The sequence below is a fragment of the Protomyctophum parallelum genome (genome assembly GCF_964188405.1).
Source record: "Protomyctophum parallelum genome assembly, chromosome: 19".
In the NCBI taxonomy this organism is placed as follows: Eukaryota; Metazoa; Chordata; class Actinopteri; order Myctophiformes; family Myctophidae; genus Protomyctophum; species Protomyctophum parallelum.
This window is the reverse complement of record NC_139717.1, coordinates 7,318,892-7,389,642: the sequence shown is the minus strand read 5'-3', so window position 1 is coordinate 7,389,642 and position 70,751 is coordinate 7,318,892. Positions and strand designations below refer to the sequence as shown.

Sequence of the window (70,751 nt, the reverse complement as noted above, 5' to 3'; positions counted from 1 at the left end):
GTTCCCATGCAAGACATGCTCGACTAAGTATGAATCAGGCATTACTTCCTCACTGAACATCTATGGCAGTGGTTCCTAAAGTGGGGTTCCAAATGGACCCTTGTACAAATGCTCCATTTGTACACTCTCAGAGTTAAGGGGGTCCTTGAAATTAAAAACATTTGAGAACCACTGATCTATGGTGAGGTTAACAGACTTCAGAAATGGTCAGGAGAGATTAGGCCTGGCCCGTTGTTGTAAAGCAGTGTGAAAATAAGAGCATCGGAGCTTCTCTGTGAATTGGGTACTCTTGGGAAGCGATCATGTTTTACTTGTTGTCGTTTCATACTTATTTTATTTGGCGTAAATTATGTTCTCTGTTTTACTGCTTTTTTGCCTGTTTTCCTATTTAAAGAAAATGTTGATGTACAAAATAATGCATTATTTGAATAAATAATAGATCAGCAGTTGTCTAAACATCATTACATTTTCCACTGGTCTAACAGGGTGTGTTTGAAATGCTAAAACGTGAATCAGACAGAAACAATTCAAACTTGACCTCTGTTGGATCTTTTCTCTGGGATGTCAATAATTGAATGAGGGCGTGAGTGTGTATCGGTGTCCCCACACTTTTCTGCACATTTGTGTCTTTATGTGCGTTTGTGTCTGACGTCTGAATTAGTGATCGCAACATTTTAACGCATCACTGGCCAGATCTTGAGCCAAGGTCAGCTGTGACGGTGGTCGGTGGACCTTTGCTCCATGCTGGCCTGTTATAAACCCTGTGAACAGCACATAACACATCCGCCCTGCAGTCCGTTGCCTCTGCACACACATTACGAAGACTTTGCAACACACCGTAGCTTCACTTAATGAATAGACTGAGAAGAATCAATTCACATACACCCAAATTAAAGAACTATATTGCTTGCTCTGGGTGGATCTTTGTTGGTCGTAAAGTGTCTTGAGACAACTTGTTGTGATTAGACCCTTTAATAAAATTGAATTGAATTGAAAGAACTCCACAGCACAACCATGACCACGTTCGATGACATCTTGGAGGAAGCCGGGAAGTTCGGCCGCTGCCAGAAGCGCATCTTTCTGCTGCTGTGCATGGTCTCCATGCCCTGGGCAGGCGTGTACGTTGGCATCGTGTTCCAGGGCTTCACTCCGGAGCACTGGTGCCGTGACCCGGCCGTGACAGAGATGAGGCAGAGCTGTGGTTGGAGCCTGGCGGACACACGCAGGCTCACTGTTCCCCTGGTCAACGACACTGGAGAGCCGCTGCACAGCACCTGTGAGCAGTACGACCTGGACTGGAACGCCACCGGACTCACCTGCGACGCGGAGAAGATGGACCTGAGCAAAGCCCCCGTGGCTTCGTGCAAAAATGGCTGGGAGTATGACTATGCAGGAAGGGAGTCATTTGTCACTGAGGTGAGGACATATGAGGTTTAATTATTCTTCATTAAAATCTGGTGGACTTTTTTGCTAAAGGTTTTAAATCCTGACCACAAATTAGTGCATGACTAGGTGGAGTGGTGTTACTTCTTTCAATGCCCTGGAGCATCTCCGTATATCTCAGGATACTTCCATCACAATGTGGGACAAGACAGGGCTGTCTGGCCCAGGCCGTAGCGTAACGGTCTGGGCACCGGACTGGTGATCCAGTCGCGGTGTGCCGCGGGTTCGACTCCCGGACCCGACACGGCCTTTACCGCATGTCATCCCCCCATCTCTCTCCCGTTTCCTGTCAGCCTGCTTTCTATCCCTTAAAAAATCAATAAACAAAAAAATATCTTAAAAAAAAAAAAAGACAGGGCTGTCTGATTTCTTCCCTTTTACTTGCCCGAGCTATACTGTAGATTATTATCTCCGCCAGGCCAGAACAGCCAGGGGCAGGGATTATGTTTTTTTCCCCTAGGCTGTCCCCATGTCTGCGTGACGGTGTACCTGTGAGCACCACTAGACCGATCGGCGATCAGAATGAAACTTTGGACACACTCTCCCAGTCGGCCAAGGAAGAACCTCCCCTCAATTTTTTTCCAAATTTGCCTCAAGTTGGCGCTATGACAGATCGCTTTGTGCTTTGGCCTATATAAGGTCATACAATTTGTGCCTTGCTAGATTTAGTGTTTTTTTCAAAACACACTTTTTGCTATATTGTTGTCCAAAATGCACAAAAATGTGTACACAATAACTCTGGCGATTTGGCAAAAAAAAATCAGGAACGATCTAGTTCCGGTCCAATTTCATTTGGGTCAATTTAATTTGTATTTATTTTTCCTTTTGACAAAAAACACAACTCTACCTTGGCAGGAATACATACTACATAATTTTAATGAATACTTAAAGATGGAGTGCCACAATGTTTGTATTTTTCCAGTTTGTCATGTGTCTATGAGGTGACAGTACTTCATTAGACACCCTGGAGTTGTTTTTATGTGCAATGGTGTATTAATTTTGTATTTAGGGTTTCTTCCTGGAAGCTGAACCCTTGACAGTCAAACGGGCCAATGAAGTAAACAGTAATATAGTGACACCACACTATCAGCCCCTCCCCTAACCCCTCCCCCTTTATCATACAACTACAGCTGTGGGTGCGGCTTCAGTTCACTTAATGAACTGGTGGGCGTGTCCTGTCCACATAAAAGCATGATTTTAACAAATACTGTACACTTTTTGGAAAAAGTTCCTTATATTGTAATAATACCTGATGATCATGTTTTATGGTGGAAAAAAATGGTGGCACTCCATCTTTAACCCATTCTGACCGGGCACCCATTTTGGTATTGGCATCATGTTATGCTTTAGCTATTGAAAAATAGCAGATCTACAAGCTCATATCGCGCCACCGAGTGGCGCGATATGAGCTTGTAGGTCTGCTATTTTTGAAAAATCTAAAAAAACGACTGACATTTTTAGAATCTGATCTCAGGTCAGAATGGGTTAATCAGACCAGTGTGTGTCCAGTGGAAACCTCGTGTGAATCTGACCTCAGGTCAGAATGGGTTAAAATGATGCCTGGTGGTTCAGTGCAGTGCAGACAATAACGTATGCTCCTAATGATTGCGAGGACTTCCAGTCTTGGGGTTGCATGTCTCGCTTCTCTCTGCCCTTGGTTTCCTGTCTCTACATTCTCCTTGGTTAAGATGTTTTACATAAATATACAGAATATCTCCTACATGTTTTTTTGTTCCTCGCACACGTCACAGTATGTGAAAATAGGACTTTTAATTTAGCATAATGGATACAATTTGAAGTTAAGGAAAGGGGTCTGACAGGGCTTACTTAAAATGTGTCAGAGTGGTAGTGCAGGTTGCGTACAAATTGAAACGAATTTCAAGACGAGGACGTGGTCACATTTGCATGTGTGTTTACTGTTTATGCTTGTGCGCTGTTCCTAGTTTAACCTGGTGTGTGCAGAGGGCTGGTGGGTGGATATGTTCCAGGCCACACTCAATGTTGGCTTCCTAATTGGCAGCATCGCTATTGGTTACCTGGCTGACAGGTAGGACCAGGATTGTTTTCTATATCTTATTTGTCTGTTCCTCCACGTATCATGTCTTACATAATACAACTATATGCACATAATGAGATAGTCAATGGGACAGACCTATGAGCATCCCAAACTGTTGCTGAATTTGTATCCTTATTTCATATCCCTATTATTGATCACCCGGACATGAAATTTGTCAATGTCTGTCTGAAGAAATGCCAAAAATATGACTTTTGCATATATGTCTCAAGGTTCGGCAGAAAGTTGAGTTTCCTGATGTCCAACCTGTTGAACGGCATAACGGGGATCATGGTGGCTTTGGCTCCTAACTATGTGACCCTCCTGGTGTTCAGAACTCTTTACGGCTTTGGTGTCAAAGGAGGCTGGGTGGCCGGATATGTGCTGAGTAAGGACCGTAGACCTAGACCTAGACCTAGACCTAAACCTAGAGCTGTGCATAGTTCAGCCGAGTAGTTGGCCTTTGCACTCACACAGAGTGTGTGTGTGTGTGTGTGTGTGTGTGTGTGTGTGTGTGTGTGTGTGTGTGTGTGTGTGTGTAGTCACAGAGTTAGTTGGGGTGGAGTACAGGCGGACGGTGGGGGTCCTGTACCAGATGTTCTTCAGCGTTGGCATTCTCCTCCTCCCTCTACTGGCCTACTTCATCACTGACTGGCGTTGGCTGAATGTGGCCATCACTGCACCCTACTTTGTCTTCCTGTCCTACTACTGGTGAGAAAACACCAGTATGTAATAGTTTGTGTGTGATGCAACAAATTGGACTTGAGAAACATTTAGAAATTATAGTAAACAGTGAAAACAGTCACAGAACTAATACTACGTTGTCTTTGTTAAAATCACAGAGTGCTGTGAGGGACACATTTCTGGTTACAGTATATATCCCTATCCATTTTCGTTTTTTGTTCTTTTTTTTTCTTATCAACTAGTCAACTAGTGGATGTACTAGTTGAATAGTCGACTAGTTGCTTAAAGCCCTAGTGTGTGTGTTCCTTATATCTCTAACCTTCAATCTTCAGTCTGCGAGGTTCATGCAATATTTTAGCACGGCTAAATGTTGTCCCACAGGTTCATTCCAGAATCTCCCAGGTGGCTTCTCTCTCAGAACAAGTCTGCTGAAGCTGTGGAGATCACTGAGGCCATGGCCAAGGAGAACAAGAAGACCCTCTCCAAGAACATTCAGGTTGAGTACATTACAGGAACACACTAAATTAAACATTAATCAACCTGTTATTAAACTTCATGCCAGTTTTATTGTCCACACCACACAATGAGTTTGCTAACACAATATTGTGGCATCTCTCTCAAAAGCAAGTCACTGGTGAATGAAAAGGCCAAGAATTGCCATATTTAATTATATACAATATTCACTACAGCCACTACACCTTCACACCTATTAGCTATTAAATAGGCTAAGGATTTTCAAGAGGAAAGAGCAGCCAGCTATCAATTACAGAATATAGAGCAAAATAGACAAAAAAAAGACATACCTAAACAAACAAACTTTGCTTTTGTGCTTCCAGACTCTGACAGATGATAACGCAGAGTCCTTCACAGTCTCCTTCATGGACCTGATCAGAACTCCCAACATGAGAAAACACACCTTCATTCTCAGTTGCAACTGGTGAGTCCTTCTGTCTGAAGTCCCCCACTGGGAGGAGTGCTTAACCCTTTAATTTCATCAGTGAGGTGAGCGTTACCGCTATTTCGACTGCCCCCGGACAACTATTTCAGCAGTAGTCTGGTCTGTTTTTCTTTTTGGTCAAGCATTTGGTGCCCCCATTATTGGATTTAATTTATCTTATAATGTGTAGAAAAAAGCCTGTCTACAAGCTCAAGGCGCATTCCATCGCGACGCATTGAGCTTGTAGATCTATTTTCCCCCCACTATTTTGTGAGCTTGTAGATATTTTATTTCATCCTATGCCTAACTGCACCTACTCTCTGTATCTCCTCCAGGTTCACCAGTGCTGTGGTGTACCAGGGCTTGATCATGAGACTAGGCATCATGGGAGGTAACGTCTATGTAGACTTCCTGATCGCAGGCCTAGTGGAGTTCCCAGCGGCTTTCCTCATCCTTTTCACCATCGAGCGCATCGGACGCCGTCTTCCCTTTGCCACCGCCAACTTCGTCGCTGGAGCCGCCTGCTTTATCATCATATTAATTCCCGAAGGTGAGTCTAAGATCAAATAAGATGGATCATGATGAACGCTTTCCACTCATCTCACAAACCTGTGACATGCCAAAAGCCTTTTGCTCTTTCGGATATTTATTTTTTAGACAGGAACCCAACGGTAGAAAGGGAGAAAGACATACAACACAGATCAAACGAAAGTAGAACCTAATCATTGCAGATTGAATGCATCTATAGTGGCAACATCCTAATTGTTCACAAACACACCTCTCCCTTGGTTTGCTCAACAGATATGTTCTGGTTGAAGACAGCAGTAGCGTGCATTGTTCACAAACACACCTCTCCCTTGGTTTGCTCCACAGATATGTTCTGGTTGAAGACAGCAGTAGCGTGCATTGGCCGGTTGTTCACAAACACACCTCTCCCTTGGTTTGCTCAACAGATATGTTCTGGTTGAAGACAGCAGTAGCGTGCATTGGCCGGTTGTTCACAAACACACCTCTCCCTTGGTTTGCTCCACAGATATGTTCTGGTTGAAGACAGCAGTAAACACACCTCTCCCTTGGTTTGCTCAACAGATATGTTCTGGTTGAAGACAGCAGTAGCACAAACACACCTCTCCCTTGGTTTGCTCCACAGATATGTTCTGGTTGAAGACAGCAGTAGTAAACACACCTCTCCCTTGGTTTGCTCCACAGATATGTTCTGGTTGAAGACAGCAGTAGTAAACACACCTCTCCCTTGGTTTGCTCCACAGATATGTTCTGGTTGAAGACAGCAGTAGCGTGCATTGGCCGCTTGGGGATCACAATGACATTTGAGATGGTGGTGTTTGTCAACACTGAACTCTACCCCACTTTTATCAGGTGAGAGACGATTCACAAACGTGGGCATCGTGGGCATCCCTTTTATCAGGTGAGAGACGATTCACAAACGTGGGCATCGTGGGCATCCCTTTTATCAGGTGAGAGACGATTCACAAACGTGGGCATCGTGGGCATCCCTTGCCAGAGTTTGGATATGAGCATAACAATCAATGCTGGGTGATGAATCTGGTTGATCACATACCGATAGCGTGATGCATTCAGCAACAATGGGAAAAGGGTAGTAGATTTAATTGATTAACCATTTAGGCCTACGGCCGATTCTAAAAACGCCTTCTAAAGCCTGACCTAAGTTTTCTGAAAAACTTCAAATATGTATATAGCAGCATCAATTTTTTTGTAATTTTTGAATACTGTACATACTGTACAGAACCCAAATATGGGTGCCCGGCCTGAGGGGGTAAGACACCAAAAGGGGTTCCCGCCCAGAATGGGTTAACATGGACATGTCATAGGCGAACATTTGCTGACAATAGCAGATCTACAAGCTTACCATGTGTTGAAGAAATGTAGTATAGAGGGGAAAGAGTAGGGAATCAAATATAGTGCTCTGGGGCACAGCGGTCAATTAAGAATATGCTGTAGTGTAGGGTTTAACTTTGTTGAAAAAACATAACACCGTAATGAATACCGGTATTGAAACCAGGACATTGTGTAGCATGTAATAAAAATGTACCAATGAAACATCTCAACTCTTTTGTTTGATCCAGGAACTTTGGAGTGTCTGTGTGCTCTACTCTGTGTGATGTGGGAGGGATCGTAGCTCCCTTCATGCTCTACAGGCTGGCTGTCATTTGGATGGATCTCCCACTCATCATCTTTGGTGGGTTCCATGAGACCTTGTGGTCCACGTGATCTACAAACTTGGAGAATGGGTATATTCCACAAAGAGATTTGCTGTAGGAGAAAAAAGGACGGGCCAAGTATAAACCCCTGTGGGACCTCAGACAGCAAAGTGTACATACTGTAGGCCGTAGGGTTTAGGTGGTTTGACCCTACCTGGAATCAAAGTATGTCTTGTATGCACTTTGCACCATATGCTATTTACAGAGACTGAATTACACATTTACACATTAACATACATTCCCGACATGAAATCGCATCATTTTCTCATTCAAAATACAGAGTGCCACTTTCTTGTAATATTTACATACTTAATAAAGAAGGCAAGCAATCACACCATTACTTCCTTACCCACTGGTTTACAGCAGCCACGAGCAATCTAGGCTAGCAATGTGTTTCGGTACCTTGCTCAGGGGCACTTTGGCAGAGCTGATGGGTTACTGTAGATGTAATACCAGCCACCCTCCAGTCATCATTACGCAACAGGAATGTACACCTGCCTTGATGTGGCATTTTGATTGGGCAGCCTCGGATCCCTGCCTGGTGCCACCCCTAAGTGCTTGTTTACACTACAACACAAGGCACATTTTTACTTTAACTGGACTTACATGTTGTGGCCGTGCAGAAATGTACATTTTATTTCACACAGTAGATAAAACTAGATGCTAATGAAAAGATTGTGCTGTTTGTGCAGGGTGCCTGGCATTCCTGGCAGGGGGGTTGGTGCTATTGCTTCCTGAGACCAAAGGAGTCCCACTGCCTGAGACAATCGATGACATTGAGTACCCTGAGAGGTAAATAGTCCCCCAAATACTTATTGGTTTTGCTTAAGACTAATGGTTATTACCAACACCTGCTATACATGCTGAATAACATGCATGCTAATTAATGACATGCTTAATATCAGACCCTGCATTGTCTCATCATAATGTGTTTCTCTCATTTCTCTTCAGAGCAAAAGCGAATGCTGCTCTGAAGAGTCAGCAGCGTACTGTCCTTCTGCCCGACAGCAACGGAACAAGCAACAAAGATCAGTGCTCTGTCTGATTTCTGGCTGTATCACCATAGTATTTATTTATATTTTTCATGAGTTATGTATGATTGTTGTGTCAAAACGCTGAAAATGATACTTGTTGCATTGAAATATAATGTATTGTACAGATACCTGCCTTGATTTTTGTTCTTGATAATGTAGCGTTGGTCATTGGGTCTATTGGTTTTAGAATCATACAGCCCCTAAAAAAATAACGGTATTAGGCCTATTTTAAATCAACGGTAATTTGGACTGGTAATTTGGTAAATGACTATGAAGTCAGAGAACACTGTATGGGGAAACAAAAGCTGACCGATTTGTATAAATGTATTTATTTGTCACTGGAGAATAAGTGATATTGTGTTATGAGCAGTTTAAAATAAATCAATAAAAGATTACATTTTTTTTAAGACTTTACTCGTTTCCTTATGCAAAAATGTACACTTGACTAGAATTTTACATTGACCTCATGTTCCCTTGCTGCCACATGTGGTCACTTTAAGAATACACTGTTATTTAAAAGCTGCACCAGTCACGTTCAGATGTCTCTGCCAGAGAAGCTCTCGCCTCTCGCTCTTCCCCGTCTTCTATTGATTGATTGATTTAAATATTTATTAACAGTTTGCAGAATTACAGTACGTTTCAAGCACAAACTCAATACAAAGACTGTTAACTGTGAGTGGACGACCCAATTTAGCATTACACTTGTTTACAACAGGGTCCACATTGTTCAATTCATCAAAACATTTAGAGACATACAAATAGACATTTCTATGTAGCTAAAGAACAGAACAGGAATTCATCATATAGGAAGCAAAAAGGGAAAAGATACATATACAGTGAGGGGAAATGGGGGGGGGGGGGGGTAGGGGGATTCAGATTTTACAGAGGCCAGTTTCGAATTGCAGCCGTCCGTAGGTGCCCTTTGAGAGAGGTTTTGAAGGAGGAGCGGCATAGGAGCGAAAATAATGAAGTCCCTTGTTAGTGCCGAATCTGGGTTGTACATGGTTTGTTGCACTCCCTCTGGTGTTGTGGGTGTGGACTTCGTTTACATTAATATTTAGACAGGTACATGGGTATCTTGGTGGTGTATCGAATCTTGTGGACCAGACCCATTGCAAGATGCTGTACTCTGTCGTCGACCCTAAGCCATCCCAGCCTGTCAAAGTGGGCAGGGGTGAGGTGGGTACGGGGGGTGAGGCCAAGTAGGAGCCTGACCAGTTTGTTTTGGGAGGTCTGGAGCCTTGTTTTAAGGGCCTTTGAGGTGCTGTGGTACCAAGAGGTGGATGGTCAAAGAAACCTTGTACGAGGGCTCCTGTTAAGGTCTTCAAGGTGTTTTTGCTGACCAGTGAGGAGATCCTGTAAAGGAATCTTGTTCTTTGATTGACTTTTTTGATTATGTTGGTATTATGACAAGCCCGTCGCCGATGTGTGGAAGGAAGATGTGGATCTGCTGGTCAGGTTCTCCATGGAAATGGGAAAAGACCACGGTCTGTGGCCCAGGCCGTAGCGTAACGGTCTGGGCACCGGACTGGTAATCCAGTCGCAGTGTGCCGCGGGTTCGACTCCCGGACCCGACACGGCCTTTACTGCATGTCATCCCCCCATCTCTCTCCCGTTTCCTGTCAGCCTACTGTCTGTCCCTTCAAAAATCAATAAAAGGCGTAAGCCGCAAAAAAATATCTTAAAAAAAAAAAAAAAAAAAAAGACCACGGTCTGGTCAAGGAGGGAAATGTGGTCATCGTCCTAACCGGCTGGCGCTCTGGCTCCGGCAACACCAACACCATGCGGGTGGTCCCTGTGCACTGAGCCCCCCTGCTGCGCCGCTCCGAACACGCGGCTTTGTGTGTGCACCCCTGTGACACCATGTGGCAGCCAAATTTCGTTGACTAAAACTATGATGAAAAATGTTCATCGACTACCTTTTTTCACTGAGGAAAACTAAATAAAAACTAGGCTATGATGACTAAAACTAAGACTAATATTATTGACAATTTCTAGTGGAGAAGGGATCCAGTAGAACTAAAATACAAGGCATTGGTTGCGCTCAGAAAATAGTAGATCTATAAGCTCACAGTGCGCGTTGTGAGCTCGTAGCACCGATGACCTTACAGGCATATGCAAAGGCTCATGCAGCAGCTCGCTTGGTCTTCAACCAGCCAAAATTCTCACATGTCTCCCCCCTGCTCCGCTCCCTCCACTGGCTCCCGGTCGCTGCCCGCACAGAATACAAAACTCTGATGCTGGCATTCAAAGCAACCAAAGGTATGGCTCCCCCATATCTAGGAAGTATGATTGAACCCTACAAACCCTCCCGCGCACTCAGATCAGCCAACGCAGGGAAACTGGAAGTACCCTCACTAAAAACGCCGGGCCAACGCTCCACACGTCCCAAACTCTTCTCCCTTCTGGCTCCAAAACTGTGGAATGCACTTCCCATTGCAGTCAGAACTGCAGCATCACTCCCAATCTTCCGCCGTAGCCTGAAAACCCACCTTTTCAGACTCCATCATGGCCCATAGCACTTACCCTAACCCCTTAGATAGCATTTCTGTTGGCTTAGATAGCATTTGACACAGACTTATAGCATGTTATGTAGACAGCACTATAATTGTATTGTATATAGTTATAGCACGCCATAGTACATATGTATAGCATAGTAGTAAATATGTATAGTTTATATGTATAGTGTATGTATAGTTTCATTATATAGATATTCCACTGTTACTTTCTTAGCTTACGCATGTTTCATGATATTGATAAATGCTTTTATGTGATGTATTCCCATGCTTTTGTTCTTGCTTAAATGTAAGTCGCTCTGGATTAAGAGCGTCTGCTAAATGCCTAAATTGTAAATTGTAAATTGGCTCAACTTATGTAATTTAGATAGCATTTTATGTAGACATAGCACCCTATTTATGCATAGTTTCATTATATAGATATTCCACTGTTAGACGTTATAGGTTCTTAGCTTGCTTAATGATTCTTGATGACTTTCTATGCATTTGATGTATTACCATGTGTTGTTCTTGCTTACTTACTGTAAATCGCTCTGCTATAAATGCCTAAATTGTAAAGTGTAATTGTAAATGTGTATAAAAAGGACAATTAATGAACAAAAAATACATATATTCAGTTACCTGAGATTTAGCTAAACCATAGGTCAATAGGGTCATACACATAATGTAAAGCATTGATTGATTGATTGATTGATTGATTGATTGATGATTGAAGAATTTATTAACAGTTTGGAGAATTACAGTACATTTCAAGCACTACTCAATACAAGACTGTTAACTGTGGACGACACCATAAAGCATTACACTTGTTCACAATAGGATCCACCATGTTCAATTCATCATAACATTTAGAGACGTACAAATATACACTTCTATATAGCCAAAAACATGAAATCATAAGAGAGTAGGTAAAAAGGGAAAAAACATATACAGTGAGGGGAAAAAGGGGTGGGTGATTTTACGGGGCCAGTTTCGAATTGCAGCAGTCCGTAGGTGTCCTTTGAGAGCGGTTTTGAAGGAGTCAAGGGATTCATATGTCTTAATGACTGTTGGTAGGGCGTTCCACATGGAATGAATTTAGTCCCTTGTTTGTGCCGAATCTGGGTTGCACATGATTTGTTGAACTCACTCTGGTGTTGTGGGTGTGGACTTCGTTGACATAAAGGAAGTATGAGTATCTTGGTGGTGTATCGAATCTTGTGGACCAGACCCATTGCAAGATGCTGTACTCTGTCGGCAACCCTAAGCCATTCCAGCCTGTCAAAGTGGGCAGGGGTGAGGTGGGTTCGGGGAGTGAGGCTAGTAACCTGACCAGTTTGTTTGGGGAAGTCTGGAGCCTTGTTTTAAGGGCCTTATAGAGGTGCGTTGGTACCAAGAGGTTAGGTGTTTTTGTTGACTAGTGAGGAGATCCTGTATAGGAATCTTGTTCTTTGGTTGACTTTTTTGATTATGTCGGTGGCCATTTTATCACCGGAAAGATTTGCTCCAGGCTCCAGGATGGAACCTAGGTAGGTAATTTCATCTTTTCGTGTGATAATATTGTCACCCATGCACTCTAACCAAGAAGCCATCTGCCTTGCTGAGATTACTATTAGGCCTACTAGATAGTTTGTTACGAGCCAGGTGCAGATTATACCGAGTTCAGAGTTGAGGGCCTTTTCAACCTGTAGTTTGTTCCTGTCCGAGACCAGCAGTGCTGAGTCATCTGCGAACAGGAACAAGTTGCAGTCACAAGCTGTGTCATGTCTTGTCGTTTACATATATTAGGAACAGTAAAGTCCCTAGTATGCATCCTTGTGGAAACCTTGTGTTATTCTGTGGCTTGTTTCTTTACTTTTGATGGTAATAACTACCCTATGTCACTTATTTATTTTTACATATTAAATCCCAGTTTATAGGCATTAAGCTCCCGGCAGGTGGACACCATCTTGAAAATTATGCCTTTCGAGAATTTAAGATTTTTCTAAACATTTAATTTAATTAAATGTTTAATAAATGTTTAATAAATAAACATTTAATAAACACATATGTTATTTCGCAATTTTGCCTGGCTCCAGCCTCTGGCTCCAGCCATAGACAGCAGCCCTGAATCGCTAGCCACGCCCATTCAAAAATATGTTCTGATTCTGAATAATGAAGTGAAATGAAAATTCAGGCTGATCGAGGCACCTGAATGCCTCGATGTCGGCTATATAAATATAACACTATAAAATCTAAAACTTTTCACCAAGTGCACGATTTTCGCGAATTTCCTCCCAGCTATAGTCCTATGTAGCCTATACTCTCCTCCCACCTTTAAAAAAAATATATATTATTTTACTTCTCTCCTCCCAGAGCCATCAGTCTCCTCCTACCCGTATATGGACATGGGTCACGTTGACGTCACGACTCACGAGTACACAATCTCCACCGCACCGCTGTGTCGCTGACTCGTTTCCCCAGTTCAGTTCCACTGCATCTTTTGCGACAACAACCCGACAACCGAGACCATTGCAGTCAGGTAAATGCGTATTTTAAACTATCCGTGCTTTAGTGCTCTAGTGTAAATTATTTAACCACCATAATGTTTTAAATTGCTGACTTTCAGCAACATTGTTTCAGTATTCGTCCACTCTATGGAATCCGCCCCGTTGGTTCAATGGTTGCACAGGCTAATCAGCAATTCAGCATGCTATTGTAATCTAACATCACCACTTTTTGTCACCCGTTCATTCATATTTATCCCGCCCAGGTGCCGACAGTTTACTATAACATTGTTCCATTAAAGAAGTTCCATTATATCAGTCACAAATCGATCAGGAACAATCTGTCTTCATTGTATGCGGTGCATGCACTTCCGCATTGATGTCTCCTCATGTTGTAACACGTTAAATGAATTACCTCAGAATGAGACTGTATGTAGCCTGTTAAACTGCTGTTGCTCAACTTGCTCAGATATTTCAGCAATTCCAATTACATTCACACATACCATCCTTAACACTTAACACACTCCCGTGCTTAGTGATATAAATTAGTGTTACATATGTTGACAAAGCAAGCTTTCTTAAACGTCTTGAATTCTTTGCTTACAGTAATCTTGATTTTTATCACCTGTATAGTAACCATGAATGTCCAACATGAAATATCTTTGCTTGTGGAAGAGATTCAGCGTCTTGGCAGCAAAAGTAAGTTTGTGATACAATTTCCATCTATCATCATAAAAGTAACTATAACATTACATGCCCAATTCTCAAATCTCATCTACCTGTATATTTGTCATTCTTGGATATATTCTGCAAAATCTTCACAGATGCGGGTCCAGTTGATCTTTCGAGTCATACTCATAACTAATGACCACAATTTCACGATAAAGTTGATTACGTAGGTTACAAACCAAGACCACTGTGGTGTGGCCCAAAGCTATTTAAGTGGGCCAACCATTAGTATAATCTGGTATTACTGGCTTGGTGACAAAACAGGAAGGCATCATGGCCTGGACTGTGTACAGTCATTGCCTTTTGTGGCAAGTCCATTGTCCATTGTTGCTTCTCTCTCTTCACTGATGCTCATAGTCATTGTTCAGCTTTTATTACATCTTCTCTTTCTGTTTATGCTCTCTCTCTCACACACATTTGCAAACCCTCAACCAGTCTGATCAGCTCTCATGTTTGTTTATAAAACTCCATCCTCTTGCTGTTTGACACATATCAATTGATTGATTGAATAATTTATTAACAGTTTGGAGAATTACAGTATATTTAAGCACAACCCAATACAAAGACTGTGGACGACACCGGCATAAACCATTACACTTGTTTAAAATAGGGTCCACCATGTTCAATTCTTCATAACATTTAGAGATGTACAAATATTCACTTCTACATAATAAAAAAGGGGAAATCATCAAAAGGAGGTAAACTGGGAAGAAACAAACAGTGAGTGGAAAAGGGGTGGGGGTGGGATTCAGATTTTACGGGGGCCAGTTTCGAATTGCAGCCGTCTGTAGTGCCCTTTGAGAGCGGTTTTGAAGGAATATGTCAGGATACAGCCTAGGTGCCCGGACTTCTAAGCCAGCGGGCCCAGCCCATCCTGTCTGTCTTGCTTATTTATTTCCACTGCACTAGCCTAGAGGTGAGCATATTGCTGATTTCCCAGTACCCTCTGCTGGACAGACGGCTTTGTGTCACAGTAATAAAAATAATATACAGTAGCTAAGCTACTAGCTTTGTCAGTTTGCATGTGGCTCAACTAATAAAGAAGGGGGTGAAAAAACTATTTAAAATGTCATTTCAGATGCGGATGGAAAAACAAGTGTAAAGTTTGGAGTTTTGTTCAGTGACGAGAAATGTGCCAACCTGTTTGAGGCCCTGGTGGGAACCCTGAAGGCCGCCAAGAAGAAGAAAGTGGTGATGTTCCAGGGAGAGCTGCTCCTCCAGGGCGTCCACGATGACGTAGATGTCATTTTGCTCCAGGACTGAGACCAGCACGTGGCCGTCAGACCGCACCAGGCAGATCTGGCTCAAATGAAATCCTCTCAAATACTTTGAGCAATCGTCTGTGAGAGTGCCAAAAAGCAGGCATACTGTACTGTAATGCTTTCTGGTATATCAATATTTTGCTGCAGGTAAACACTGAAAGGTGCTGAAATGCTGTGTCAATGAGGTCTGCAAAGATCAGTGCATGTTAATTTGTACATACAATGTGTCAATTGCCAATGAAAGGATTGCCATTATAGATTTGTCTAACTTGCGTTATGGGAAAAGCTCAGTATTTGCATCCAAGTATAATGGACAAGCAGCTTTGACAACAAAGCACATGCACTATTTTCCATTACTGCATTAATGACATGTTTATTTTTTTTGCTCACCATGCCTGACACACTATCTATTGCAGGAAAATAATTACAGCATTTGAGAGTATTTTACAAACGGATCTGCCTTTTATGCCCCTATTGTTGCCGGAGATCACATGTGCAAATATGATGACTGTGGACAGTTTCAAGTGATTTGGTGGCCTTTACCACATCACCCACACATGCAAAGCTCAACTAGAACCATTTATTTGCCAGCATAAGGTGGCAGGGAGTTAGGGGCTGAATGACAGCCATGTGTTTTCAAGTGATGAAAAAAATAATAATTGGGCTCTCTATCTCTCAGGCATTGCCATTCCATCAACCAAAAAATGTCAGCCAAGCATTTTGATATACTTTTTAGGACTGCAGATGCACCTGTCCAGAATTTAACATTTTGTATAATGCATACATTATAGTATTTTTTTGTTGTGTGTGTGTGTGTGGCCAGGGTTGGAATGGAATTATACTATTTGTACTAAATGCCTGCCTCGTGCCCCAATGTTGATTATGGTGTGGAAGGATGTATACGATGCATACAGCACAATATTTAGACTAGTTTTTAAGAAATAAGTAAATTTGTGTTGTACAAATTTCAACCATACCTTAAGGGCTTAAAATCCAAAATGATTGTACTCTTTGTTTGCTTTTCTGCAAGCCAAACTCTAAAATTCATAGGATAGTGGTGTGAGTCCACTGTTAATTAGTAAGTGGCATCAAAAGAGGCACTTCCATTTATTGTTTACATGGATCATACCTACTACCTCTTGTGGACTTTGTAATATGACATTCCTAGGCCAACTCCTTTGAAATTAAAAAATAATAATAGGATTTGCAAGTGTTTTTCAAACAGACTTTTCCACATTTCAATTTTGTATTCATGCTATTGTCATACAGTGCTTTCTACCCCGTCGTTTTATATATATCTACATGTCTTTCTCTACTAATCATACTCAACGTTGCCTTTGTATGTCCAGTGCAATACTACAGGGAAGTTGGTTTTGTTATGTCTCTCAGGACTTGATTACCACAACCAAAATGTTTAATTGGCCTGTGAGCTGTGACTTCAGTTAGACGTATTACTTAGAACACAAGAAGTATATTTAGAGGTTCATTGGTATTTGTGTTTTGTTTTGTTTCACACTTTGTGTGGTAGGCCTATGTTTTAAAAGGCATACTCGTTCCATTTCTTGCCTATTTTTGAGTTTGGATTGTTGCTTTGGGTTAATTTTTCTCATAGCAGTCGAGATGTTGCTCTCCAAATAGTGATGATGTTGGCACGGATAGGATGCAGTTTAAATCAAAATACCATGGCCAATATATCATTAAATCAATACCAAATATCTTCACCATTAAAACTTAATTCGTATTTATATTTTAATTTACCACAAGAAATGCAATTGATTCTAACAGTGGAATGAGGTCAGACATGCTGAAATCAAGATTTATTTTTGACATGAAACCAGCATTCAACATTACATTTTCATTTGCTGAACCCAAAGGAAATGGCTGTGATTATGTAGGATCCAGGTTCAGGACTTTGGGGTTATCAATGTAACCATCTAACCTGATGAGGGAAGTAGCAGTATGGAAAGCTGTGTGCAGAGACTAAACACCAGAATGAAAGTTAAATGGTTTCAAGCTTGTGATCTATGAATTTAGCTGTTGTACTTCTTTGGATAAGGTCTGTAGCCTGAGGGGGGAGCTTTGTTTGCACATAACATACAGAAAAACATGAGCCCTGCAACTTAACATTCTCAAGACATTTTCTCAGATAGCCTACATTGCCTGCTTGTGTGTTTGAGTGTGATGTGAGTCCATTGTTGTCTTTTGTATTGGCAGTGACACAATTCCTAAGAGAATGGAGATTTCCATTAAGTGTGGTGGTGTGGGATACACTTCAAGGAATAAAAACTTGAAACTTAAAACTACTTTGATGTGTGGTTCATCTCGTCTTTGCACATTATGAGCAAAACCTCACATTTTCAACTAGTATTCAGGGTGAACATGACTAAGAACAAGACAGTGCAAATGAAGAGATAATTGAGTCAAGAACTGATCCTGTAACAAAATATGCAGTAGGCTGGATGTGCTAGCACGGGTGGGCAACTTTGACGATGGCGAGGGCCAATATATTTCTACACTCACTCCAGAGGACCACAATGCATATTACTGTCGTAGCAAAAATAGCCGATCTACAAGCTCAAAACGCGTCGCAATGAGGTGCGTTTTGAGCTTGTAGATCAGCTATTTTTGAATTGAAAACCTGAATAATGTTTTGCTATTTTTGAATTGGAATCCTGAAAAGTAACCTTTTTATTGAACAAATGCATTTAGTTATAGTTATGTTAACTTTATGAACTGTTAACATAGCTACATTGATCAGTATTCTGATATTAACATGGGGGCCACATTAAGTGAAGGTGGGGGCCGCATGTGGCCCCCGGGCCGCCAGTTTCCCACCCCGCAGCTAGCACAATGGACTTCAGAAATATGCCGTAATTACCAAAACTCTAATATACCGGTAACTAGCAGTGGTGGCTCAGGGGTAGAGTGGGTGGATGGAAACCGCAAGGTTGCCAGTTTGAACCCAGGCTCTCCCAGTGACCCCACGACCCCAGAGTTAGTGTCGAAGTGTCCTTGACCTTGAGCAAGACTGACCTAATTGCTCCTGATGTGCTAGTTGGTGCCTTACTGCCATGCATGGTTTCCGCTGCCATGTGTGTGAATGGGTGAATGCACAACCTATGTAAAGCGCTATATAAATGCACCATTTAAGTTAACTATGTTACAAATACCGACGACCATCATGCTTTGAAACATCCTACTATAAATGTGCCACGTCTCTGTGTGTCTAGTCTGTGTGTGTGTGTGTGTATGGTTGTAATGCACGTGACTCGAGAACCGTTTGCCCCACCGACTTCAAATTCGACACATGCCGCAGGGAGTGCAGTGCCCGGCCTTGAGTCGGTCGGACCCACGGTTCTCCAGAACCACCACAAAAGGCTCTGTTCAGGCTCTGCCAGTGGGCCTAATCAGCCGAAATCCCCTCACCTGTGAAATTTCCAGCCTCTGCCTCAGCCAATTGATTGCCATGGCAACCCCACACTTGCCAATTGATTACTTAACCAGTCCACTTTTCAGTCAGTTTGCATTCTTCACAGGCAGGCAGACAGACAGACAGATACACAGAATCACAGATATCCATGTGGGACACAGCAGACAGTTAAAATGGGTGGTATGACAACAGGTATTGCATACTAGATCTCCATATACAGTATGGTCACAAAAAGGACAGACGTATAGTTAAAACGGGTGCTATAACAAGTTAACAACTGGTATTATTAGGTTCCCAAGTTGCATGGCCAACAGGCACAGGTCTAGTATCTATGCTTTGAAAGTTGTGACCAGTGTTGCCAGATTGTGAGAGAAATAAGCAGCCAGGGGCCAATAAAGCAGATTTATTGAGCCAGGATCATAAATCCTGGCTGAATGCAGAGCCTGGCTTTTCGGTGGAACACAGATTTACTGATCCTTCTTTGTGGGGTATTATTGCAGTTGGCATCCTTAATAGTTGCATTACTGCTCCTTCTGTATATCTCAGTATCTTTACTAATCTATTCCAGACTTACTGATACAGGGACTTAAAGCTGCTATAAGCAATAATAGGCTATGTCCCGAAAAAATAAATCAGACAGCCAGCAATGGGTAGAATGCTACCAAAAAACTTTAGTCTCTGTGACACATCTAGGGGCCGCAACCTGCATTCAAAGATTTTCCTAGAAGATTTGTCATTGGTCGATTTTCCTGTCTGCTTCTTGGTTAGTCAGCTTTATGATCCTGGCTCGATAAGGATTTAACAAGCCTGGTTTTGTCTTAAATCCTGGATTCCAAATCCAGGTTACAGGCCCCAGGCTTTCCACCTCGGAGGAGCCTGACTGGGCTATTTGAAAACAGCAGATCTACATCTCACAACGGGGTGAGCTTGTATATTTGCTATTTTCAAAATAATCATGATTTTTTTTTAACAAAATGTGGAATATTCTTTGAAACATTTTAACATATCTTGTATGAGGGTTCCTGGCACAAAATATGTTATGGAGGGTCCTTTGTAACAATTCATCTGGAGGCCCTTGACATGGAACTGGTCACTGGTTTAAACGACGTTAGAAAACAAGCCCAAATAAGCAACTATACACTTTAGGAACAAGCCCAAAAAACCGCAACCCACAACTACAAATATTTACAAGCTACTTTACAGAAAAAGAAGCCCAGATTAGACTTGATGTAATCTCAGCAAGGCTGATGGCTTCTTGGTTAGAGTGGGTGACAATATTATCACACGAAAAGATGAAATTACCTAGGTTCCATCATTGAGGCAAATCTTTCCAGTGATAAAATGGCCATATTCCAACGTAATCAAAAACGTCAACCAAAGCTATACAGCAGGGGTGCCCAGTGTCCACACTTCTTGGACTTGAGAGCTACTTTCAAAATGACTGGCTCAACAAGATCTATCAAGAAGATGATCCCATTGCTGAAAATAGAACAAACTAGAAAAAGTGCCCTTCCGGGCACAGGTCTCCACCAGGTTATCCACAGATCCGTGCAGTTAGAGGTAAAAACACTTTTCGGCCAGTTATAGCGCCACCTTGAGGCTGAGTTGAAATTGTTCATGTGGCATTTCGTCCTCGGCCTAGTGGGAATGTGGGTGCACAATTTCACGGAAATCACGCGATGTGTTCATGATTTGCAGCATTTTGTTTGAAACTGAGCACTCCTGTGAACTTTGGAAGCCAATCTTAACCAATCAGGATGGAGTCTGATAAATCTGAAAGACCCGTTTCGTTGAATGGCTCTAGAGAGACTGTGTACCAATTTGCGTGATGTTTGGACAAAATCTGTAGGTGTACTGTGCAAAAACTTGTTTTGCACAAAGCGGCCTCCTGGTGGCGCTATAACAGGCCGTTCTGGAAAGTTTGGGGCAGAGGTTCATGGTTGGCATCCAGGGAGTGTGTGTGCAAAATATGGCATCGACCGGGTTAACGGTGGCCGAGATTAGCTGTTCACGGACACACGGACACACACACGGACGGACGGACACGCGGACGGACGGAGTGCAAAACATACTCTCCCCACATGCCTTCGGCCTGGTGGAGACAATAAATGTACCTGAGGGGGCTTTGGAATAGCGGTGATGGTGTTATATAAGACAAACACACTTGGAATGGGAAATAGAGGGATGGAAATGGAGTTGGAAGTGTTTTCTTGTGTGTAACCTTTTAATGCTACTACTGCCATATGGGCAAAACACTCTTGAAAACAAAGTATTGCATTGTGGGTTTGAGCTGACAGGCATTTTTTTGATGTCAATCAAGTCAACAAGTCAAGTGGCAGATGCCAATTATTATTTTTTTATATATAAATTATATATTTTTAAGACCATATAATAGGAGCCCTAGTACAAGGTTTATTCTTCGCATGCACCTCCTCACCTCCTGGTACGACAGCACCTCAAAGGCCCTTAAAACAAGGCTCCAGACTTCCCAAAACAAACTGGTCAGGTTACTACTTGGCCTCACTCCCCGAACCCACCTCACCCCTGCCCATTTTGACAGGCTGGAATGGCTTAGAGTTGACGACAGAGTATAGCATCTTGCAATGGGTCTGGTCCACAAGATTCGCTACTCCACCAAGATACCCATGTACCTGTCTAAATAGTTCCTTATAATGTCAATGAAGTCCACACCCACAACACCAGAGGGAGTTCAACAAACCAGGTGCAACCCAGATTCGGCACAAACAAGGGACTAAATTAATTTAGCTCCTATATGCCACCAAAATGTGGAACGCCCTACCAACAGTCATTAAGACATGCGAATCCCTTGACTCCTTCAAAACCTATGGACGGCTGCAATTCAAAACTGGCCCCGTAAATTATACAGTGAGCGGGAAAAGGTGTTCCCCTCACTGTATATGGCCCCCTCCCCCCTGGCTATATAGAAGTGTAGGCTTAGGCTATACTCTAAATATATCTCTAAATGTTATGATCAAGTGTAAATGGTGGGCCCTCTTGTAAACAAGTGTAATACTTTATGGTGTCGTCCACTCACAGTTGACAGTTCTGCAAACTGTTAATAAATACTTCAATTAATCAATAGAGTCGCTTATAATAAGCCGACATGGCAACACATCAGCGACAGCTAGCGTCTTACGTCACCGCGGGCTTGTGGAAAACAGCGTCTGACCGATTCTTGAGCAGGAATCAAAACAAGACATGGACACGCCTTCTCTCGGATAGGTTACCTTACAGACTGCTGTCACAAGTGCAGAAAAGCTAGATTGTGGATTTTATTGAAACCATAAATACCACCACGTTCACAATCGAGAGAAAAGAAAACTGCAGCGTCTCTAAAACGGAAAGGCGAGAAGCCCCGACATGGAATCCACAGAAATGTTAGACGTCGCTGACAGTTGTTGATAGTGGCTTATACTGGCTTTAAATAGTGATATCTGTATAAAATGCCCAACCAGAAGAGCAACAAGGGGAAGAAAAGCAAGCGCACCAACAGTAGTGGAGATGAGCAAGAAAATGGAGCTAGCAGCAGCGCGGCCGCAACAGGAGGCGCAGCCGCCGCGGCGGCAGCACCACTGGGGGCGACGGCTGCACCTCGAAACGAACGCACTTTGAGTGGTACTGGTAAGACCATCACGATGGTGGGCCTGGGCCATATAACTGCATACCTGAATAAAGTTCTTGTTCTTAGGTGGGTGTTTGGCATTGCAACGCTACGCAGACTAGTAAAGGTTGCTAAAGATCAGTTTACTCTTGGAGAGGGAGAGGGTGTCTCGAACAATATGCCATAATTGGGCAGGATTGAATGTCAAATGCGGCTGTCTGTCCGCTGACCGACATCTTTCGAACGTGGCTACAAGGCCCGTGCAGTCAAGTGTGCAATGTCCCGTTCTTCTTCTTCTTCTTCGTGGGGTTTTTTTTGGCGGTTGACATCCAAATAGTTGCATTTAGCAATGTCTCGTTTTCGTGACGTGCACATTATGTGCAGTTCTTTTTTTTGGTAGTGGCCTCGTCGCCCAAAGGGTCATTCTAACATCCTCACTGCTTGTCTGCGCACTCAAGTTCAACTTCAAACACAGTCAAATCCTCAGAGTCAGCGCTGCTAAAAGCTGCAACAACAACCCGGAACTTATTGCAGCAATGCATCGGCTACACGACGCTGTTTGAACCAAATAATAATATGGTATAATAATATGTTACAACTTAAACATCTGCAGCCAGTGGTGAGATGATCTCCCCTTGAGAAATGTAGACTCGGACACCTGTCTATTGGTTGACCAGCAGCACTGCCTGAAAACCCCAAATGTGCATATCACAGTACCCTATCGTTACAGTAACATATGGATGAATTAACACAGACTGTGTCCATTCTACAGGGATTGCCTCGTGAGTCGGATAAGCAGCACAGGCATTATTGTATTAGTGTGTGTGTGTGTGTGTGTGTGTGTGTGTGTTATCTTTAGACACGCCCTCAACTCTCCCCTATCACTCAGGCTAGGCTAGGCTGGCATCACACCTGGGTGACTTTCTTCTGTGTGCCTTGACTGGCTTCATGTCAAGAAAGTGATACATGTAGGCTAAACAATGTTCTTTGAAAAGCAGAAAAGGTTGCATATTGCTTATCCTTTGATGTCCATATTTTACAGTTCATTCAGTGTTTGAAGGTGCAGGTGCACTGAAGTGCAGTGAAGCAAGCAGTTAGTCCCTGCTTGCTTACAGATGTTTAGGCTCTGTTAGTCTACTGTAGGCCTACTATAGTTGTTGTAGGTAATGTATGCAATATTTGTAGGTACTGTATATATTGTACAGTAGCCTACAGCAGGTAGGCAGGTGTATATTGTAGGTACGCACTCAGTACTGTTGTAGGTTCAGTTCTGTCGATTTTAGATGTGATTGTAGCCTAGGTACTGTATATTATAGGTAGGCTACTGCATATTTTACAGTAGGCACTGTTGTAGGTACTGTTCTGTTGGCTACATTTTACTTATGATTGTAGCATAGCTACTGTACGGTAGATAGTAGATACTGTTGGTACTCTTGTTGTAGGTACTTATAGGTACTGTTTACAGTATATTGCTGCATGCTAGTCTGTACTGCTTGTAGGTAGATGTAAGAGTAGAGTGAATTATAAAAATTATGGAAGCAACAATATGGCTTTGTCATGAAATATTTCCAAAATATATATATGTTTTAAGTAAGCCCAAATCCCGAAGGCCCAGTCGGAAGGGCAGAGGTCAGAACAACGCACCACAGAGATAGTAGACCGATATCATTATAAAAATGTATTGTGAGTCGTGACTCGTGACTACATACAGGATAGTTTACTCATTTATTACTATTAATAGTATGGTAATTAATGATTAAACAAAACGTTAGTGCTGTTAACTTTGTGCAGTAATTCATTTGATCACTTCTAGTACTGTAGTAACCCCTTCTGCATGGTTACTTCTTCAGGTTAGTCGCCGGTGATGTGGCTTCAATGAGTGTACAATTGAGATAGTTGGCTGCCGTTGGTGCCTGTTATCTGGGACTCCCCATGGCTGGCGTTCAATGCCACTAATTGGGGCCAGGCTTTTTCGTACTGGAGGCCAGTCGGGAGTGAAAAAGTGGTGGGCTCCGGTGGTCGGCTGGTGGGGAGTCTGGGGACCAGGTCGCAACCAGGTCTTTGAAGATATTTGGCTTTTGTTGGGGGGCATTTGTGACCATTTACTGTAGTACAGTTTTGTAGTTATGTAATTGTACCCCAGGACTCAAAAGTAAGCTTGTAGCGATCTCTCGTGCATTTGATCTTAATTGTGCATGGTTAGTGATCAATAAAAGAAGAAATCAAATGAAATGCATCCTTTTATCAGTGCCATTGTTAGAATCTAAGTGCTGGTTCAGTGGTTTCCAATGTTGAATAGGAATGTTGTAATGAAGGCATACTTGATGTGATATCACACCCAACAATCTGTAAAAAAAATCTAGCATCATTAGTTAAAAGATGTTAATCAACCTCTTCTCTGTGATCCACCCTTAAGTTAAAACAACAGTGAGGCACACAGTAAACATGAATATTTTCTATGGGTTTTATTTGATTATGTGCAGCATGGAGAAATGTACACAGTATATATATACACACACACACACACACACACACACACACACACACACACACACACACACACACACACACACACACACACACACACACACACACACACACACACACACACACACACACACACACACACACAGTACAGCATTGGTAACCAGCCCTCAGTAGTAGTTGTCTGAAATTGTGTGTTGTAAACTGTCTTTAGATGTTGTTTACAAAGTTTCTAAGAGATTGAGACATTCCATTCAAACACAGGACGATATAGTAATGTTAAATTGACAAATTAGGTTAATTACTATATAATTCTTTCTGAAGAACAGTACATTTGATCATCCATCAGCTCCACCAGTATCATGGTTCTAGGAATCTGTCATCTGAATCTAAAAGCATTTGAACTGTTCAGTTTCTCCCTTCTCTCACTTTTACGCTAAATTTAGAATTTGGCTTTCTAATTGACATTCCCCCTCTCCTGTGTTTTACTTATACAGAGGCCCCTTGTGCGACCCCTCTGTTGTGCAGCCTGGGCCGTGCCATCAACCTGGAAAAGGATGACTACCAGCGTGTTCTGTGCAACAGCGAGATCTGTCCCTACGGCAATTGGTTGCATCTGCAGTGCTTCTATGAGTGGGAGAGCTCCATCCTAGTCCAGTTCAACTGCATCGGCCGGGCACGCTCCTGGAACGAGAAGCAGTGTCGGCAGAACATGTGGACTAAGAAGGGCTATGACCTGGCTTTCCGCTTCTGCTCCTGTCGCTGTGGACAGGGACACCTGAAGAAAGACACAGACTGGTACCAGGTCAGACGTGTGCATGACGACCGCAAGAAGAAGCCGGGGGACAAGAGTTTGGCCAAGGCCGGGGGCTTGGGGTCCGGGGACGGCCCCCCTGAGGAACCCAAGAAAAGCAAGCCACCTGGGGGTGTTGGAGGGGGAAAGATGGCCCACAGGGCCTCTAGCCAGGAACTGCCTCGGCGGCAGTCAGTGGACCGTCAGAACTCTACAGAGAGAGGAGGACTGTTCAACCTGGGGCCTCCACAGAGGTCTCCCTGTGACTCCCCGGGACAGTCCCCTCCCACTGGCTTCACATTCTTTTCCCCCGCCCCGGCCGCTGCCTTTGGAGCGGCACTGGGAGGCGGTGGCGGTGGAGGCTCACGGAGCTCCCGCCACCTGGGAGAGTTCCTCAAATCAGCCGTGCATCTGGAGCACCAGCGGAAACACCTGCTGACAGGAGGAGCCCTTTCTCGGAGTGCCGGCTGCTCCACAGGAGCCGGCGGTGGCGGAACCCACCTGGATCCCAGCTCCGTTCTCCCTCTCTCTTTGTCTTTCGCCCTCCAGCTGCCCCACCGGCTCACCCATGGCGGGGTGGGAGACAGTGGACACCCTCACCCAGTGCAGTTCCTCAAGAGGCTGGACCTCTCAGAGCTGCTCACACACATCCCTCGCCACAAGCTCAACACCTACCATGTCCGCATGGAGGATGACGCGCAGGCCGGCCAGGGAGAGGATCTGCGTAGGTGTGTAAGGACAGGTGGTAGGGCAGCCAGCACCATGTGTTTATTAGTTTTCCTCGATGAGTCGTCATTCAGTTCAGCAGTATTTGAATGTTTCCTGTCATTTATAACATTCCAGTGTGGTATTAGATAGGTATTAAATGATCACAATGACAATCTGAGCCCCCAGGGGATCATACTTGGTACCGTCCTTTTTTTCCCCTCTACTCCAAATTTATTTGGCAGAAATAAACAAAATATACAAGCACATAGCAACGCATTGTGAGCTTGCCGATGACATGCCCAGGGAATCTTCTAGGGTTCATGTGATTATAGTACTTTTTCTTTTCATGCAATCATGCAAAAAAATATTTTTTTTGTGTGCATTCACACAGAAAACAAATATTATGCAGCAATAAAGTTGCATAATTTGCCGAATGGGAACTCATCTTCATATCATTTAGTCACCACGCTCATAATAATGAACAATTGCTTTACAGAAATGTGTTATACTGCAGTTAGTTAAAGTATAGTAGTATAGTAATAGTAGTTTAATATATATCTTCTTATTTACCCATGATATGGAAGGCAGCAGAAGGCAGCAAAGGGTTTAACACCCATGGAAACAGTGTCTCACACACAAGTTCTGTGTAAAGAGGAAAAAGGCAGCAATAACCTTCAACAATAACATAAACTTTAGTTGTTGGGGTATTTGTCACATCTTGCACATAATTGAAAAGTTTATTTTGCATTTAACCTATCCCTCACACGTTTTTGACTTTAGAGCTACTTTCAAAATGACCAGCACAACAAGATCTAGTCATCTCCCTCTCTCTCCTGACCTATCCCAACTATTATGGACAGTTGGCAAATTTATACAGTGCCCTGGGAACAGTTCGGGGTTAAGTGTCTTACTCAGAGACACTTCAACACTAGGTGCATAGTCCGCATACACGGTCTGATATCATATGGACATGATATGGAATGAGTTGTATATTGTAGGAATTCTCTGATCTTCAATGACCAAGTAGCAGAATGTGCCACAGAGATACCCTACGTAAACCATGGCTGCATTATGTATTTCAAACGTGAAGACTAGAGCCATCGGATCTTCCACTGGTGTTTCCAGTTTCCACTACCCTGAGGTTGTTACTCTCACCCTCCAGGTTTATCCTGTCGGCCCTCAGTGCCAGTCAACGGAACGTGGTCAACTGTGCCCTGTGTCACAGGGCCCTGCCAGTTTTTGAACAGTTTCCCCTGGTGGACGGGACCCTGTTCCTCAGCCCATCACGCCACGACGAGATTGAGTATGACGTCCCTTGCCACCTTCAAGGTCAGCATGGGATTCAAGGTCACCTGACACTTGTGTATTTATCAATCGGAACACAGCAGGTGGCACCAAAGATTTAAATATAAACCTTTTTTTATATGTCATGCTCCATATGAGCCTAGCCATCTTGAACTGTCTGTCTCCATGCATGTCCCCACAAAAGTAGACAGAACAGTAGACATCACAGAACAGATCATGTTGCCTACTACAGCTTACCACATCGCCAAGCTCCATAGGCATTGTTATCAATGTTGGTACACAAATCTTGTGTTAGCATGTTAGCACATCATTCATGTGTTGGCATTGTTCAAGATATGTTAGTATACTGTATAGCCATTGTAATAGGATGAAGGAAAGCAATAATCCCCCCACAGTAAAACAGGAGAAATGTTTTCTTTTTAATATGTAGGCTTATTGTAGGGATCCAAGCCAGTTAGCCTGATAACTGCTAATTAAATTACCCAATTTAGCTGTATGAAAGCCTTCAAATGCACAGGAAGACACACCATTATTAGACTGTGCCTGTTGTAACCATTATGTTCAGTCTCTATGCAATGAGTCACTGTTTTTTTTTTTCATAAAGAAGACAGACAGACAGATTAATTAATTTGTCACTTCATTTTGCTTTGTGTTTTAAAATAATGTTTAAAATGCAGGCTAATGACTAAATGTTATTTGAATAACAACATGTGTACATGTATTTGGACAAATAAATTAGGACAACAAAATGAGGCTTCTTTGATCTACTCAAACTGTATTTAATTGCATGATCAGTAATGCATAATTATATCATTCGTTATTTGAATGAATAATAATAATAGAATGAATAATTATTCCTTGAGTACTTTTGTCTCAGGGTGAATGGAGCAGATTAATTAACATATTTGAATAACAATCTATTCTTAGAAATGGTACTTTGATTGTAATGTAGTGTTTATTTGGCAATGGATTATATTATTTTAAAGGGGGAATGGGCCATGTTTCTTTTTAAATTTGATTTAAACGGACCAATTAGAAATCGATCGCTGGAAAGCTACGGGTGCATGTGTGTCCGCCTGTCTTGATATTTAACTCACGAGGAAGTTATAGACTGATGATTGTTTGGATAATGATTATTTGTTGGGGAAATGAAAATGCAGTTACCGTATAGTACTGGCCTGGGTAGCACTTCTGCTTCTGTGTCAGTTTTCTAGGTGTATTTTCCAGGACCGAAGATTAAATATATACGAACAGCTGACCAATCAGCGCAAGCTCAAAGTGTCACTGCACAATGATCTGTTTTATGACCTCCTCGCTGCGGCCGATTTGACCATCTTTATGACTAAAAGCTATGGGTATGTGATAAACAAATGATCACCCAGCATTTGTTGCCATCAGTAACCAACCTCTGCTGCATCAGTCCTTGCCTACAGCTCAAGCTTATATGCCAGCCCTCAGTTGGATAACCTCAGCCAATGAAATGCCAGAGTCATAACTGTATTTATCCTATCTTGTCTAACATTTTGACTGTATTTCATTGTTAACAGGTAGACTCATGCACCTTTATGCCATCTGTGTGGACTGTCTGGAAGGAGTCCATAAAATAGTTTGCATCAAGTGCAAGTCGCGGTGGGATGGCAGCTGGCACCAACTGGGCACCATGTACACATATGACATATTGGCTGCTTCACCATGTTGCCAGGTACATACAGTACAACTGGTGTGTGTGTGTGGCTGTTAATCTGTTGTAGATAGATTGTGATTAGGCTTAACCCTATTTTGTAGAACAGAGTATACAGTATATAGACAAGAGTTTATCAATAGAGTTTTGGTATTTGTGATTAACTGACATGGTGAATTGAATGAAGCATCTGCAATGAATGACAAAAAACCTCCCATCTTTTCCTCCCTGTAAACATAGGCCCGCCTCAACTGTAAGCACTGTGGTAAGCCGGTGGTAGACGTGCGTGTGGGGATGCAGTACTTCTCCGAGTATAGCAACGTCCAGCAGTGCCCTCACTGCGGCAACCTGGACTACCATTTCGTCAAACCCTTCTCCTCCTACAAAGTACTCGAGGCTTATTGACAAATGTTGTGCATGCATGCTAGTTCCGTTTTTTCCTCTTTGTTTACTTGTCTAGGCTAAATTACTTATTTTCTTCAGGCCATACCACGCTTTGAATGTTTTTGTTTTGTCAAACCGTTTCTTTTGTATGTATGGGGGAAGAGTATGACTCTTAATTTTAAAAGTCCCAGAGCAGTATGTTTAATCTCAGTGGGAGGTGTGGCTGACCAGTAAAGGATGTGGAACCTGCACTTAAGCAAACACATTTAGCTGTGACAAGTGAATGTGAATCTGTATGCCAAATTTGCTTTTTGGTTTGTTTTTTTTACAAAAAAGGTGAAAATAAAGGAGTAAAGGAGAGAATGATACGTGCTGCTCTTTTCATTGCATCATCTTTACCAAAATGGAATTTACATTGTATAGTGCATGTATCTGTCTTTCTCGTTCTTGCACTTTAACTCATGCACACACACATGCAAGAACGTTGCAAAACAATTAAAACTGCTTGTGCTAAGGCTTATTTATACATTGTTGCATGACCCTTTTTAATGAATTGCACTCATACAATTTGTAGTTACGGTAGTCATTTAGTAGTAACAGGAAGTGGGGAGACGTGTGAAAATACTGACATAATGGAAGTATTGAGCTGCCTGATTTATACTTTGCTAGTGCACACCATGCGCTGTGAGCTTGTAACCATTTCTGGTGCAAATCACCAGCATGCAAATAAGTATAAATCACCCTTTTAGGATACAGGAAGCACACAACAATACCTGTATCATTCATCTTTCGGAACAAGCATAAAAAGTGGTATAAAGTTATATTGTTCAACACTGGTATATACATATACTGCATAAATATAACACTATTAGTGAGGCTTGTGTTGCACGCAAAAGGTGTTGCAATTTACAAAACAAGAGACCTTCACTTTCTAAAGTACACAACCAAGCCTGGGGAGTGGTTTCACCAGGCTAAGTCAGACCAACATTTTACTTAATTTACTAAATTATTTATGCAATTGGACTTTGCATTCCGTACAGTCAACATTCACTGCCAAAGCATATTCTTAACGTAGGACGATAAATAACTCACCAGGTTGACCTGGTGTGTAGAATCCGTAAACATTTTTAGGGATGATAAATCCACTCAAACAATGCGAAACAATAAAGAGCATAGATATTGCATTCTAAAAATAAATGCACTCATCTGTCTCTGACAATGTTTCTTTGTCTGGTGGTTCACCAATCGTTGGATGAAGTTACATGAATACGATAATGTTTGTTGGTCTGTCTAGCTACAGTAGGCTGCTGCAGTGATTAATACATTATGTGTTGAAAAGGTCAAGGTCAAAATCAAGAACGGATAGACAGATTTTAATTAAATGTGGTGGGAATGATCAATAGGAAGAAATGATTACATTTTGGGTTGAAGAAATAAAAGGATAAGGTCACAATGAAGGGCAATGACAAAATTACTCTCACATCTAACTTAAAAATGCCATATGCCACTGTTGAGGTTGGGTAAAAGCCATAAGAAGTCTACCTTGGCTTTAATACACAAGACATCAAATATGTGAGGCACATCAACCCCTGTAAAGGTGGATCGACTCCTTGAACGGTTTCCCAAAGGACACCTCTTACATGGTGTAAGAGGTATGGTGTTGCACATGCTTAGTTGCCCTCTAGGCCGCACATGAAGCCTGTGAACATAGACATTCCGTGCATAAATGTGCCACGCAATCGTAGGCCTCAGTAGCCTGGCTAATAAGCCAGACCCAATCAGCCGGTGGAGTGTGATTTGAGTCTGGCTTATTAGCCAGGCTAATGTATGGTAGGACTCAGGTCTACCATTCTGAAATTTAATTTAATAATATTTGGACTGCTGGACAGCTGACAGTAGGCTCTCTTCACTCTTAAAAAATGTAATTCAATTGCATTTCTTTGATGCTGAAGTAGGCCTTAATTTCAAAGTTTTTATATTTAAATGAGATGAAGAAAGTCACCACTCGCACCACACATTTCTCTGCGAATGGTAAAATACACTACAGTAAAATACGTATTGACTTAAAAACTGTCAAAAATGTTGTAATATAAATACTGCGTAGAACATGTCATCCAAAATGACATTAACAGTTAACACAAATCACAAGTGTTGTAAATAATGAAAAGAAAAACACAGTAGTTACCATTTTGCTCTCTCATCATAAATTCACGGCTAATACTGCCACATGTCGAAAGGTGTGTGTAGGCTAAAGAGGCTTTAGGGAAACAGGTTTGTGTATTCATGCAGGAGGCCTTACGTGCGCAATGAGGACAGGTATGGCTGTGCTCTAGTCTCGGTTGTGTATTTCTATGTTGTTGTGTTTGACAGGGTTTCCCAAAAAAGGACATAGTGTTTGATTGGCTGCCATGCAGCCAATTAGGCCGCACACAGGCTTCATGTGCGGCCTATAGAGGGCAACTGATCATGTGCAACACCTTACCTCTTACACCATGTTTACAAATTTTCTGCAAGTTAGTTAAAATAAGACTATGCAGGGAGGGTAATAAAGACTACATCACCCAAAAAACGTCACAAATGTCCTAGCCTACCCATATCATATCATATCACCTCATATTCTCGCTTAAATTTCTCTTTTGTATTGTTCATTCTAGCTATTGGGAATTCAAAGGAGGTTGAACCTGTTTTGAGTTCTTGCTGCAATGATGAAACCTGTCTGTATTTATCATAACTGTGCTTTGGTGACATCCTGTGGTCAAAGTGTTTTTATCGCTAATGAGACAACCAAGTCTGTTAAGAGCTGTTCTATCCATTCTCCAAGTTTTGCTAAAACAAATCCTACAAAGGCCAGAGCATTCCCATGGCAATATCATGAATGTGCTCTGGTACGGAAGCTGTGAGTGTGCCACAACCATACAAGTGCATTAGACACAAGCAGATCAGGAAACAATAGACCAGATGGATATTTTTAAGATGAGCAACCAAAATTATCCCATGTAATACCACAATGAACAAAATCAGTTTCTTATTGTTCTGAGTTAACCATTTCAACAAACACAGAAACCAAAGGAAAATGTATTATTTTATTTTGTACAATAACTCATTATTGTATAGTGTCTTTGCCTTCAGGTTTATCATCTGATGCTTTAGGCTGGTCAGGCTGCATGATTGAGTCCTCATTCTTTGATGCTGGTATTTTTTTGTTCTTTCCCATTTGGGCAAGTTCCTTGGCTGAAGGTGGCCGGACTATACATACAGCAGCTTTGCCATCACGGATGACTTGTGGCTTGGAAACAAATCCCACCATCATCTCTATTTGTTGCACCATCTTCTCCAGAGTTGAGTCCTGTAGTTTCAAAGACACAAAAACTTGAGATTAGACTATTCTGAAGGCTGTTCAATTGTACAGCTTTGATGGTTTCAGTTATGCCTACTGCAACATGATGGTGTTGCTCACTGAAAATAACAGATTTCCTCTTAAAAAGCACCTTTGCAAAGTATTTAGGATTTAGAGAGGTCTGGGACCACTCAGCCTAGTAAGTCTGGGATGTGTGTCTTTTAGCTGTTTCTTAGCTTATTTCTCATCTGGATGCGATGGATGGAATATGTCACTGGTAATTAATCACCACTGCTATGGCAAACTGCCTGACAGCGAAGCCATTTTCTTCATCTGATCAATACCTGACACCAATGTCTGCCTGTAGCCTTTCTCTTTCAGTTCTAACTGACTAAGTTATTTTCTCACCAGTGATATTGCAGATTCTGAGCGTGCACGTCCCGACCGTAGGATGATTTTCACATGATTCTTCTTGTCCAGCCATGACTGGACTTGTTTCAGCTTGGTTATGAGGTCATGGGGGGCGATATCAGAAGAAAACGTGAGCTCCTTCACCGACAAAGGCCCTATGGATAAAGAGCATTTTCCGTTTCACCAATCTGGGAAACCATTTGGTACTTTGAGGCCTACATTGCAACACTTACACTACCCTATATTGCCGCACAGCCCTGTACGTTTGCATTTTACAACATCTGGAAGATCAGACTCTTCCTCACTGAGGAGTCTGCCAGTCCTAATACAAGCCTCAGCCATCTCCAGGCTCAACGATTACTTACTACAACTTATGTATGTATGTCTCCAGAGATAGTTACTGTACTCTATCCTATATATTTGTTCTGGGAATGTCCCAGAGAAGGTTCCAGGAGGGAAAGTACACTACACACCTGCCTTTGCTTTCTGTTTCTCCCGCAACCTCAGCTGTTCTTCGTGGATCTGTTTGCCGCTCATCAGCTGGTAGACGGGGGGATCAGACTTATCACTGAGCAGCACCAGCTTGAGGCCCTGCTCATCCATGAGCCTGAAGACGTCCGCGCGGTGCATGGTGCCCAGGTTCTCACCCAGCTCGCTGATCACCTGCAGCTGACGCGGTTGGATCTTACGTCCGACATTGTTGATGGTGACACGAGCCCGCGGGTCCTGCTTTTTCTTTTTATTCGCCGTGGCAACCTCATCTACATCATCCACTGTAGTGGAGAACAGAGACCATCGCCAAGAGGGTGCGATCACATTACGCCTCACGTTACATAATAGATATCTGGATGGTGCTCTCTGAGATCCAGAGCTGCTGCCAGCACACACACCCCTCACAGCTTGGCACAGTACCCACCTCAGGCAGCCTGCAGACATAACCTGGACCAACAGAGACAATTATGTTGAAAAGTGCAAACATCACTTAAACATTATGCCAAACTAAAATACCACATTTATCAAGGCACTGTATCAAAATTCAAAAGCGTGGGATTGCCACAACAGTTTAAAGATTTCAACTTTTGGAATTGTAAATCCATTTACTGTCTGCAAGTGTCTAAAAACTCAATTTCAAATGAGAACCTGTGAAAGTCATGCATCATGCCTTGACAGCTGCCATTGCCCCGCTGGAGACAGACAGGGGCTCTATGTCTCAAAACCATATTCCAGCTATATCAACCTCCAAATATGGAGTTTGTGTGACATCAGAATTACACAGGCCAGTCTCTACTCCAGTGGTAGCTGAGTAGCTCTGATCCATAGCTCTAATGTGTCTAATGCAACACATTAGAGCTATGGACCCCAATAGGGAAACAAGTACAGTGCTTTCTTATGTTAAATCCTGGCTCTGAGAATTGTATTTGTATTAAACTCTACTCTTCTGTGCTTTTTTTGCAAACTGTTAGTACAGTATTCAATGGGCTGTCTTGTTTACACAGTTAAAATAAACTCAAAATCCATATGATCACTCGATGAACCTCGACAAATGACAGAGTGACGTACAGTATCTGGCCAGAAGATAACGTGGACAATGGAAAAATCAGCTTGCATAGAAATAATGTCTGAATTTTGGTTTTGAGTTTTTTGTTCTTGGCAGCTTTGTATAGTGTGTCGCTTGTTGTTGTGGGCGGTGCATTGTACAGTACAGACTAGTACAGGTCAGGCATGTCATTCATTCATAAAGTCTCATGTAGTCTCTAGGCAAATGCACCGATTATACTCCCGTTTTAAAAGTGATCCTGCAAAAATGAATCAGCTATAATAAAATACGAGGGCTTACTGTTGTGGTAGGTCAAAGTCGTATGTCCATGATGCCCGTGTGTGTGTTGTTGTTCGTTGGGGTTGGCGCGGCGGCGTTCGTTAGAAGTGCACACTACTGCCACCAACTGGACTAGACTAGAGCGTAAAACAGGAGATCATTGTGCAAAATGTTTAATTGGTTATTAAATTAATACAAAAACAACACAAAAGGTTAGTTTTTCATGGCGGGATGCACGTCCGTCCGACGGTGTCGCTCGTCAAAGAAAGCTAAGCTTGTAGCTCTGAAGTGAACCAGGAAGTTGTTGTTGCTTTACTGCTTAGTTCTGTTCCGCTCACGTCACAATTTGCAACTTTTCATCCATCCCATATCCTGGAGGAACGTTCAGAATATTCTCCCATCTCCCATAGAGATTGATTGATTGATTGATTGAAATATTTATTAACAGTTTGTAGAATTTACAGTACATTTTAAGCACAAACTCAATACAAAGACTGTCAACTGTGAGTGGACGACCCAATTAAGCATTACACTTGTTTACAACAGGGTCCACATTGTTCAATTCATCATCAGAGATAGAGTTATTATAGGTATTCTCCGGGAGATTTTATTTTTTTTAAAGCCAGGGGCTTCCATTCAATGGCATGTGCTATATATAATATATATAACTCTATGGGCATCATGGGCATGTGATTTAAACTTTGTATCCCCCCCCCCCCCATTTGAAGTGTTTGAGATAAACGGTTGCCGTGCCAACCGACAAGCCAATAACAGCGCGACCATCTCTCCGGGATATGGGACCATAGAGATGACTTAGCCGCGCGCGGTATATGAAAACATTGTAGCGCAGCAGTTAGTTTGGTTGCCGGAGAGAAGAAGACCCGCCAAGTTGACCTCCGCGAATCTATATTAAACGCATTTATACTTCTGACAACTGGATCTTATATTCGGTAGATCGATTTGCTTGCCTCTCATTAACGGTAATCTCGTATATGTTGTTATAGATTATAGCGCTGCATGTATGCTCAGGTTGTGCAATGCAAAGTATAGTGCATGGCGGACACTGTGGCGGCGGGGCACAGTGTCGAGTTGTCATTTCATTTTGGGTTTGGGGCAAACGCAAATCAAACTGATCTAAGAAACTTATGACTTGAATTAGTTTATTTGAACTATATTAGCTCTGGCCCAGTCCGTTAGCTGTAGGCTCACGGATCAGTTTAGTCGAGCTATAGTTTGAACTGAACAGGTTAGCAAACTTGCTGTAGTACTGCGAACCATCTATGGGGAAAACTAGTGGGTATATGGTTATACTTTTATATTTTGTACCGTGACTTAAAATGTAAAAGCGTCCATATCGTGTGTGTATGTGTGTGTGTGTGCGTGCGTGCAGGTCATGAAAATGATGACCCATACCAACATGAAGAGGACACTTCCCTCTCCCGACTCTAACAGGTGAATTATAATTTATATACAAACACCAAGTTTTATGTCTCTTTCTTTACTTTGGACAATCCATATTCCATACCAGATCTATTAGAGTTCACATGTAATAATGACAAGAAATCCTGCTTGATTCCCCCCCCCCCCTCACACACACACACGCACACAAAATATTATTAAAATTTCATTGTAGTTACATTTCTGTGTCTGCTCTGTACTCTGTCAATTTAAGCACTTACTGTAGCAGATGCTAACGAGAGTGTGACAGGGCGAGTATGACAGAGATCTGTCTATCCGAGCCATTAGCTATACATTACAATTAGCCCCACAAGTCAGAACCCAATGGTACTGAAGTTTCTGACATTTTTGAGACCCAGTAGCCATGGGGTCCTATTCCACCTCTACCCTGCCACCTGGTACGCGGACATAAATAAACATAAATACCGTCGCATACGTTGTTTCTGCGCCGTTTGAGGGCTTCTGTTCGTGTGAGTTATTCTGAATGTGTGAACTATAAGTACGTATAAATACCACTGTGAATTCTCCTGTGCCGCGGAAGCCATTAAGTATTTTTAATCTTTGTTTGACCGATTTGGTCGCTTTGATTCTTCTCTTCCTACCTTGTTTATTGACACCTCATTGTACCGCCTATCTGGCTAGCTAGTGGCTATAGCTATGACAGAGCAGATCAGAGGCAGGAACGTAGCCACGCACAAGCCAACTGCACAGCGGGAGGCGGTACAATAAACGGTAAATAAACAAGGAAGGAAGAGAGGAATCAAAGCTTCCAAATCGGTCAAACATAGATTAAAAATACTTAACGGCTTCCGCGGCACAGGAGAATTCGCAGCGGTGTACGTTGTAAACTAGAGTTCACACATTCAGAAGCCCTCAAACGAACAGAAGCCGTCAAACATCGCAGAAACCACGTTACCGAAGCTATTTATGTCCGCGTTCCATCATTTCCATACGAAAACACATCACCGCACAGGGACCCTACGGTTCAGCCCGGTTCGGTTCGGATTGGGCTGACCCAGGGGGTTCTGAGAGGGGCTACATTACAATGAGCCTTGAGAGGAAAGAGGTTTTAATGGTGGCATTGTTTAAAAGCAGAAACATGCATGGTTTCAGATCTTTGACATGTAGGCCTAGTCGTTTCTAATGGTCCAGTGGTTCTCAAAGTGAGGTACATCCTGAGGAGGTTCCAAATGGACCCTAGTAATGCTGCGTTCACACTGGCAGATGCAAAGCTACACAGCGTAGTTGTACCATTGTATTGTTGTAGCTAAAGTTGAAACCAACTCAACTTTTTTGTTGCTTTGTATAGCTGTTGTAGCTTTTGCACTGGCTAGTGGCTACAATATCGGATGTATTTTCGCGTCGCTGGCTTCCATTGAAAATGAATGGTAGACTGTATCTTTGCATCTGCCCGTGTGAACGCTGCATTACAGGCCTGTAACGCTCAGGTCCCTTTTGCTTCTAGAACCGTCTGGAACCAGTGGCCATTTTTTGGTTCCAGTTCACGAACCAACTTTTAGGGTTCTGATTTGAACCAATTCATTTACAGTGGAAACACTCTAAACTGGTTCAATATTGGGTCACAGGAATAAATAATTGAACTGGATCAACACCGGTGGAAAAGGGGCCACAGAATAATGGGGGTCTTTGAAATTATGAGAAGAAAAGGGTCCCGAAGAGGGAATCTTGAAAAAACAAAGTGGCCGCACACGGCAATAGCCAGAGTGCCAATACAACGTTTCTGTCTAAACGACCTTCATCAGGTATGAGATACCTGATGAAGGTCGTTTAGACCGAAACGTTGTCACTCTGAATAAACTGCTACTCTATAAGTGAAGACAGTGCTGCGTGATCCTTTTCTTCTCATGATTCGCATTTGGTTGCCGGCTCCTACGGTTGCCGCACCTGTCCCTGTAGGTGTGCACAAGGCAAAGGTCTTTGAAAAAGGTCTACAAAGGTCTTTGAAATTAAATAGTTTGAAAACCACTGCAGTGATCGGTCTGAATAAAGTTTCTGTCCACTTGAACCTGCCTCAGTCATCCCGCCAAGCGGTTGGTGATGGAGAAGGGCTCGCCACTGAAGGGGAGGTCCCCCCGGAAGCCACCACCTCCCCAGCAATCTCCCACCAGGAAGAAAACGGGGTTGGAGAAGGAGAACTGTCCTTCACCCCAGAGATCACCACACAGACTGGCTGGTATGGTCTTAATGTGGAAAAGGCTTATTTGTCTAAACATGAATCATGAACTGTTTTCCTACTCATCTTGTGTGCTGATTTATATTTATTGTTCCTGGCATTTTATTACTTACCCTTTCCTGACCTTTTATTAGTTGTGCTACAAAGCTCACGCCTACTAACTACACCTGACCTTACGTGCTGCTCTCATGGTCTTGTGAGCGTATTAACTGTACTGTACATGGTGCTGCTGATTCTTTTTTGTGGGGTTGGAATGTGAATACGGAGCGCAACATTATTTTAATATAGATATTATATAAATAATGGTGTACATGCACGCACATTTCATAATATGTAATGTGATGATAGTATCAGATTTGAGAAATGCTTAATACACATTGCTCTTTCATCCAGGATCCCCAGCCAAGTCCCCCTGTAAAACATCCTCCCCCTTTGAACCGACTGTGGTGACGGGCTCTTTCTACGGCCAACGGAAGGCCATCATGTATCTCACTCCACTGGAGAGGAAGGCACTGAAGGAGTCCAAGCCCCCTCCTCCTCCTGTCTCCCAGGCTACTTCCAGCTCGTCTGTGCCAGCTAGTGGTAGCCACAAGACAAAGAAGAGGTTTTCCACTACTTCTGTTGGTGGCTTTAAGATGAGGCTGAAGGACTTCTCTGTGCCTCCCAAGAAGATCAGGTTGACCAACATCAGGTTTGTTGGTATAATCATAAAAGCTTCCATAAAGTGTGTGTGTGTGTGTGTGTGTGTGTGTGTGTGTGTGTGTGTGTGTGTGTGTGTGTGTGTGTGTGTGTGTGTGTGTGTGTGTGTGTGTGTGTGTGTGTGTGTGTGTGTGTGTGTGTGTGTGTGTGTGTGTGTGTGTGTGTGTGTGTGTGTGTGTGTGTGTGTGTGTGTGTGTGTGTGTGTGTGTGTGTGTGTGTGTGTGTGTGTGTGTGTGTGTGGACCCAATGCCAGAGTGTAATTGGTTTTCGATGGTGACGTAATGACGATATGTTTTAATGTTGGGAGGATTAAAGGTAATGCTCCTGTGTATACATGTATGTAATCTGGCACCACTGCCGTATCAGGCACAATTTGCTGGGACGGTGCATACGCATCAAAAGTTTATAACGGTCGAAAGTACTTGCACGCTCTGCTTGCGCACTAGTTGGCCATTTATGGCCTACTAGTGTGCAACAAGCAAGTATGCACTCGACAGAGTGCAGTTCTAGTTTATTAATAATTTCCTTTTTTGTCCATTTCATTTAATTCATATTTATTGTGTAGGTAATGATAATACTGCTGCTAAATCTAACCATTATTCTGTGTCCAAATACACAAATCTGAATTCAACAGAAACACTGCGCCAGCTATAACCACCACCACTGTCAAGCTAACAGAGCCCAAGAAGGGAAATGTCATCACTTTCAGCGTCCTCAAAACCAGGCCTAAAATATTCGTGGGAGCCGCCTTCTTTAGTACAGGTAAGAAATCTTCGTCCATGTACAAGAAATCTACCCCCAAGACTTATTCCAAGCCACCTGTGGCAAAGGAGAAGAAAAACGCAGCTACAATGGAGGCCGTCGGAGAGAAGCCACAGCAGACCACCTCACCTCTGCCCACCCAGGCTGATTCTTTGAAACCACGCCAGGAAAAGGCTCAGTCGGTGAGGAATAGTTTTCTGCTGTGGTGCTCGGTGTTTGTCATTTACTGTTTCTCTCTGCAGGTTATTGTAATCAAATAATTGCAGTAATTGCTATGGCATTATAACATGGTAGGGCAAAACATTGTCATGAGAAATTGACTAACCATGGAAACTTTAATTGTAATAACCCAGAGTGCCGTCCAGTCCATCCACAAAAAAGAGAATGAATCCAGAGCCGAGCAGAGAGACGACTATGACCCACATTACTCACCCAAGGTGATGTCAGAAACGTATGGGGTGACCAAACGGTGCAAGATTATACTAAGCAGGTCATCCTCATCTAGTCCTGCGTCCACAGCCTCATCCATCAACACTCAGGTGTGTGTGCTTCCATAGGTCCACATGTGAAGTAAAGTTTGGCTCAGCAAGTCTTGCGGTGGTTCATATTGATCACAAAAACGTGTTTGCGGCTTCATCATCCTAAAGACCGGCGATCGTTCATGTGTGACACTTTTGCTATTGATGTCCCTGCTCATGTTGGTAATATTTTGTTTTTGCTTCCTATCTGTAGCTTCAGGATGACTGTCTGATAGATGAAGGCTCAGAGGCTTTCTTTGACCTAAGTGACAGCAGCCTGAACACTGCCGCTCCCAGCCCAGTGAAAGGTACACGAACCACACATTACACGTACACGCACAGTCTTGACGTTGAGTCTCAGTTTATTTGATCTCATCACAAGAACACGTTTTGAGTGCAACATTAAAAGCTTTATTCTGTTTGTTTTCCTTTAGAATCTCCTGCTGTGTATCCCATCTTTGGCTCTGCTGCCGAGATAGACACCCAGAGTGCTGTCCAGTCCATCCAGAGTGGAGAGGATGAACCCACAGTTGCCAAGCAGAGAGAAAAGTATGACCCACATGACTGGCTGGACAATGACGTTGACCACAGCCAGCCAGACTCTCAACAGACACTAAGGTACCTCACAGAATAGGATATGTGTCCAGATTGATGAACTATTGGCTAATTGGAACCTGTATAAAAGTATATACATTGTATTTGATAAGTTTGTATATCTCATTAACTGAAGAACAAATGCATTTTGGAAAGCAGTGTTAACCTAAATCTATGCAGATCCAAACATTGGTATTCTCTCTAGTGAGCAGTGACACGTTGACCTTATATTGCACATTAGTTACACAATTAATTAATGTACCACCATGCATTTATTTCATTTATTCAATGAAACTTATGAATAACACAAGTTAATGGCAGTGGAGATAGAGAAGAGACGATGTTGAATATTGCTTTCTGCAGAAAAAAACACGTTTTCCAACTTGTTTATCTAGTATGTTTCAACTATGTAATAATTCTGTCTCTTTTCAGTTCACCCAAGGTGTTAAAAAAGTACGGGGTGACCAAGAAGATAAAGATCATACTAAGCCGTTCATCCTCATCTAGTCCTGTGTCTGCAGCCTCAGTCATCAACACTCAGGTGTGTGTTTCTGTGGGTCCATGTGTTTTGAGGTCAGCAGTTTCTTGGTAATGTTTGTTGATGAGTGTACAGTTTGGGAGTGTACCTAGTTCAATGTGGACTTGTGGAGGTTTGTGTATCTTTGTGTTGGGAGTTAAATCATGTTTTACAGTCAATTCAATTCAACTTCAAAGGAGCTTTATTGGCATGAGAAAACAAACGTTTGCCAAAGAAAGTACAATACAATAAAAACAGTTGAAAATGGGGAAAGTACTGTATATACAGTTGGAGGGGGTACAGCATTTTGTAAACGGAGCTATGTCACATTGCATCGTTATATACATGTTATAACGGGGTATAAAGCTTTTTTTTAAACAAATGGCAGCAATTCTTTGCAGTCACTTTGGGACAAATGGCAAAAAACATTCTCAGGAATATATTAATAGTATACAGGAAAAACTCAGATTTAAGATCTGTTTAACGGTAGCAGCTCTGTTTACATGTGCAAGGTCCAGCGGCCTACTTGGTACAGATAGTAGTCCTTAGGGTGGTTGTGTTCCATTGTCACAACAGTTCACAAATCTTGCTGCTGTGCACATTGTTGTATTTCTCCCAATGGGTATGGGAGGTTTTTTTGTCATTGGTCATAGTTTCAAACTCTGTGTGTGTGTAATCTGTTTCGAAGTATGTGTCTCTGATGTCTTGGTATAGTGGGCAGGTGGTTAGAAACAGAGCTACTGTACACTGTCTAACCACCTGCCCATTATACCAAGACATTTTGTGTGCAGTGGGTGCATAGTCTGTCTTCCCTTGGGAGCGGGGTCTGTCTGTGGTGGCCTTTCTCTATTGCAAGGTTGAGTCTGTACCTTGTCAAATGTCAATGCTTTCCTAAGTTTTGGGTCTTTTACCGTGTTCAGGTATTCAGCCAATGTATAGTGATATATAGCATTCAATTTTGCTTTGGTTTTGGGTAGTGTCTTTCCAGTATGCCAGGTAGCTTTCTTGTTGTTTTCTTATGTCGTTGAGTCCAATGGGTTTTCCGTCTGGTGGTTGTGCTTGCGTTTGTGTACATAGTCCCTGGACCAGCTGACTAAGGGGGCATCGCTGTAGGTGTTCTCTGTGATTGAGGGCTATGTTATGGAGCGTGTCTGGGTTGCTTTCTTTTAGGTGGTCATGAAATTTAAGTGCTCTTTTCTTTAATTTGATGATTAGTGGGTATCTCCCTAATTCTGCCCAGCAAGCATTGTTTGTTGTTTTTCGTTGGGTGCGGAGGATGGATTTGCAAAGTTTGTGTGCTGAGTCTCAGTTTGGCAGTCACTGGACTGGGGTAAGCCAGGGACCAATCTAGGATTTGAGCTTTAGGGTGGGCTCGGCTCCCCAAAAAATGTAACATACTAAAACCACCACATGGTGACATTTTGACTGTCAAAACTGTCAAAGTAAAGACCCTCCAAATGTCATGATTTTCTGTTTATGTTAATAAGGTGCCAACTGCCTACAAAACCATTGACAAAATAAAATGGAATGTGTGTGCTTCTAGAAACTATTTTAAGTGTATAAGTGTGGAACAATAAGAAAACACAGGAGAGCATAGGCATACATGTGACATTGTATTATAACTGGTATACCTACCCTCTTTCAATATTGTTTTCCTGTTCTCTGAATAGTTTTGCTACTTCAAATGTAGTATGATGTTGTGTAGTTACTAGTTACTTAAGTCTACATATCTGAGGCAGTACAGGTGATGCGAATGTTTATCTGTTCACCTTTTCATCTTGTTTTCTCTCTCTCACACACTCAGTCTCACACTCACATGCACATCACTGCGGCAATTAGTAATGTTTTGGTTTTGTTTCCTATCTGCTGTAGAAGGACTCACTGATAGATGCAGGCTCTGAGCCTTCCTTTGACCTGAGTGGCATAAGCCTGAGCACTGCTGCTCCCAGCCCTCTCAAAGGTACACACACACACACACACACACACACACACACACACACACACACACCTGGCAGTCATTATATGTATCTACAGTAAGTTATCTAAGTTATGATTGCTCCATTAACCACTTCAGCCCTATAAACATTTTTGTGTTGTGAGCTTGTTGATTGGCTATTATTGCTACTTTTGTAGGAAGAAAAGTGAATCATTTGAAAACATTGGAACTATCTAAAAATTGGGCCACCGGGTTTAATGTGGTTAAAAGCCTTGTCCTACTTGTTTTTCTTAAGAATCTACAGCCGTGTTTCCCATCTTCGGCTCTGCTGCCAAGAGGTGAGAGAACATGTTGAATATGTCCTTTGGGTGACAATCATGCAGCAATGGTCCAGCTGACTTTGGTCGAATAATATATCATGGCTCTGTCTCATTTGCAAGGACCTTTTCTTTACATCTGCTTAGATTTTAACTTTTTTAACTGGTCATTGGTCCCATGTGAGAGTTGATGTGTACTGGAGACACACGGCACTGTGTCAAATTGTACATTAAGTCACATGACTCTGCCTTTCTAGGTACTGTCTCAATTAATATCTTTTAGAAACACTGGTAGCTAATGTGGAACGTTTCTAACTACGCAATAGGTGATACTGTAGGAAGCTTTCTTGCTAATGAGTCACCCATTAAACAATTTATGCGCTACTGTAATACTTGCGCAAGCAGAGCGCGCAAGTAATAGTTTCGCCCGGGACTCGTATGCACCGTCCCAGCCAACCCGCCACTTTTGATGCGTATGCACCGTCCCAGCAAATTGTGCCTGATTTGCTGGGACCAGATTACATGGTGTGTGTATATATGTATAACTAGCTCTCAATGATGACGTAAGAAATATGTGGATTAAAGGACGCAATGCCAGAGTGTAATTGGTTTTCGATGGTGACATAATGACGATATGTTTTAGTATTGGGAGGATTAAAGGTAATGCTCCTGTGTATACATGTATGTAATCTGGCACCACTGCCGTATTAGGCACAATTTGCTGGGACGGTGCATACTCATCAAAAGTGGCGGGTTGGCTGGGACGGTGCGTACGGCGCAAAGTAACCACAGTATACCGCTAATCAACTTACAAATACATATACATAGTATATGTATAACTAGCTTTCAATGATGACGTAAGAAATATGTGGATTAAAGGACCCAATGCCAGAGTGTAATTGGTTTTCGATGGTGACGTAATGACGATATGTTTTAGTGTTGGGAGGATTAAAGGTAATGCTCCTGTGTATACATGTATGTAATCTGGCACCACTGCCGTATCAGGCACAATTTGCTGGGGCGGTGCATACGCATCAAAAGTGACAGTTTATAACAAAAAGTACTTGCGCACTCTGCTTGCGCACTAGTTGGCCATTTATGGCCTACTAGTGTGCAACAAGCAAGTATGCACTCCACAGAGTGCAGTTCTAGTTCTTCCCTGTGTTCTCTAGCTCACAGAGGAAAGCAACTCTGCGGCCTCCGGTGTCCAGCAGCAACCCATCTGGCCCGGTGGCCATACCTCAGTCCTCCCCTGTGGCTGTAAAGGAGCGCACCACACGCAAAAAGAAGGACAAAGTGGATGAAGACCAGCTAATCATTGTACGTGAACACAGTGGCTTTGGGCTCGGGTGTGGGGGTAATTTACACATGCGTGTGTTGTGACCTTAAATGTAGAATGTTGAAATTAACCACCCTATTCTGGGCATGTCGTAATAGGCGAGCATATAGAAGATTTACAAACTACTACAGCTATTAGAGCTTGTACTGTTGCTCATTCACTTTGAATGAAGAGTGACTAGTACATTAGCTTAGCTAGCCATCTACTGTAGCTTGAACATAACTGGATGTTAATCATGTTTTATGTGCTTGTGTGTTGATGAACTCCTCCCTTATGGCAAATCAGGATGCGGGTCAGAAGCAGTTTGGAGCGACCGCCTGCAGCTCCTGTGGGATGGTGTACAGCGCTGAAAGCCAAGAGGACAGCTTCCAACATGACCAGTACCACCATCGCTTCCTGGACAGCCTCAAGTTTGTGGTATGCTCCTTCCCTCTAAACCCATCTGTCTCATTTCAGTATTTTCAAGTAACATGGCATTCTTAGCAGAATGCTAAGAAATAGAGAAATTTGGAGATCTACATGCTTTGTGAGCTTGTGGATCAGATATTTTCACTACTACTTAATAGTAGTGAAAGTGGTTAATTAATGATGGCCATTATTATTGTCTCCACCAGGCCGAAGGCTTGGGGAGAGAGTATGTTTTGCACTCCGTCTGTGTGTGTGAGTGAGTCCGTGTGTCCGTCCGTCTGTGTACAGCTAATCTCCGGCACCGGTCGATGCCAAATTTTGCACACACTCCCTGGATGCCAATGATTAACCTCCAAAGCCCCACATTTTCCAAAATGGCCTTTTGAAAAACATTACTCGTCCAAATTCTGTCCAAAAATCCCGCAAATCGTTACACACTATGGCCCTCATTTATCAATCGAGTGTAAAATCTGCCGCATATTAACATTTTAGGAGTGAAAACAAATGTTTAGATGCCTGTGACAGCGTGTCAGCAGTTCAGACAATGCTGCTCCGCTTGTGTACGACAGAAAAACAGCCGAGGACAAAGCGTACGCCAGCTCCCGACCAGACGTGACTTTTTGTCCTACTCAAGTTCAATTTCAAGCTTTGCCGGAAATGGTAAATGCCGAAAATGTCGGTAATTTCGGCGTGCACCCATATTTTCGAGTTGGCTTTGCCCTGGTAGGGGAAGGGACTGCGACGCTCTACAGTCATGTGTTCAAGATGGATCTGTCCGATATTCCATCCTAATTAGCCCGTTTTGAACAAAAAGCCTCAAATCATGAACACGGCGTGCAATTTACGTGAAATCTTTCACTGACTTTCCTACTAGGCTGAGGAATATATCTCACCCTTTTCACATTGGCCTATTATAGCGCCACCAGGCTACATCCTGACCTGGCCTGGTGGAGACCTGTGCCCCGAGGGGCATTTCTTCCCAGTTGTCATTGCTACTACTTGTATTTGCCTGTATCTCCTCCTGTCTATTTTTCTTTTTTCTCCCACCCCTCTCTAGAGACTAGAAATTTATCTTTTGGGTCTCAGCTGAAAAGTTTTAGAACCAGGCCTCTACTTGTACTGAATTGTCACCATAGCTCGCCCTCCCTCCCTGTCTCTCCCTCTGTTTGTGTGGCATTGGCAGGGCTGGAAGAAGGAGAGGGTGGTTGCCGAGTTCTGGGATGGAAAGATCCTCCTCGTTCTACCAGACGATCCTAAATACGCCGTTAGAAAGGTGGTGCTTTCGCTATTTTCTCCAAATGCTACAGTTTGTGTGCCAATGATGATTGAGTTTCTTTTTTGTAATTTGTGTGTAGCTTTGTGTCTTCATGCAGTCTTGACACGTGTCTTAGAGTCAAGATTGACCCGTAAAGGTTCCGTGTGTGTGTGTGTGGCAGGCAGAGGATATGCGTCGTGTGGCAGACAACGAGCTAGGCTTCCAGAATCTAAGCAGTGTCACACAGGCCATGACGTATCTGTTCATCAACACTGAACACAAGGTGGTTGGCTGCCTCGTCGCTGAACACATACGACAGGTGTGTGTGTGTTTATGAATAAACCGCAATTTATACATCAAGTTATATTTTATTCAGTGAGACTATCTGGTCATTTAATCAATTAATTTGTATTTATTTTAAGTATTACAATGACAACATTTTGTTACCTTACCGCTTCACCTGCAGACAACGATTAGTATATATAGAGAAAATAATGCAATTGTATGCACCGGGATGGGGCTGACATGAATTGTAATGATCGTATTGGCTGCTTAAAATTATTCTATACTGTATCGGATCATTCGTTGCGTATGGAGATGCAAATTGAGTCCCTCTCACCGGGTTGAGACACTGGCCCTTAATTCGAATTTGGAACAAATCCTATTGGATATTCTTATAGGACAATAATCCAATAGGATTGGTTCCAAATTCTTAATTGTCGGAATCCTATAGGATGTGCATGTGTCTCCACAGTAAGCTGAATTACAAAAAGTGTGAATGGAGGATCTCTTTGTCTTCCTTGCACCAGGCATTCCGTGTGCTGGATCAGACGCCTCAGGCCAGGGACATGAACCGGGAAGACTTCATGGAGCACAGCAGGGCCTGGTGCTGCTCTAGCACCCCAGAGAAGGCCCTGTGTGGGATCAGCCGCATCTGGGTGTTCGGCCTGGCCCGGCGGCAGAACATCGCCACACGCATGCTGGACATAGTCAGGTGCGTGAGCTGCTTCTACTGTCCTCGCATCATGCTTAACAGTGTTTCCTGCAGGACATAGCTGTGTCTAGGGGGACGCCAGGGAGGGACTCTCAGGCTCGCGCCGGAGAAATGTCAATTAACCCATTCTGACCTGAGATCAGATTCATACGAGGTTTCCACTGGACACACACTGGTCTGATTAACCCATTCTGACCTGAGATCAGATTCTAGAAATGTCAGTCGCTCTTCGATTTTTCAAAAATAGCAGACCTACAAGCTCGTATCGCGCCACTCGGTGGCGCGATATGAGCTTGTAGATCTGCTATTTTTCAATAGCTAAAGCATAACATGATGCTGACACCAAAATGGGTGCCCGTTCAGAATGGGTTAAGTAATTGATTCATTGGATTAATCATTTCACGTCAAATTGGGATATATTTGTACAGTGATGTACAGTAACTAGGTTTTCAATGTAATGGGTCCCGGGACCCACAAGTGGTCATTCAAATGGATCCCAGGAAGAAAAAAGAATAACAATGTGGGGATCCCCCTGGGGGTCCTGTCCCACAGGTTGAGAACCACTGTCCCATTCTATATGCACTACTTCTTGGAAAGTAACAAAGAAAATGTACACTTCACATCGCAGAAGCACAGATAGATAGGAACTAATGAACTGGTGTAGTAATGATCTTAAACCCTTTCCAGGAGTTCCTTTATATATGGCAGCCATCTGACAAAGGAGGAGATCGCCTTCTCTGACCCCACGCCTGACGGCAAGTTGTTCTTCACCAAGTACTGCAATACGCCCACCTTCCTCGTCTACAACTTCATCGCATGAAGGAAACCGTCTGGTCTGTCTTGTTTCGGGGTCGACAGAGAATGGAGAGCTTTAGAGTTTTAAGCAGCATTGGTGTCATGCGTGTTTCACATACCAGTTGTTTTTAGTATGTTCCAATAAGTTGGCTGATTCAGTGCAACTCAGCTGGATCGTTCTTATTTCTTTGCATAGTATACAGGGTGCAAATTGTGGTGACACCGTTGTTAAATGTTTATTTGAATGTATATATTTACTGCACTTTCTAAGATGTGTTAATGAAGCTAAAGTTTTGGTTGGATTTCGTTTTAATTATCAACAGACTGGCTGTATGTAATGAGGTGTGTGAACACATTGCCTATTTTAATGCCACCTTGTGGCAAGGCTAGTATTGTCATGTGTGGAAGAGAGAACCCTTCACCCTCAATTTAGTTTTAATGCTGTAAAAGAGAGAAAAAGATCTTAAGAGTCTGTAAAGTATTTGTTCTGACAGCCGGAGGGATTTGAGTTTCGGAGGGACTGTTCAAGCCTCGTTATGTAGAATTTGCCAGCTAACAAACATCCAAACTCCCATTTGTGCTCTTATTTTAACTATATTGAGTGCCCAACACTGCCCAATAATTGTTGTGTGGGTTTATCTTTTCTAGTAAAACAATTGCTAATGCAATGCAATTCAGAAATAATTTTGCCATTTAACATTTCATCAAGTAGCAGTTACATGTTAAGTTAAATGAAAGGTAGATTGCTGCCACTTTGAAACATTACATTAAAATATTTGCTGTTGAACTATGAAAAAGATTGGGCACAATAAGGACTCCTGGAGGAACTAAACACAGACGGATATGAATGGTGTGAAAGATGCATTTTTGATGATTCTTAAATTTCAAAATACAGAATACTAATACTTTAACATCCTTTATGATGACAAATGGTCAATAAAACATATACCTCTGCACAGTAAAGGCATCACCTGAAGTTTGTTACAAAAATCACTTATTGGTTATCAGGTAACCAATGAATCAGTCTTATCTGTCAGCCAGGCCCATAGCAACCTGGGGGTTGCATTTCAGATGGGGTTCTGCCTTTTGATTCCCAGTTCTCATTGTTTAAAGATTTCAACCTGTCCTGGTCAGAAATAAATACATCTGGCTTGAATGCTGCACAGCAGAATCAGTTCTCCACTCACGTTTATTAACCACCTAAACATACTTTTCTTTCTTTACACAACGCATTATAGCTTGTAGATGTGCTACTTCTGTTGACTGAGCAAGTGTTCATGTGGTTAAAGTTATGATTTTTATTCTGTAAATGTTTGGTATGTCACTATTTAATGTAGTTATTGGTTTATTTGCATTTTCTTAACATTTGTATTGTTTGTGTGCCACGTTCATTTCCTGGTTCTGTTCAAGGACTGTCTAAAGAGGACGGGACGCGAAGACCGTAAAGGCCTATTCATAGTCTGGATTTTCGGTGGTGAGGTGACCACTGCTCCGGTGGTGAGCTGACCACCGGAGCTGAAATAACGTTGAGCGGTGGTGAGTAAAAACAGAGCGAAGGGCTGGAGCGGTGGCGGTGGTTTGCTCTTCACCGCGGTGCGTGACGTCATGTTGTAGTTCGGTGGTCACCCCACCACCGTAAATCCAGACTATGTATGAGCCTTAAGGGCGCCGCCATGTTGCTCACATGGTGCTCCATGGAAGGAAAGAAACATGCGCAGTTGAGACCAAGGAAGCTGAACAAGGAAGTGTTGGCTGCATATAGCCCATTGCGCATGTTTCTTTCCTTCCATGGAGCACCATGTGAGCAACATGGCGGCGCCCTTACGGTCTTCGCGTCCTGTCCTCTTTAGACAGTCCTTGGTTCTGTTGGTACAGATCTGAAAGTGTATTCACCCGTTTCGGTTTTTGATGGTTTTCAACAAGATACTATAGTATGTCGTTTTCAACGATGAAAACAAATCATGAAAAACGACATACAGAGTATGTCCTCTTTGATGGTTTTCGACGACATACTATAGTATGTCTTTTTTTCATGATTTCCGACAATTAAAAAAAAGATAAATCATCAAAAATGTCATACTATAGTATGCTGTTTGTCAAGATTCTCGACGATTAAAAAAAATGATGAATCATAAAAAACAACATACTATAGTACAGTGAGTATAGGCTTATTAATTTATTAAAGTTCAACAATAAAACAGCAAAACAGTAATGAACTATTCCAATTCTGGATTTATTATGGCTCCAAATGTATTACTTCATGAAAAAACCAAGACATTAAACCCCAAACAAGAGGAAGTTGTGTTTTAATAAAATGTATTAAAATAATATACGTACAGCACAGCTTTTGTTTTTTATAATAATGGTGAATATTCTATTATGAAGAAAATCACAAGTTTATACACAAACATGCACAAGTGAAAATCACACTCCTGTCGATTCCTTTCCGTCATTTGACCGATCTGATTGTAAAAGGTTCTTTAAGCGTTGGTTTTTCAGAACATCCTCCTTCCTGAAAAAGCAATGATATTCAATTCACCCATCATTACTCGAGTTGCTAAGGAGATCAACTGAATAACTAGTTGATCAAATGACAAGCACAGGTACCGGTGTATATATAAAAGCCTCAACCCTGATTTAAAGCAATTTCCTTCACATGGAAACTCAATATGCTTGGATAGTAGGCTATATTGTTTCTGTTGGGCAGACACCTTATCTCCATATTTGATCATTATTTTCATAAATGACCTATTTTTACTTTATATGTAAGAGTAGTGAAAATAGCTGATCTACAATGCCAATTATCATGTTAGTACCTCAGTATCACGGTTAGTCATGGTCAGTATCATGGTTAGTCATGGTCATTATGTCAGTATCATGGTTAGTCATGCATGGTCATAATCAGTGTAACGGTTTTGCACATAATGGTTTCCACAGCAACGATTTGTATGTTTGTCCACATGTTACAAATGGTGTAGCTGAGTGTTAAGAGGAAGGGCTAACCTGCCAGGGAACTCAATGTCATCAATGGTCTCAGGGAGGGGGAGTCCTCTAGTCTCAGGTAGGAATAAAAACAAACTCCCAGATATCAAGGCCACAGTTCCTGTATGGAGACCAGGGGGGCAGTCAGACAGATATTTTGTGAAGCCACTAAGGAAATTGGGACATCCTGAAAGTTCATATAATGGCCTGCTGTGGCGCTGTCATTGGGCCCAAAAAACCCCATATCCCCATAGAGGTCCATGTATTTGGGCCCAACTTCACCTAGACTGTATTACCTTTAATAAACTTGGTCATGAATACTTTCTGCTTCCAGTCACTAGTTTAAAGTCTCATTTATCATGTCATAATATTCTTTTTGGAAAATTATGGTCCCATTTATTAAAAAAATTACCATAAAGTCGCGTATGTTCTGAGGGGCGTGGCTACCGTTACAGTCTATGAACGGGAGCCACCCCCTGTTCGAGTCAAAATAAAAACCAACTAAGAAGAAGGGGGGAAGTCCTGCCTCGTTGTCTGGGCCAGCCAATGGCCAGCTGGGCCAAAACGGATCTAGAAAGATGGCGATTTACAATACAAGGACTGACTGGCTTAATTTTACGTCCATATCAGACCCGGCGAACGCTTTGTCCATATTCTTTTACAGTCTATGATGGAGACCCGACATGGAGGCCAAAGGTACATTAGTGATTCACAAATAAGTCTGTAGCCCCTAAAGAAAAGTTGGAAGTATGAAGTATGGGAATCAGTTCAAAACATTAATTAGAATACAACTATGTAGATTGAACGAATGAATTCCATCGATTGAATACCAGCACTATGAAATTGTTAAGCTATGCCATTTCCACCTCAGCAATTACTGATGGAAGTTTGACATTTGACCCTTGACCCACCGAAGATGATGAGTGGGAGCTCCAGCCATACGGCAGACAGCCTGTAGAGCATGAAGGGAGATACGATCCCTCCCACATCACACAGAGTAGAGCACACAGACACTCCCAGGTTCCTGGATGAAAGAAGAGTTGAGATGTTTCATTGGCATTCTCTGGAGTCTGGACACATCATGCTTGCATTCAAATCACAGTATGTGATGTCAAGTACACACAGTGGGTGATAGTCGGTTCTTGTGCTACTTTTAAAAGTGGAGGAGCACCTCTATACTGCTTGTCTTCCTCTACACCAATTTTCTTCGCAAAAAAGATGTGTGAGCTTGTAATTCGGTATTTTGTTCTAACTTGTATCATCCATACTTACTTCTGTAGCACGAGAGCTGTGTAAGGTTTTGGGTTCAAGACCATTAAACACATTCCCATTTCCACTTTCCATCTAAATTCTACGAGGTTAAGTATTTCTTTCTCACTTCTATCTTCCACGCCAGAGTGTGGCACAAGAATTAAGGTCACAGGTTTATAAACGTTATAATAATAATATATAAAATTATAAATAATAATGTTCTAGAATCAAATCTCAAAAACAAACAAAATAAATCAATTGTATCTTCCAAGGCGGATAAACCCTGTTACAACAAAGTAGAATTGTACAATGTCAGGTCTTGTCACATCAAGGCCCTCTCGCAGCACTGAATGGCAGGGCTGTCATAGCCCTTTCACAGGCCCTATCATGTTACCAGCCCTGTTACAGGGATGTCAGGCCCCGCAACCGGGCTTTAGTGCTGTGAGGGGCCTGACGTGCTAGACTAATGAAGGGCATGTAGCCAGAAATGGCACAGCACTTTATTTTTCCGTCAATAGAGCATATCAGTGTGCAAGCATTATGTCGTCGAAAATGATAATTTGCATTTTCCCCCAACTTTTCCCCCCTCTCCCCCACTATTCGGAGCACACTGAATCGAATGGTGTCGGTCTCGAGTTTTTCAGACCTTTAAAAAGTGGTTAAATCAAGCATTGAAATATTCCGTTTTGGGGGTTAGCAAGCCTGGAACCTTTTACTTTGAAATGTTTTGTCGTTTTTTAGTTATTTAACGTTAACGCCCAATGCATTGTCAATGGCAATAGCAAACTTTGGCACACTGCTAGTCCTACACCTAGTACACCTAGAAACCCAATTCAAACTTTAAAATGTTCATCTTACGGTGGACGTGTTTGGCTGAAAATGAATATTTGAAATGTTTCATAATTTTAGAAATATAGTGCTTTCAAATTTGAGAAAGTTATAATATACCACTGTTGGCTGGTTGGGACCTGTAGGCTGTAGGCCTCCTACCCACTGTTGGCTGGTTAGGACCTGTAGGCTGTAGGCCTCCTACCCACTGTTGGCTGGTTAGGACCTGTAGGCTGTAGGCCTACTACCCCCTGTTGGCTGGTTAGGACCTGGGCTACTGTACATGTCCTTCCCCCTCCATGTTCACAGACCTCGGTTTAAAAGTAAATAAAGTAACGCCTCCCCCTTTCATTATGTGTAAATAAAAGAAGTATGCGATGATAATAATACAAAGTGATAAAAGTATACTTTCTTTTAGCACGACTCCCATTTATTTTCATTTCAATCAGAGCAGCTACTGTATATAGCTCCGAGGGTTGCCATGCACGTTCATTTTTTTTACAATGAGTCGTCGTTAACTTTGCATTGTAAATGTGCATTGCCACCAGTGTAAAGGAGGGTTTAAACGGCCTGTTTCATTGGGCTATAGTTGCGAACGCAGTGAGCCACTTACTATGACAGCAAGGGCTGAATGTCTGTGTGTCTGTCCCGCTGTTACACCACCCGCCCGCCACCAGAGGGCGCAGCTGTAGCACACACACACACACAGGGCGCAGCTGTAGCACACACACACACACACACACACACACACACACACACACACACAACCACACACACACGAGCTGCGTTCGCTTCACGCGTTTGCGTGTCTTACTTGTAGTACTGTGCTCCTCCTAGGTGTAAAGGAGGGTTTAAACGGCCTGTTTCATTGGGCTATAGTAGTACTGTGCTCCTCCTAGGTGTAAAGGAGGGTTTAAACGGCCTGTTTCATTGGGCTATAGTAGTACTGTGCTCCTCCTAGGTGTAAAGGAGGGTCTAAACGGCCTGTTTCATTGGGCTATAGTAGTACTGTGCTCCTCCTAGGTGTAAAGGAGGGTCTAAACGGCCTGTTTCATTGGGCTATAGTAGTACTGTGCTCCTCCTAGGTGTAAAGGAGGGTTTAAACGGCCTGTTTCATTGGGCTATAGTAGTACTGTGCTCCTCCTAGGTGTAAAGGAGGGTCTAAACGGCCCGTTTCATTGGGCTATAGTAGTACTGTGCTCCTCCTAGGTGTAAAGGAGGGTCTAAACGGCCTGTTTCATTGGGCTATAGTAGTACTGTGCTCCTCCTAGGTGTAAAGGAGGGTTTAAACGGCCTGTTTCATTGGGCTATAGTAGTACTGTGCTCCTCCTAGGCTACACAAAGAAAGAGAGGGGTCAGAAATGTGTTGCCCTCCAGTCACCACCCCTTAACACTGTAAGCACACACACCACACATTGTGCCGCGTCGCCACTGAATGACATTGCACTGATTTATCACCGCGCTACCGCAGAATGGCTTCCTTTATGTCCCCCATAGAAAGACCCGGAATGCTAGATGTCCCATTAATTGGCCAGTTTATTGTGCATTTGCATAGGGGGCATTGGTAATGATTAAGCAATACCACAGCCACACACACACTACAGCACAGTGACATGTTCATGCATGCACGCACGCACACACACACCAACAACTATGGCACGCTCAATACAAATGAGTGAAAACGTCCACACTTGCCATCAGGACAAATGGAATGAGACCAATGAGAAGCCACAAAGGTCGTACAAACCACACAGACACCCCTTGCACCTAATCTGTAGTTTCAGAGTTCTGTAGTTTCAGAGTTCTGTAGTTTCAGAGGTCTGTAGTTTCAGAGTTCTGTAGTTTCAGTGTTCTGTAGTTTCAGAGTTCTGTAGTTTCAGAGGTCTGTAGTTTCAGAGTTCTGTAGTTTTAGAGTTCTGTAGTTTCAGAGTTCTGTAGTTTCAGAGTTCTGTAGTTTCAGAGGTCTGTAGTTTCAGAGTTGCAACAGAAGGTGTCAGTGTAGTCATTGTCAATACACAGACACAAGCAGAGGGCTGTCCTGACAAACAGATGAAATCCAATTCCTTATACCACTCCTCTCTCTAACACACACACACACACACACACACACACACACACACACACACACACACACACACACACACACAGTGTGTGATGACGGCCTACTGTTACTGGGTACAGTATATCTATCCATTAGAACTTATTGTTATGTTCAGAGTCAGACTGCCTAAAATGCTCTTGCATCATCCTATAACAAAGCCATTTATGTTTGGTTGAAATATCACCCTGGGACGCGCCGCTTACAGTATGGCAGTGGTTTTCAACAGATTTTGACCCAGGGACCACCATCCTGAGTAAGAGGGGACCACCACTGGGGACCACCACTATTGTGTGGGGTGGGTTAACGTTAAACTCACCATGCAACATTGTAGCTGTAGGGCAAGCTTGAATTATTCTCTTTCAATTTGCAAAGCGTTTGCTTCATAAAAAATCCATGTTTTGAGACTTTTATCTTTAATTTAATCATGGACATCAATGGGGCTCAAGTTGTCCAAATGTATTTACAAAAGACACAGGTCTGCACCAGGCCAGGTCAGGTTGTGGCCTCCTGGTGGCGCTATAATATGCCAATGTGAAAAGGGTGACATTTCTTCTTATGCCTTGGATGGCAATTGGATGATTTGAGGCATTTTGTTCCAAATATGTGTCTTGCAAAAATCCACCTGTTGGTGGCGCTATAACAGGCCAATGTGAAAAGGGTGGGATATATTCCTCAGCCTAGTAGGAAAGTCTGTGAAAGATTTCACGCAAATTGCATGCTGCGTTCATGATTTGAGGCTTTTTGTTCCAAACGGACCAATCTTGCAATGTTTAGGATGGAATCTGAAATACCGGACAGATCCGTCTTGAACACATGACTATAGAGATACTGTAACGATTTGCGGGATTGTGTTTTTCAAAAGTCGGCCCCCTGGTGGCGCTATAACAGGCCGTTCTGGAAAACGGCAGAGGTTCATCGTTGGCATCCAGGGAGTGTGCATGACGGACGGACGCACGCTAGCGCCCCTCAAAAATAGACACTTGGCCTATTTGCTCAGACACTATGACGTAAAAATATCTATTCATTGTCAATGGGAATGTAATGTTTGTGTAAGACGAAAATCCACACTAATAGCCGAGTACAGGAGGGGCTTAGCACCCCTCAATATTTTGATTTTCAGATTTTACAGAGGCCAGTTTCGAATTGCAGCCATCCGTAGGTGCCCTTTGAGAGCGTTTTTTTTTTTTTTTTTTTTTTTTAAGATTTTTTTGCGGCTTACGCCATTTATTGATTTTTTAAGGGACAGACAGTAGGCTGACAGGAAACGGGAGAGAGATGGGGGGATGACATGCAGTAAAGGCCGTGTCGGGTTCGGGAGTCGAACCCGCGGCACACTGCGACTGGATTACCAGTCCGGTGCCCAGACCGTTACGCCACGGCCTGGGCCTTGAGAGCGTTTTTGAAGGAGTCAAGGGATTCACATGTCTTAATGACTGTTGGTAGGGCGTTCCACATTTTGGTGGCATAGGAGCGAAAATAATTAAGTCCCTTGTTAGTGCCGAATCTGGGTTGTACATGGTTTGTTGCACTCCCTCTGGTGTTGTGGGTGTGGACTTCGTTTACATTAAGGAAGTATTTAGACAGGTACATGGGTATCTTAGTGGTGTATCGAATCTTGTGGACCAGACCCATTGCAAGATGCTGTACTCTGTCGTCGACCCTAAGACATCCCAGCCTGTCAAAGTGGGCAGGGGTGAGGTGGGTTCGGGGGGTGAGGCCAAGTAGGAGCCTGACCAGTTTGTTTTGGGAGGTCTGGAGCTTTGTTTTAAGGGCCTTTGAGGTGCTGTGGTACCAAGAGGTGGATGCATAGTCAAAGAAACCTTGTACGAGGGCTTCTGTTAAGGTCTTCAAGGTGTTTTTGTTGACCAGTGAGGAGATCCTGTAAAGGAATCTTGTTCTTTGATTGACTTTTTTGATTACGTTGGTGGCCATTTTATCACCGGAAACATTGGCCTCCAGGATGGAACCTAGGTAGGTAATTTCATCTTTTCGTGTGATAATGTTGTCACCCACTCTAACCAAGAAGCCATCTGCCTTGCTGAGATTACTATTTGATCTGAAGAGAATGGATTCAGTTTTTCCCAGGTGTAAGGATAGTTTGTTATCAGCGAGCCAGGTGCAGATTCTACCGAGTTCAGAGCTGAGGGTCTTTTCAACCTGCAGTTTGTTCCTGTCCGAGACCAGCAGTGCTGAGTCGTCTGCGAACAGGAACAAGTTGCAGTCACAAGCTGATGTCATGTCGTTAACATATATTAGGAACAGTAAAGGCCCTAGTATGCTTCCTTGTGGGACGCCACAGCTCACTGGGAGGGGGGGGGGGGGGGGGACAGTGTTCCGTTCACCTCCACCATCTGTTCTCTCCCCTCCAGGTAGGATTGCATCCAGCTCACTGATGTGCTATCAAAACCAATAGCTTTAAAGCAGCACTTGTATGTCCTCTCTGTCTTCCTATCTCTTCTCCCATTTGAATAAAAGGGAGAAAAAAAAGATCTTAGGAATACGCAATGCTGTAACATTAATGCATGTATATGTCACTGTACGATTGAAAACCAGTCAGATGGAAGGAGGTGCACAGAATGTGACTTGAGTCGAGCGAGCTTAGGCAAGCGAGTCGCCGTGCCGAGTGGCACTAAGTCACCTTCAGTTGACTCAGCGCCGTCCGAGCCCAAGCCCCCCCCCCCCCCACCGTCTTGGTACGTCCGGGATGTAATTTGTTTTTCAGTAACATACGAACAACAATGATACGAACAATGCACAAACACCACCAACAGGCATCAACACAGTTCTATCCATCCCACATAATATCCTCTTGTCACAATGCATGTCAAAGTATATGATTAACATGCATAGCATTTCCAAAGTACACATTGTAAATAAAAATAATTAGCTGGTATATTAGGCTCTGGTGTGAGTTATTGTTGTTTGTATACAAGCCACTAACTACTCTATCATTCTTGAGTAGACACAAAAGTGGTGGAAAAATATCACACCCGCGTGACGTGAGCGGCACTGTTATCACCATACATACATCACATTCCGTGCTCAGCCAGTCAGCTTGAGCACATTCCGTGCACTCACACACACAGCCTCAAAATAAAACACAGCTCAGTGTTAGGGAACCCTGTAGCGTGTGGAAGACCCATAGATCCATAGACCCCAAAGTAGCTGCAATTAAGTAATAAATATAGCAATAGAGTTCAAAGGTTGCATATGAAGAACAGCTGCACTAATTGGCGTCGTTAAGGCGTGCATGGCAACAGTTTGTGTCCCGTGTGATGTCACACCAGAAGATATAAGATGATGCACCGTGTTGAAAATGACTGTAGACGTCGAGAGAGAAGAGAAGAGAGTGAGACAGACAGACATGTTGTCTTGGACCGTTTCCAAAGCAGGAGGACAGAAGCGAGTCAATCATGCTGCTGTAGCAGTGAGGAACAAACTGTATTCATTTGGAGGCTTAATGGAGAGCTTAATGGAGAGCTACAACACTGAACAGATGGATGTCCATGTCTTCAACACAGTGTCTTTATGCTGGAAGAAGTTACCTCCAGTGGAACCTGAAAGAGGAAACGGTGACCTTGAGGTTCCATCCATGCGTTACGGCCACACAGCTGTGTTGGTTGAAGATACAGTCTACATCTGGGGAGGCCATCCTTTCTGCAATGTGCTTTATGCATTTGATGTTGACTCCCACAGATGGTTCCAACCCAGGGTTTCTGGGATTGTTCCAGAGGAGAGGAGCTACCACTCAGCCTGTGTGTTGGAGAAGGTCATGTTTATCCATGGAGGACACACCAAGACTAGAAACACTAATGACATGTACAAGTTGGACACCAGCACGATGGTCTGGACTTTAATTAACACCAGAGGAACTCCATCTCCTGCTTCACACCGTCACTCTGCCACCATCGTCAGGACAAAGATGTTTGTATTCGGGCGCTCGGGGTACCAGGGGGTCTGCAACACCATCAGAGTGTTTGACACAGAGACCAACGTTTGGCTGAACACACCTTCTGTTCAACTTCTACCAGAAGGACGCTGGAGTCATTCAGCATTTACCTACAATGGAGAGCTGTACATATTTGGTGGCTTCAACGGTAGTAACCAGTTCTTCAATGATGTGTGGAAATTCAGTCCAGAGACCTTCTCCTGGAAGAAGGTTGAGCCTAAGGGGAAAGGACCATGTCCAATGCGTGGTATGTGCTGTTGCATTGTGGGAGATCGTATCATCCTCTTTGGAGGATTAAAAGAAAATAACATTATCTCTGATGAGCTGTTCATCTTAGACTTGAGTCCTTGTCTTAAGACGTTATGTAAGCTAGAAGTTATTCAGTACACTCTGGACCAATCAGAACTCCCACACGACATCAGGTGGGAACTTGCAGCCATGGCAACCAACGACAATAACAACAACAACCGAGACCACATTCAAGATGAAGGAACAGCAGAAAGATCAAGAAATGATGGATCAACATCTCATCCCACCTGATGGTGAGCCACCTTACCTCCTGTATATTTATTTCTATTGTGGTGACCCACATCTAGAGGCTGTGAGAGACTGTGAGAGACATTCACCCGAGGGGTAATGGTGCCTTTAAGAGCACGGGGGAAACATGGAGGACTCAGTGCTTCCGGTTGGGGGTTACGATTGTTGTTGTTATTATTCTCACTACAGAGAGTCTGTATTGTATTTATGTGGAGTCTACAGTAAACTTCTCACGCAACTTGGGTTTCCTGTCTCGCTGTTTCCCTCTCCACATTGGTGACCGCGACTGTGAATTCGAACAACGAACAATGGATAACAACCCCGCCGCCGCACCGAACGGTGCTAACGACGCTAACGTGCATGCAAATATATATGCGGCTACGGTCAAGCTGCCCGACTTTTGGCAACAAAACCCGCGGCCGTGGTTTCAGCACATCGAGGCTCAATTCCAGCTAAGAGGAATAACACAGGATGTCACGAAATATTTCCATGTAGTGGCGGCGTTGGATGCTTCGACCACCGCGCGCGCAATGATGCTGTTGGAGGATCCACCGGCTGACGGCAAGTACGGGGCTTTAAAGACATTCCTGTTGAAACTTTATGAGCTGTCGGAGCTGGAGAAGGCGGACCGTCTGCTGTCTCTCAACGGCCTCGGGGACGGGAAACCGTCGGAGTTGATGGAAAGAATGCTGGCTGTGCTGGGGTCAGCTGATCCATCGTTTTTGTTTACACACGTTTTCCTGCGGCAGCTTCCAGTGCCTGTGCGCACAGCACTAGCCAGTTCCCCCCTCTCCTCCACAAAGGATTATCGTGGCCTGGCTGCAGAGGCGGACAGGGTGTTCCTCGCCAACCGACAGCAGTTTGTCCATGCCCTGTTGCCCCACCAGAGCTACGGGACCCCGCCCCCACCCCTGGAGGACTACACAGACACTGCAGCGGCTGTGACGGCCCGCCGTCAATCCGACGACGGGCTCTGTTATTACCACGCCAGGTTTGGAGCTAAAGCCAAGCAGTGTCGCAAGCCATGCAGTTTCAAGACACAGGGAAACGCCAGAGCCGGCGCTCATTAGCAGCTATGAGCACCGGCCGTGACTCCAAGCTGTTGTTCATCTCCGACTCTTCATCGGGCCGGCGGCTGCTGGTAGACTCCGGCGCGCAACGCAGCATCCTGCCAGCACAAGCCGTGGACACCGTGGCCGGTGGACACGGCCCCCAGATGGACGCGGCTAATGGCACACCCATACGCACCTACGGCACCAGGTACGTGGAGGTGTGTTTTGGCGGGCGGCGTTTCGGCTGGGACTTCGTCATGGCCGCTGTGTCCACGCCACTCCTGGGAGCGGATTTCCTCTGTGCTTTCAGCCTACTGGTGGATGTTAAGAACTGTCGCCTGATTGATGCTGTTTCTTTCGCTTCGTACCCCTGCACGCTGGGGGGGGGCGGAGCGCTCTGCCTGTCTAACACGCTCGCCACTGGAGATCCATATCAACGACTGCTCGCCAGTTTTCCTGTCCTCACCACGCCCACGTTCTCATCCGCGGTGGCTAAGCATGGCGTGGAGCACCATATGACCACCGTGGGCCCCCCAGTCTACGCCCGGGCCCGGCGCCTTGACTCGGCCAAGCTCGCCATCGCCCAGAGAGGAGTTCTCAACTATGGAGCGCCTCGGCATAGTGCGCCGCTCGGACAGTCCGTGGGCTTCTCCCCTGCATATGGTCACGAAGGCGGGCGGTGGTTGGCGCCCGTGTGGCGATTTCCGTCGCCTGAATGACGCCACGACCCCTGACCGGTACCCCGTCCCGCACATTCAGGACTTCAATGCTCACCTGGCGGGGGCTGTTGTTTTCTCCAAGGTGGACCTGGTGCGCGGATATCACCAGGTGCCAGTGCATCCACAGGATGTACCGAAGACGGCGGTCATCACCCCCTTTGGCCTTTTTGAATTCCTGCGAATGCCCTTTGGCCTTAGGGGGGCGGCGCAGACGTTTCAACGTCTTATGGACTCTGTACTCCGAGACATGCCGTTTTTGTTTGTCTTTCGGGATGACATTCTCATAGCCAGCACTTCCGTCGACGAACACATGACCCACCTCCGCCAGTTGTTTGAGCGGCTCAGCGAGCACGGCCTAATCATCAACCCGGCCAAGTGCCAGTTCGGGCAGTCATCCATCACATTCCTTGGACACTACGTCACGCCACGAGGAGCTTCCCCGCTGCCCGCCAGGGTGGAGGCCGTCGCCCGGTTTCCTCGTCCCCGCACAGTGCAGTCGCTACAGGAGTTTCTAGGGATGGTGAACTTCTACAACCGGTTCCTGCCCCATGCTGCCCGCCTTATGCGTCCCTTGTATGAGGCCCTGAGGGGCAAAGCGGTCAAGGACGACTTGGACTGGTCCCCGGAGATGAGTACAGCCTTCGAGGCTGCCAAAACCGCACTGGCCAACGCAGCTCTGCTCGCGCACCCGTCTCCTTCTGCCCCGATCGCACTTACAACGGACGCCTCTGACTATGCGGTGGGGGCAGTGTGCGAACAGTGGGTGGGCGGGGCCTGGCAGCCACTGGCTTTCTTCAGCAAGCAGCTCCGGGACGCGGAACGCAAATACAGCACCTTTGACAGGGAACTGCTGGGTCTGTTCCTCGCCACCCGGCACTTCAGGTTCCTGTTGGAGGGGCGCCGGTTCACCGCCTTCGTGGACCACAAGCCGCTGACCTTCTCCATGGCGAAGACGGCGGAGCCGTGGTCTGGCCGTCAGCAGCGTCACCTCTCGGCGATCTCCGAGTTCACCACGGATATCCGGCATGTAGCGGGCAAGCATAACTTGGTCGCTGACTGCCTCTCTCGGGCAGTGGTGGCATCCGTCCACCTGGGATTGGACTATGCCGCAATGGCGGCGGATCAGGCCGCAGACAAAGAACTGCTGGACTACCGGTCGGCTCCTACCGCGCTGCGGCTGGAGGACGTGGTGTTCGACGCAGCCGACACCACTCTCCTCTGCGACGTTTCCACCGGGCAACCACGCCCCATGGTGCCGGCTGCCTGGCGGCGCCGTGTTTTCGACACCATTCACGGACTTTCCCACCCGGGTGGGAAGGCCTCTACCAAGCTGGTGGGGGCCAAGTTTGTTTGGCCTGGACTCCGGAGGGACGTCAAGGCCTGGGCAGGCTCGTGTGTGGCGTGTCAGCGTGCCAAGGTCCACCGGCATACCAAGGCCCCCTTGGCACCGTTTAAAGTGCCAGAGAGGCGTTTCGACCACGTGAATGTGGACCTTGTGGGCCCCCTGCCCGCCTCCCGGGGATTTACTCACCTCTTCACCATGGTGGACAGGACCACCAGGTGGCCGGAGGCGGTTCCTCTGTCCTCCACGACAGCGGCGGAGGTGGCCAGGGCTTTCATCGGGTGCTGGGTGGCCCGCTTCGGCACGCCAGGGGACATCACCAGTGACCGGGGTCCCCAGTTCACATCGGAGCTCTGGACTGCAGTGGCGGAGCACCTGGGGGTGAAGATTCACTGCACTACAGCTTACAACCCGAAGAGCAACGGACTGTGCGAGCGGTTCCATCGGGACATGAAGGCCTCTCTTCGGGCCAGCCTGACGGACAGCAGCTGGGCCGATCGCCTCCCCTGGGTCATGCTGGGTCTTCGCTCCGCCCCCAAGGAGGACCTCCAGGCCTCATCCGCCGAGCTGGTCTACGGCCAGCCGCTGCGGGTCCCGGGGGAGTTTCTTCCAGAGGCCACAGCCCCCTGGTCGGCGGCCGCTCATCGGGCTGTGTCCAAGGGCGTGGCCGACGCCCTTATTCCAATCCCGACGTCTCACCACTGCCTCCCCCAGTCCTATGTCCCTAGGGACCTACCAGTGGCCAAATACGTATTTATTAGGCACGACGCACATCGGACTCCGCTGCAGCCCCCCTACGACGGGCCCTACCGGGTTCTGGAGCATGGTGTGAAGAACTTTGTGGTGGACATGGGAGGCAGGCCGGAGCTGGTTTCTATAGACCGTCTTAAACCTGCCCACTTGGAGGCTGATGTACCGGTTCGGGTGGCCGTGCCGCCGCGTCGTGGGCGTCCCCCAAAACCGGTCCCGCCCCCTCCTCCTGAACTTAATCCCCTTCCTGCGAAGCGCAGCCGTTTTGGACGGTTAATCCGTCCCCCACCGCGTTGACAGTTCTCTTTGGGAATGCGATTGTTTTTGGGTGTTTATGCTGTTCCGTGCACCTTTATGTGGGTGAATTCTGGGGGGGCCTGTGTGGTGACCCACATCTAGAGGCTGTGAGAGACTGTGAGAGACATTCACCCGAGGGGTAATGGTGCCTTTAAGAGCACGGGGGAAACATGGAGGACTCAGTGCTTCCGGTTGGGGGTTACGATTGTTGTTGTTATTATTCTCACTACAGAGAGTCTGTATTGTATTTATGTGGAGTCTACAGTAAACTTCTCACGCAACTTGGGTTTCCTGTCTCGCTGTTTCCCTCTCCACACTATGATCTTTTTTTATTTAAAGGACCAAGCAGTCCTGAAAGGACTTGGTCTTTTGTTGTTATTGTTTTTTTTTTCTTTTTACTTTTTGGCCAAAAAGGGATTTAGTTTCCACCGGATTTTTTTTTACTTTTAGTTACTCCGCTGCGCCCTCTACCGATATTGCCCAGAGAACTGCCTCATAGAGAATATTTTTCCTCCGGTGAAAATAAATCCCTTTCTGGCCAAAAAGTACCGTTTATACAGGGCTGCCATATTTCAGAAAATGTCAAGAGTGAGACTCTAGTGTCTTAATGTGTTCGACGCCGTGTTCGATGTCGATTTGGCCCGTTTTAACGTTGATATTTAACCTTAACACTGATGTCTTCACCTCCATGCCAGCTGCTCTCCCTGCACTGACAGCCTCCTCATGCTTAAAGTAGAAATGAAAAAGATATCTATCTATCTATCTATGCTCCTCAGACCCAGCCAGCCAGCCAGCAAGCCACACACATAGTACTCAGACCCAGCCAGCCAGCCACACACATAGTGCTCAGACCCAGCCAGCCAGCAAGCCACACACATAGTGCTCAGACCCAGCCAGCCAGCCAGCCAGCCACACACATAGTGCTCAGACCCAGCCAGCCAGCAAGCCACACACATAGTGCTCAGACCCAGCCAGCCAGCAAGCCACACACATAGTGCTCAGACCCAGCCAGCCAGCCAGCCACGCACATAGTGCTCAGACCCAGCCAGCCAGCAAGCCACACACATAGTGCTCAGACCCAGCCAGCCAGCAAGCCACACACATAGTGCTCAGACCCAGCCAGCCAGCAAGCCACACACATAGTGCTCAGACCCAGCCAGCCAGCCAGCAAGCCACACACAGTGCTCAGACCCAGCCAGCCACACACATAGCTCCGTAAAGGAGTGGTTGCACCACTCAAAAAATCTTAAAAAAACTGAAGAGGCTACTGGAGATTGGAGAACCTGATTTGGACATGATCTGATGCAGGACAATGTCACTATGACAGAAAGAGAAGATGGGTCTGGCCACATTCATTCACCCCATAATCTCAGTGGAAATTGGGGAATATGTCAGAAAACTGGAATGTGGGAAAATTCCTTATTTTTACATTTCCTTAGTTCAAACACATCTGTGGGCTCTCTCTCTCTATGAACAGAAACAAGTCGCGATGCGGCCCCTCCCCCTTCACTTCACTTCACACACACACACACACACACACACACACACACACACACACACACACACACGACTTTGTCCCTATAATGTGCACGGGCTATGGCACCGTTCCACTTCCTCATATCACGCAAGAGACGCCACACACCAGTATAGAAGAGAGATAGTCACAGGTCACTTACTCACTTGTTGTAACTTGTGGGGGCTATATTGTCTTCCATGAAAAATATTTCGAAGCGATGTTAAACTCTGCATGGCTCATTTCCATGCGTCACACAGTCAGGGACCCTGCTGACGATTTTGGTCCACTGTTTACCCTCCTGCATATATCAGCGCTGTATGCAGATCGGCTATTTTACCGTTTGTTAGGAGCGTGCGTTATTACGCGGCAGAGCCGCAGAGAAAATTGTTATTTATCATTATAATGCGTGTGAAATGGCATGTGTGGCGTGGTGCGTGGTAAAGGGTTAAATTGCGTCACTGTCACACTCAAAGGGTGAGACATGGCGGCTCTGGTTTATACGTGTGGTGGGGAGCTCAGAGTGCGTCCACTAAGGAAAGTAGGCTTTCTATTGACACAACCCGTCTTTTTATTGGTGAGTAGGTCAAACGTTCGTGAGATTTCCACAAAAGAGGAGAGGCTGGTCTGATTTCGATTTGAGATTTAATACTGATAGTCACATAGCCTTACTGCAGGGCAGAATCGAAGCAGTAGAAGGCTATGGACCAGAGCTAATTGTACAACTTCTGAGCATCAGGGGTCTGGATGTGATCAGTAAGCAACACACTGATGACAGCCTTGCAAAAGTCCTGTGTGGTGGAATTCACAGTCAATCAGTAATAGCTAATAAAAGGGGTCAGAGGCACTACTTAAATGGTGGTCTTTTAACACATGAGTGGACATGATGGGAGATAAACAATAGCTCAGGCCCAACAGAGATAGTTTGGCTCTTGTCATGTCAAATATAAAATGTATAATTGGGCACAGAGATGAATAACATATGATGAACAAATGTATAGCCTACTGGAAATAAGGTTACATACAGTAACCAGCCATAATAACATGATTTCTTCCTCACCTGCAAACAATGGCAGGCAGTTGCAATGCCCACGCCAAAAAGGTTGCTGATGGTCCTGTCCTGTAGCATTCATTTGTGGCCATTCTCCAGAGGGCGACCGATCGCAACTCTTTTTGAAACTGGGATGCACTGGCGGTAATTAGTGTCTCTCCGTTGAAGAACAGGGGCAAGACGGATATAATGGAAGCTCTTCCGTGAGACCCGAAAGTTGCTGATAAACCGATTATTGCTCCAACCAGGGACCCCTCCCAGTGAGCTGTGGCGTCCCACAAGGAAGCATACTAGGGCCTTTACTGTTCCTAATATATGTCAATGACATGACTTCAGCTTGTGACTGCAACTTGTTCCTGTTCGCAGATGACTCAGCACTGCTGGTCTCGGACAGGAACAAACTGCAGGTTGAAAAGACCCTCAGCTCTGAACTCGGTAGAATCTGCACCTGGCTCGCTGATAACAAACTATCCTTACACCTGGGAAAAACTGAATCCATTCTCTTCGGATCAAATAGTAATCTCAGCAAGGCAGATGGCTTCTTGGTTAGAGTGGGTGACAATGTTATCACACGAAAAGATCAAATTACCTACCTAGGTTCCATCCTGGAGGCCAATCTTTCCGGTGATAAAATGGCCACCAACGTAATCAAAAAAGTCAATCAAAGAACAAGATTCCTTTACAGGATCTCCTCACTGGTCAGCAAAAACACCTTGAAGACCTTAACAGGAGCCCTCGTACAAGGTTTCTTTGACTATGCATCCACCTCTTGGTACCACAGCACCTCAAAGGCCCTTAAAACAAGGCTCCAGACCTCCCAAAACAAACTGGTCAGGCTCCTACTTGGCCTCACCCCCCGAACCCACCTCACCCCTGCCCACTTTGACAGGCTGGGATGGCTTAGGGTCAACGACAGAGTACAGCATCTTGCAATGGGTCTGGTCCACAAGATTCGTTACACCACCAAGATACCCATGTACCTGTCTAAATACTTCCTTAATGTAAACGAAGTCCACACCCACAACACCAGAGGGAGTGCAACAAACCATGTACAACCCAGATTCGGCACAAACAAGGGACTAAATTATTTTCGCTCCTATGCCACCAAAATGTGGAATGCCCTACCAACAGTCATTAAGACATGTGAATCCCTTGACTCCTTCAAAACCGCTCTCAAAGGGCACCTACGGATGGCTGCAATTCGAAACTGGCCTCTGTAAAATCTGAATCCCCCCCACCCCACCCCCCCCCTTTCCCCTCACTGTATATGTATCTTTTCCCTTTTTGCTTCCTATATGATGAATTCCTGTTCTGTTCTTTAGCTACATAGAAATGTCTATTTGTATGTCTCTAAATGTTTTGATGAATTGAACAATGTGGACCCTGTTGTAAACAAGTGTAATGCAATTGGGTCGTCCACTCACAGTTAACAGTCTTTGTATTGAGTTTGTGCTTGAAATGTACTGTAAATTCTGCAAACTGTTAATAAATATTTCAATCAAAATCAATCAAACACAATAAAATCCCACCAAAAGGTGTGCCTGTGGATGGACCCACACCTCGGCCCTCCGTCTTCGGGTGTAGATCAATGACTGTGAAATGTTATATCAATGTTGAATTACAGTTTTCTTAATTTATTTTTGATAAATAAATGAATATAGGACTACAGGTATAGCGAATAGGAACGTAGTCCTACACATTTGTTTTTACTAATGGACAACAAGTCAACAACACAACATGACAATTAAGTTTAGAACATACCACCATTCGTCTTGCACGTAGTCTTCTACGTCTTCTCCTTGACACCAGCAGTTGATCCATACATGTTTTTTGCATAAAAATGTCTGCATTAACAGCACGAACGCTCGCAGATATTCGATGCGACCAAGTCCAACCATCTTTGAACAAAAATACGTTTACATGAATTGCCAACACAAACATGAAACGATCCAAACGCATGCATCGAGATCCAGAATCCAGCTGAGACTTGCGGGGCGTTTAAATAACGTGTAACCCTACTGTGACATCACAACCTCGTGAATACTGTTTACATCGGTTTGTGTTGTCACTGTTGTGCAACGCCCTCGGGGCGTCTGCGTGTTGACGGATCCTCCTCCTTTTCAACATTTTGTGTTTAGATAGCACCACCAAATGAACCGGGGTTAAATCTGGTGGAAATGCAGCCGGTTCGCGACCGGTTTGCAAAAAGCACCAAGGTTCGGAACCGCACTGGTTCTGAACCGACGTTCTTTTGGTGGAAAAGGGGCACAAGTGTTGTTATGAGGTGCCCTTGAATGACAACCCCTGGCCCTGTCCGATTGTATCATTTGTTATCTGTAATTAAATACAAATACATTATTAAACACAGAGCTGTATCAATTCAAAGTCGGTAAGGAAATTGAATATTAGTATATATTTGTGTGTGCGTGTGTGACGATATACTTTAGGTCCAATTTTATCCATTAGAGCAGGCGATGTGTATAAGCATAACTAATAAGCTGTTTAAGTGTAGCGAAAGTTTATCCATTAGAGCAGGCGATAGTGTATAATTAATACGCTGTTTAAGTAGCGAAATTAATAGTACAGGCGAAAGATTAATAGTACAGTGTTGAATTAATAAGCTGTTAATACTCCTGTTTCCTGGGTAGACGGTGACGCGCTGACGCTCTTTTTAGGAAAGAAATACAATATTTAAGGTGTTTTTATTTTTGAAATTTTAGTATAATGTATAATGTTTCCGGTCCCTCACGGCGTACGTGTGACGCGCGACTGGGGGCGTCGCCCCTATGGCGTCGCCTTTTACTCAAACCAGCTGAAGAAACGTGGGCAGCCACTAGATGTCGCTGTTGCAATTTCATTCCCCCGAAGTACCTGTGTTCTCACCATAGAGTATGAATTCCTTACACACGCGGGTGAACATTTTATTCTTCTTTGCAGTTTGAAGCATCCATTCACATTTCACAAGATGTCGGCATCGTCCAAGAAGAGTGTGTCGGGCCTATTCCTTCAGGCAGTCTCAAGTACCGCGAATTATCTCTGCCCCGTTCGGGTAGAAAGTGGGTGAGTGTGTTTGTTAATGATTTGTTTTTACTTTTGTTGGCATACAAGCATACAATCAATACAAGGTAATTTAACAGAAAAATAAAAAGGAAAACAAAACAAAAACAAAACACAAAACAAACAGTTACAAAACACAAAACAGGGTATTGAAATAGACGGGCAGAATAGCAACAAGATGGAAAAGTTGTTCCGTCAGTAT

At 44.1% G+C, this 70,751-nt stretch overlaps 6 protein-coding genes across 7 annotated transcripts in view; 5 read left to right on the top strand and 1 right to left on the bottom strand.

The window, feature by feature from the left end:
* The window catches only part of igf2r (insulin-like growth factor 2 receptor), a 69,475-nt gene extending 69,029 nt beyond the window's left edge, over window positions 1–446 (top strand). The window contains exon 51 of the mRNA XM_083790722.1: window positions 1–446. This exon is cut by the window's left edge and continues 3,657 nt beyond it. The gene's annotated coding sequence lies outside the window, so the exon portion shown is untranslated.
* Window positions 447–1,014: 568 nt separating this feature from the next.
* Window positions 1,015–8,153, top strand: LOC310877307 (solute carrier family 22 member 2-like; the record flags this gene model as incomplete). The annotated part of the gene is made up of 10 exons (XM_083791122.1): window positions 1,015–1,416; window positions 3,387–3,490; window positions 3,730–3,884; window positions 4,039–4,207; window positions 4,562–4,676; window positions 5,017–5,117; window positions 5,453–5,667; window positions 6,386–6,494; window positions 7,223–7,335; window positions 8,050–8,153. The coding sequence occupies 10 exons, from the start codon at window positions 1,015–1,017 to the stop codon at window positions 8,151–8,153; spliced, it is 1,587 nt and encodes a 528-aa protein (XP_083647248.1).
* A 5,134-nt stretch (window positions 8,154–13,287) lies between these two features.
* abracl (ABRA C-terminal like) lies at window positions 13,288–17,667 on the top strand. Its single transcript, XM_083790125.1, has 3 exons — window positions 13,288–13,407; window positions 14,006–14,071; window positions 15,180–17,667. The coding sequence occupies exons 2-3, from the start codon at window positions 14,011–14,013 to the stop codon at window positions 15,362–15,364; spliced, it is 246 nt and encodes an 81-aa protein (XP_083646251.1). The 5' UTR covers window positions 13,288–13,407; window positions 14,006–14,010; the 3' UTR covers window positions 15,365–17,667.
* A 4,357-nt stretch (window positions 17,668–22,024) lies between these two features.
* heca (hdc homolog, cell cycle regulator) lies at window positions 22,025–30,126 on the top strand. The gene is made up of 5 exons (XM_083789701.1): window positions 22,025–22,435; window positions 25,397–26,420; window positions 27,563–27,729; window positions 29,253–29,407; window positions 29,627–30,126. The coding sequence occupies exons 1-5, from the start codon at window positions 22,258–22,260 to the stop codon at window positions 29,789–29,791; spliced, it is 1,689 nt and encodes a 562-aa protein (XP_083645827.1). The 5' UTR covers window positions 22,025–22,257; the 3' UTR covers window positions 29,792–30,126.
* A 2,693-nt stretch (window positions 30,127–32,819) lies between these two features.
* On the bottom strand, window positions 32,820–35,456 carry mtif3 (mitochondrial translational initiation factor 3). 2 transcript variants are annotated; one of them, XM_083790110.1, is made up of 4 exons: window positions 35,356–35,456; window positions 33,992–34,457; window positions 33,516–33,673; window positions 32,820–33,116 (listed from the first exon to the last, which is right to left on the bottom strand). In XM_083790110.1, the coding sequence occupies exons 2-4, from the start codon at window positions 34,452–34,454 to the stop codon at window positions 32,874–32,876; spliced, it is 864 nt and encodes a 287-aa protein (XP_083646236.1). In that variant the 5' UTR covers window positions 34,455–34,457; window positions 35,356–35,456; the 3' UTR covers window positions 32,820–32,873. The 2 variants fall into 2 exon arrangements, with proteins under 2 accessions (XP_083646236.1, XP_083646237.1); XM_083790111.1 differs by lacking the exon at window positions 33,516–33,673 and having other exon boundaries at window positions 32,889–33,116.
* Window positions 35,457–36,729: 1,273 nt separating this feature from the next.
* LOC310876200 (N-acetyltransferase ESCO2-like) lies at window positions 36,730–49,907 on the top strand. Its single transcript, XM_083789650.1, has 16 exons — window positions 36,730–36,786; window positions 38,829–38,986; window positions 39,380–39,677; window positions 40,320–40,629; window positions 40,801–40,986; window positions 41,180–41,273; window positions 41,400–41,583; window positions 41,992–42,100; window positions 43,949–44,036; window positions 44,308–44,350; window positions 45,502–45,649; window positions 45,954–46,085; window positions 47,260–47,349; window positions 47,513–47,650; window positions 48,141–48,325; window positions 49,013–49,907. The coding sequence occupies exons 1-16, from the start codon at window positions 36,734–36,736 to the stop codon at window positions 49,143–49,145; spliced, it is 2,349 nt and encodes a 782-aa protein (XP_083645776.1). The 5' UTR covers window positions 36,730–36,733; the 3' UTR covers window positions 49,146–49,907.
* Window positions 49,908–70,751: the final 20,844 nt, after the last annotated feature.

What these genes read in the sequence shown, in the direction of transcription:
- LOC310876200 (XM_083789650.1), top strand. Translation starts at nt 36,734, where the DNA reads ATGATGACCCATACCAACATGAAGAGGACACTTCCCTCTCCCGACTCT. An exon ending in ATCACCACACAGACTGGCTG is followed by an intron (nt 38,987 to 39,379) that starts GTATGGTCTTAA and finishes TCTTTCATCCAG; the next exon opens with GATCCCCAGCCAAGTCCCCC. An exon ending in GCCAGGAAAAGGCTCAGTCG is followed by an intron (nt 40,630 to 40,800) that starts GTGAGGAATAGT and finishes GTAATAACCCAG; the next exon opens with AGTGCCGTCCAGTCCATCCA.
- mtif3 (XM_083790110.1), bottom strand. Translation starts at nt 34,454, where the DNA reads ATGTCTGCAGGCTGCCTGAGGTGGGTACTGTGCCAAGCTGTGAGGGGT. An exon ending in GAAACAGAAAGCAAAGGCAG is followed by an intron (nt 33,674 to 33,991) that starts GTGTGTAGTGTA and finishes CTTTATCCATAG; the next exon opens with GGCCTTTGTCGGTGAAGGAG. An exon ending in CAGAATCTGCAATATCACTG is followed by an intron (nt 33,117 to 33,515) that starts GTGAGAAAATAA and finishes TTGAAACTACAG; the next exon opens with GACTCAACTCTGGAGAAGAT.
- abracl (XM_083790125.1), top strand. Translation starts at nt 14,011, where the DNA reads ATGAATGTCCAACATGAAATATCTTTGCTTGTGGAAGAGATTCAGCGT. An exon ending in TCAGCGTCTTGGCAGCAAAA is followed by an intron (nt 14,072 to 15,179) that starts GTAAGTTTGTGA and finishes ATGTCATTTCAG; the next exon opens with ATGCGGATGGAAAAACAAGT.
- heca (XM_083789701.1), top strand. Translation starts at nt 22,258, where the DNA reads ATGCCCAACCAGAAGAGCAACAAGGGGAAGAAAAGCAAGCGCACCAAC. An exon ending in ACGCACTTTGAGTGGTACTG is followed by an intron (nt 22,436 to 25,396) that starts GTAAGACCATCA and finishes TTACTTATACAG; the next exon opens with AGGCCCCTTGTGCGACCCCT. An exon ending in CTGCTTCACCATGTTGCCAG is followed by an intron (nt 29,408 to 29,626) that starts GTACATACAGTA and finishes CTGTAAACATAG; the next exon opens with GCCCGCCTCAACTGTAAGCA.